We start from the raw sequence: 71,438 nt of genomic DNA on the forward strand, positions 1-71,438 counted from the left end.
GAACATCCCAGGCAGGTCACTGGGTCTTGCAGTGAGCGAGCAGGCCTGGGAACACCTGCAAGGTGGGGCCGGTGAGGTCTCTGATGGAGATCAGGGCTTGGCAAACCACAGCCCAGTCCACAGGAGGAGCCGGGTGTCAGTCATAGGAGTTGAAGTCCATTCCGGTGAAAGTGGCTTTTTTTTAAAAAAGTGAGAAACATGGACCCATTGGTTTATTCCCTCTAATTTGGTGTCACAGGAAGTGGTGAACAGTAGCTGATGAGGTCCCTTCTGTCGTGGTTAGTCTAGAGAGTCTTTAATTTGGAGTCTCTTGCGAAATATACACAATCACCTGGCGTTAGTGCATGCTCTCCTTATTCTTGTTCATTTGGGCTTTCGTCGATGACAGCATTGGGAATTTTTAGTCAGCGCAGTGTTCGTGATTTGGACAGACAGAAATCCCCCTCAGTAGTGCTGACACGTTTGGAAGTACTGACCTGTTGAAGTGAGCTTGCCTCCTTTCTTTGTTACCTGTTCCCCAGTGTTGCAGTCAGCATTTCTCAGAACACTTCACCATTGGGTATGTTCGTAATGAACAATTGCCAGTGTCCCAGCTCCTGTGTCCATTGCACAACCAAGAGAACAATTCCTTGTGAAGTATTTTCCCGGTTAGAGTTCCGTGATGTGAATGTCAAGGTAGGGATTTTCCACCTTGCTTTGGGATCGGTGTCCATCTGGTCCAGTGTGTCCTTCAGAGTCCTTGTTTCCTTGTTGATTCTCTGCCAAATGATCTCTCCATTGCAGTGAGTGGAGTGTTAAAGTCCCCTAGTATTATTGTATTATTTTCGATGTGTTTCTTTAATTTTGTTATTAATTAGCTCAGATTAATTGGTGCTCCTGTGTTAGGGGCGTAAATATTTACAATTGTTAGATTGTGTTGGATAGACCCTTTAAGTAGGATATAGTGTCCTTCCTCACCTCTTATTAGAGTCTTTGGTTGAACATTTCATTTGTCTGGTATGTGGATTGCCACCCCAGCTTTCTTTTGACGTCAATTAGCATGATAAGTGATTTTCCATCCCCTCCCTTCAAATTTGCAGGTGTCTCTGGGTCAAAGGAGTCTCTTGCAGAAAGCATGTTGATGGTAATTGTCTTTCTCTGCTTGACTTATTTCGCTTGGCATTATCACTCATTTATGGAACATAAGAAGTAGGAAGATCGGTAGCAGAAGAAAGGGAAGGAGAAGGGGGTTAAACAGAAGGGGGAATGAACCATGAGAGACTATGGACTCTGGGAAACAAACTGAGGGTTTCGGGGAGGGGGGGAATGGGATAGGCTGGCGATGGGTATTAAGGAGGGCATGTATTACATGGTACAATGGGTGTACCCAGAAGATTCCTTACGAAAAGTTCTGGCAAAACAAGGTTTACAAATGTATACGGTCCATTACTGTTCTTGCTGAGCTTAGTTAGAATAGATGCTATGTGAAGTCAGTCAAGCAGAGAAAGACAATTACATGGTTTCCCTTATTTGTGGAACACAAGGAGTAGCAGGGAGATCATTAGGAGAAGGAAGGGAAAGAGGAAGGGGGACGGATAACAGAGGGAGAGAGGAACCATGAGAGACTCTGGACCCAGGGAAACAAACTGAGGGTTTTAGAGAGGAAGGGGGTGGGGGGATGGGCTAGCCGGGTGAAGGGTATTCAGGAGGGCACGTGTTGTGTGGAGCACTGGGTGTTCTACACAATCAGTGAATCATGGGACACTACATCAGAAGCTAATGATGTACTGTATGGTGACTCATCTATCATCGTAATAAAAATAAATGAAAAAAAAAAGAGTAGATACTAAGCCAGCAAGTGTGCGATGATCGCTGCGGCCTTCTTTCATCTAAGAAACAATCACAGATCCGTGTAACTGAAAGGCATCACCCATCTGGATTAGCACACACTGCAAACACGCCTGATATTTCTGTGCCTCAAAATGGGTCCCCTTCAGCTATGAAACCATTTATCTTGCAAGTTAGGTTGGAGACATCACTTTTGACACTGACAGTGTTTTCTGATTGGGCAAATCCTATCGGAATGCCACCCAAAGTAATCTTGGAATCCCCTAGAAGCTGGTGGTTCGAGTGCTTGCACCTTGGGTCAGTATCATAAATGCTGGTTAGGATTTAAACCCCTTTAAATCTCCTCCGAAGTTTAAATTTGCATTTTGTGGTGATGAGTGTTTTGACTTCAGGTGTCTGTGAGAGGCAAATCTTCACAAGAAAAGACCCCAGGCCGATTTCAGCCAAATAGAGACTTTAGAGATGGCAAAGATCAGGGCTTACTTTCAACAAGTGTTAATGCAATTTGCCTGTTGAACCTCACCGATTTCTCTTTAAGAATGAAATACTGCTAAGATGCTATTAAAAATAGAGTTGTGAAAGAAGGAAGAAAGACTGAGAGAGTCACTCACATAGAGTTGAAAAGACCTGGAGGAGGTAGGGTTTATGCGCATCTCCTGTTTCAGTTCCATATAATGGAAGATCCAGGGGTTGATGAATGAGAACACACTTCCAATGTGAAAGAAGATTCCAGGAGGAGTAAGCATTGCTAAGATAGTCCTGCAAAATGTAGTTGAAATAGGGTTGATGCACATCTTCTGTTTAGGTTCTGGGAGCAGCATGAACGTTGGACTTTTGTCAGTAGTTGCAAATGATCACTGACCTCTGGGCCACCTCCAGGACCCCATCCTCCTGCTTTGGTCTGAAATAGACATCATGGAACACCTGGTAGCCAAACCGCCAACCATGCATTAGTTTAAGGTCTGCTCGCAGCAATCCTAATTCTTTCCCAGCTTGTGCGACCCTGTGATTTTGACCTCTTTGAGCCTGCACTCCCTGCTGGCAGTGTGGAGCACACTTTCCGTTTGGGGGTGACTCTGTGTCTCCCAGAGTGCAATCCCTAAGACCTGAACTCAAAGCTGTACTTGTTTTACAGACGGTTCTTCTTGGCTCACATTCCTTGGCCTGGCGGGTAGGATGCAACGCGTCTGACCTCTGCGTCTTCGCCGCCGGTTCCAGTGAGATAGGCACAAGAATGGTCCACCCTGTCATCTCCCCGGTGGTTTTGCATCACAGTGGTAAGTTGTCTTGGTTCTGAACCTCCCGCCAGGGTTGAGGTTCAGGCCTTTATTTGGATGTCCTCTTTTGGTGGTTTCTGTCTTTACATCTGAGGGGAAAAGATACCTTCTTCTTGGCTGTGACATTGGAGACAGGTCCTTAAAAAGGAAATACACAGTTGGTTCTTTGGGGAAAAGGCCTTAGTAGGACAGATGTAGAAAGTTCTGCAAGTCCTCGCCCCACACAAAAACTCTGAACCAGAGGTTGCTTCTGTTGGCAGAATCGTGCGTTAGTGCAGGTTTACCGCATAAACCGAGGTACCCCCCCATTTAGTGAGCATGTAGCAGCTGTCAGCACGGTGCTGGGTGTTCTATAGCCAAGGCCCTGGTCCTAGCACAGACAGATCCGGTCTTGCTGATGAAGAAAGTTTCCATACAAGTTGCAGTCTCACCTCCCTAAGTGCTTTCCTTGGAGCCCTGGAGACACTCCCAATCCTCCCCTTCTTTTGTGAGATCACCACTTACCTACCATCTGGGGAAGGATCTTGATCTGCTTGTTTTCTGTCTCTGTGATAAGAAGAAAAGCCATCTTCTCGAAAACGTGTCCAAAAGCTTAATGAGGTAATCATCTCAAACCTTGGAACGTCATCATGAATTCAGTGCCGTTAGATCTTATTGAGGTCCCTGAGGTCATGCGTAAGTGGAAGAGGGGATTTGAGAACTTCGTTTAATCCACAGTTATAGAGGTGCTGAGATCTGTAAAGAAATCACACAGTTGGAAGAGAATATGGCGCTCCTTTATTCTGGTTCTGGCTTAACACCTTTTGCTCCTGGTTTGTCCGTGGTCTTTTAAATCTGAGCTCCTCGGCGATTCCATTTCAGCCACCTCAGGTCTCTGTGTTGAGTACTTTCGGGACCAAGTTCAAACTATCTAACAGGGCGTACGAGGCTCTTTACCATCACTATATGAATTTGGTGCCCTCTCTCCAACCCCCTTTATGGTCCAGTCACACTAAGTGTTGCTGTGTCTGTTGTTTGCATTCACACCCTCCCTGTATTCCCACCCTTTGCACTCCAGGCCTTCAAGAATCGGCCATGTCCCTTTCTCTATGAAGCTCCTTAACCTCCCCCTCAGCCCACATCATCTACCCTGTACCTCCATAATGATGTCCTTGTCTTCCTTTGGTTCTCCGTAGGCTTCCAGCCATTTTCCAACAATACTTATTGCACACATACTGTGGGTATGTAAGCAAGAGGCGTTCTAGCAGATTAGTAAGACACTGAGCTCTAGGGCCAGACTCCCTGGGTGCGCATCTTAACCCTGCCCCTTCTCCTTAGGCAAGTCACTTGACCTCTTGGGTCCAGGTTTCCTTGCCTGTAATGCAAGGATTATAATCCTACCTGTCTCAGAGTTGCTGTTGGGATTCAGTGTTGTGGAGTTTCTCCAAAGAAAGCGCTCCATCATAGTCATTGTCTTTATGGTACTTGAATGGAAGCTCCACGAGGAGAGGGAATTTCCGCTTCCCGATCTCTGCCCGGGTCAGTGCCTGGCACTAGTAGATGCTTTAAACATACGGTGAATGAATATATGAATTTGCCAGGCGTTCTTCTAGTCTCAGGGCAAGCGGCCTTGAACAAAATAAACAAGATCCCTTTCTCATGGCTTCTACTGTAAGCTTTAGACAGAAGCACACGCTTTCATGTAATAGCAGGTGCTGTGAGGAATGTACAAGAGGGAAGTGGGATTGAGGCTAGGGATGGAGGAGCAGTATTAAGTGAGGATGGGCCAACCACACAGAGGATCCAGGTGAGGATTTCAGCCAAGGGCCCAGAATTCCCGAGGGAAAAAGAAGCTCTGCTGGTTAATAGAGCCTCCCCATTTTCTCCAAAGGGCTCTTGGAATGTCTGTCTTCCCCACTAGACTAGGAACGTCCGACAAGAGGGACTCCATCGTGTAATTGTTTATAAATATCCTCGCTGGTGATTAGTTGGACACTTGATAAATACTTGCTGATGAAACCAAGGAATCCATGTAGGAAAGGGCCTTCCCGTTTGGAAATGCAGGCTCTGAGAGACTCTTCTACCTGTCTGTTTTCTTTTCTCCTTGTATATTCTGCCTTCCTGAAGTCTAGGCCAAGGAATACATCTGAGCATTGACTCATCTTCCTTCCAGTGCTATCCCTGAGCTCTAACATTAGGAGGTCACTTTCCCCCCCAGATCCCAACATTTATTAATCCCCTTTTTGGTAAGAATTAGGTTCAGAGCTGCAGAAACTGTTCTGTAAATGGAAAAAACTTTAGTAAAAGATTTTGGTTTTCAGAAAGTCATTTCATTTGATGAATTTTAAACATTTGCTCTTTGAGAAGCTCCTTTTCGGTTATCAACATAAAAATGAACCTATCATTTAAATATCCATGCTGTATTACTGTCCAGCACTGAGTTATGAACTTGCGGTGTTGTGATTTATAACATAGATGTGATCTTACCCCGTTTCTGCAGCAAAGCTCCTTAAAGCCCTTGGAATTCCTAAGTGTGGAGGGTGATGGGGTATCTTTTGTTTGCTGTGTTAATGAGAGACTTTGGGACTGAGGAGGGGGCTGGTTGCCTGCCAGTGGAACCAACCACTTGATTATTGGGTGGGAACTTTCAGGCCCGCCCTCCACCTCCTGGGAGGGGAGAGGGGCTGGAGAACAATGATTGTCATGAAATCATAAAATCATGCCCATGTGATGAAGCCTCCACAAATACCCTGAAGGACGGGTTCTGAGAGCTTCTGGGTTGGTGAACATTGGAGGTGCTGGGAGAGTGGCGCTCTGGAACGGGGCATGGAAACTCGATCCATACCCCTTTCCCCGTACTTGGCCCTACGCAGATCTTCTCTCTTACTCTTCCTGAGTTGTATCCTTTTATAATAATCCGGTAGGTTTGTAAGTGAAATGTTTCTCTGAATTTTGTGAGCCACTGTAACAAATTAATTGAGCCTAAGGAGGCAGTGGTTGGAACCTTCCATCTGTGGCTAGTCAAGCACAGGTGGCAAACTGGACTTGTGATGGGCATCTGAAGGGTGCTGGGGGTCCAGTGTGGTGGGACTGAGCTGTGCAAGCTGACACTATCTCCAGATAGGTCGTGTCAGAAAAGGACATGCGGGTGGTGTCAAAGACTTGCTTGTCACGTGGAAGAAACACATTGCAACTGGTGTCAGAATTGTAGAACTTTATTGAAAGTCGATACGGGGATTTGAAATTAAATGAAATCATTGATGGTCTGGTTTATCTCCAGGGATGGGGGGAATGAAAGTCCATGCAATACTTGTTAAACTAACACACTTAGGACGTAAGCTCGTCAGAGAGCCCAGAGGAGGGGGATCCTTCACCCTGAAACTAAGGGGAAATAGAATTTGTAAAGAGGATTGTCTGAATCCTCTTTATGTTCATTAATACTTGCCTATCCAACCTTCCAACAAAAGCAAGGGGAATGGGTAGGATGCTCTTGTCTCCAAGATAAGAGGTTGGGTTTCCGCGGGATCAATAGAAGAGCTGAATATATATCCTTTGGATTTGGGGGGGCATACTCGCATCTGACATATGGCTGAGGAGCCTGAAGGCAAGAGCCTGTTTCCTCAGGCAGCAGGAAAGATACACAGATAGAAGGGGGGAGGGGCACAAGACTTTGTTGTGAAGTAACTGAACTTCCGCGGAATGTAAGGTAAAGTTTGCCTTAGAGGTTCCTACGGTCCAAAGACAACCTCCGGGAGAGAGGAAGGCACTACGTGGGAATCACTTAGGTTGAGCTTGACTGGTGATCATCTGATCCTGAGGGACAATCACCAACAAATAGATATAAAAACCGCATACATCCTGTTCTAGGGGAGTAACAGTGAAAAGACCAACGGTATTGTTAAGTTCTCTGAAGACCTTAGGGGAGACAGATTTACATTTTGGTCAGGCCCTGAGATCACAAATCAGAATGAAAAATAGCAGTCAATAAAGAACTTTCTTGTATCCCTACCTCCGGTCCCTCTCCAGGCTTTTACCAGGAATGTGAAAATGGCATTTTGTAGTGAAGGGGAAATAAGCATGGAAAAAGAAAATCAACAATCTCTTCACATATTTAACCACAGCTTGGTTAGGAAAGAAAAAAAGCATTTTCATACTGTTCATTGTCTGCTGAGTTGAGACTGTTTGCAACTTAAAATGAGAGTTAAAAGTGGTGGTGGCGACTTGCTGGAGGCGGAGCCCACATGCAAGAGGCAGCACCTGCAGGCTGGAGTCGGCCTCCGCAGTAGTGAAGGGAGCAGGGACATGCAGGGAGTGCCCCCCCGCTGGAGGTGGGTCCGAGTCCCACCCCCCCCCCGCTGGAGACAGCAGGGTCGTCCACGGATGCAGCGCCCCTGCTGCAGGCACCAGCGGCAGTGCCCACTGGGCTGGAGGCCTACAGCGACCACTGAGGCAACAATGGAGGCGGCTCCCTTGCAGGAGCTGCAGGAGGCTTTGCTCTTACTGGAGGCGGCTCGTGCATCAGCATCCTTCCTGGGACCGGCGCCCGCCGCAGTGGAGGAGGCGCCCTTCTCGCTGGAGGCAGCAGGGGCGACCACAAGATGCAGCGTGCCTGCCAGAGGTGCCCGCTGCAGCGCCCCTGCTGGAAGCTCCGGGGGCACTGCTGTTTCTGGAGGCAGTGCCCCTGGCACAGGAAGCAGCAGGGGTGACTATGGAAGCCCCGCAGGCTGGGGGCGGAGCCCCGCAGGCTGGGGGCGGAGCCCCGCAGGCTGGGGGCGGAGCCCCGCAGGCTGGGGGCGGAGCCCCGCACGCTGGGGGCGGAGCCCCGCACGCTGGGGGCGGAGCCCCGCACACTGGTCGCTTCTCACTTCGGTGCTGCGCGGACTCCAGTGCGGACGTGTTGGCAGCGGTGGAGTCTTCGGCAGCGTTGATCGTGTCATCGGCGGCAGCATTGGAGGTGTCCTGGGCTTCGAGGGAGTCAGCGAGAGCGGCGGCGTCCCTGGAGGCAGCAGAGGCTGCTTTATTGGAGGGGCGTCGACTGAAGAGGTCTCGGTGTTGGAGGCAGCCCCAGCCTCGGCGGCGCTGGCGGCGGCGCCTCCCTTTGACGTCGGTGGTGCGCCGCCTCCGGCATTGAAGGTGGCGTCGCTAGAGGCATCGCTGGAGGCGGCATCCACAGATTCGGCCTCGGCGCTGGAGGTGGCTGCGGCGGCTGTGGAGGCAGCGGCAACGAGGGCGACGGTGAGTTCCCAAGTGGCATGGGCTGCGACGCAAGGGGCGGTGAGGGTGGTGAGGGCAGCGGCGGGGAGTTCCGTGGTCGTGCTGTGGCGCGGGTGTTGATTTCCGTGGCGACGGTGGTTGCGCGTCAGTGAGGTCAGGGGCCCTGGTGGCAGCGGCACCTGCATTGTAGGTGTGCAGTGACGTCAAGGGCCGTGGAGTCGTGGGTTCCCTGGCGGGGAAGAGGATGGCATGGTTGGTTAGGGCTCTGAGTCCCAGGCGGCGGTGAGGGCGAGGATTGTGAGTTGTCATGCGTGGCGAGGGCAGCAGCCGTATGGTCCTAGGCAGAGATGGGAGAGGGCGTGGGCGGTATGTTCAGCGGTGGCCACAGCAGGAAAGGCTGTTGCTTGGGTGGTGGGGAGATGGGTTGGGTTGGAAGGGGCTCTTTCTGGTTCTGTTTCTCCACGGACATGGTCTTGTAGGTTATTCTTCTCTCTTGGGTCCTCTAAGTTATGTATATACAGTTTTGTATTATAATTTATTTTATAGATGTTTTATATATTGTATACTTGAATATGATGCTTTATATGTTAAATTAGTTACATATGGTTAATGCTGCAATGAAGATGCAGGTATAAATATGTTTTCAAATAGGTGTTTTCATTTTGTTCCGTTAAAAGCTAAGAAGAGAAGTTACTGGATTGTAGGATAGTTCTCTTTTTAATTTTTCTTTTGTTTGCGGAGGCTGCATACGGTTTTCCACAGCGTGTGCACCTACTTCTGTACCCACCAACAGTGCACCAGGGATCCCTTTCCTTCACATCTTAGCTAACGTTTGTTATTTCTGTCTTTTTGATACTGAACCTTCTAAGCAGTGTGAGGCGATACCTCAGTGTTGTTTCGATTTGCATTTCCCTGATGATTATTGATGTGGAGCATCTTTTCACGGAACTGTTGACGTCTCTGTGTCTTCTCTGCATAATGTCCGCTTGGAAAATCCTTCCACTTTGTTTTTTGTTGTTGTTGTGATTGAGTTGTAGGAATTCATTCTATATATTGGAAAGTCACCTTTTATGAGATTTATGAGTAGCAAGTCTTTTCTCCCAGGCGGTAGGTTGCCTCTTTATTTAGTTGGTGATTTTCATGGTTGGGCAGGAGCTTTTTAGTTTCTTGTAGCTTCGCTTATTTACTTTTGCTTTTACTGCCTTGGCTTTTGGAACATGATCCAAAAAAAAAAAAAAAAAATTCACGCCTGAGTAGTACGTAGGGCAGCTTTGTCCCTATGTTTCCTGCTAAGAGTTGTAAGGTTTCAGGTCTTGAATTCATTTTGAGTTAATGTTTGTGTCGAGTGTAAGGTAGTGGTACGGATTCATTCTTTTGCATGGGTCTGTTCGGTTTTTCCAGCACCGCTTAGTAAAGGGACTGTCCTTTCCCCCTTGCATATTCTTGGCTCCTTGGTCATAAAGTACCGGACCGTAGAAGTGTGGGTTTCCTTCTGGGCTCTGTCTTCTGTTCTGTTGATCTGTGTGTCTGCTTTGATGCCAATATGCCAGCAATCAGTAGAGCTTTGTAATAGAGTTTGAAACGAGGGAGCACAGATTTTTATGCATTTTGTACCCTGCCACTTTACTGAATTTGTTCAATAGTTGTTTTTGTGGTTGTGTTTAGGGTTTTCTACATATAATATCATGTCATCTGAAAAGAGTGACCTTCACTTCTTGGTTTCCAGTTTGGATGCCTTTTGTTGATTTAGTTTTCTTGTGTAATTGCTCTGGCTAGGATTTCCAGTATTGCAGTGGACGCTTGGCCAACGTGGGTCTGAACTGGGCAGTCTGCTTATTACGTGGGTTTTTTCAGTAAAGAGACGTTGCTGTAAATGTATTGTCCGTAAGGTTTTTCTTTGTTATTTCTTTTCAGATTTTTATTGAAGTGTTGGTTAAGGTGGCCTTATAGGTGGCCTGCTGCCACCTTTCCCGTGAGCGGAGAGTGGGAGGGGTGCACTGCAGCGCAGGGTGGCTGTTACGTTGGGGTCAGGGAAGGAGGAGGAGAACGTTCCAGCGACCCTCTGGTGACACCCACGGCCTGCCCCGCAGCCCCTCGGTGTGGTTCCAAGAGAGGGAGGTGGTCCTGGGCCAGCTGACCCCTGTTTCCTTCCACCTGTAGGTGGGAAGAAATAGCGGCACTATGAGCTCATCCGGATGGCGTACGACATCACTGGTGAGAGCCCGGCTAGTGTGCCCATGGAGGTGCTTGTCGTCGAGGCTGCTAAGCTCCAGGCGCCACTACTCCTCACCCTACTTACTACAACTTGTGGAAGCAGCAGGCCGTGGGCGGGCAAGCCCGGTACAGGTACAAGGTAGTGGCACATAGGGAGGCAAGGCCACACCTGCACAATGTGGTCAGCGCGCAGAGCGCCATGTTCATGCCCGCTGCCTGGCAATGAGACTCGGCTCACCAGCCAGGTGAACTGCCCCAGGCTGGAAAAGCAGCATGGGTGAGAGTCCCAGCCTCGGAGTCCTGAATGCAGCTCCTTACTCCTTGAGGACAGCACTGGGGTCAGGGAAGGGGCAGGAGAGGAACACAACACACTGGGGGATTCCTGCACCCTGAGTCCTACAGCGCCCAGCCTCAGAAGGCCCAGAGTGAACATCAGTGGGCACAGGAACGGTGGGGCCCTACGTCTCTACCAGTTAGGATTCCACTGAAGGAACCTGGGGCTCTGGGTCCTCTTCTCCTTCACTGGTACCCCATCCACAGGATAATGGGGACCTGAGCCCCTCTTGGGGGCTTGAGCCTCTGGCGCAACCCTTGCAAAAGCGCCTCTGAGCAGAGCTGCGTCCCCTGGCCAAGATTATGCAGAGGGGTCGTTCACGCATTGGCTGCCTTTCCCTGCACACCTGCGCCCTCACCGCCTCTGCGGCATCATCTCTCCTCAAGGCCACACACTACATGGCAGCTTGCCAGGCCACAAGTGCCCAGCCTAGGCCCCGGGGGTGGTGTGGCTGCTGCCTCCTGGCAGCGTGAGTCTCCAGCTGCAGACGGGCAAGCTGGAAGCATCTCTGCTTGCCTTCTGAGAGATCGCCTGTTTTTTTGTCAGTTTCCCAAACTGTTCCTGCGAACGGGGCAAGCTCCGGTGGTTCTGTGCATGAGTTCCATTTGCATAGGTTAGCCTGAGACCCTAAACCTCCATGCGGCGGAGAACCCTGCTTCTTGCACCTGAGGGCAGGGGGGTGACCCTCCTCGCTCTAGGGACTGAGCTCTGAGGGATGGCAGTGTGGTATCCCAAAAGGGTCCAGCTTGTGCGGCTGCAGAGGCTTCAGGAGCCCAGCCCGGGTTAGAGCCCTCAGGCCGGGGAGTAGCACCCACACTGCTGCCTGGGCTCAGCAGAAAGATGGTGGCACAGGGCTTATGGATAAGACAAACGGTGGGTCGTTCCAGAAAAGATTCTCCAACCAAGGCAGTCGCTTATTTGCTGTCAGCTATGGATGGAAGCCCAATGTGTGCTTTTTGTAAATTGAGGTATTTGGGGGGGAAAAAAAAAAGGAAAAAACTCATTGAAAATCATAAACTGATTCTAAATGGCCACAGCCTGATGGGGGCCCAGCTGTGGAGGTCAGCATTGCTACGTGCACCCTGCCAGAGTATTTGGTGTTGACTCATGCCCATGAGCACTCAGAGCCAGAGCCTTCCTGCCCACTCACCTTCCAGCTTGTTGGCCCTCCTGCTCACAGCCACAGCTCTGACCCCGACCAGCAGGCCGGGGCGTCCCCTGTCAGCCCCGCCAGTGCACCTTACGGGACGTCTGCCTGTAGGAGAGAGAAGCCAGAGGGCCTGAGCTGACCCTTGACCCCTTGGCCTCCACCTCCTGAGCATCTGAGGTGATTCTGCCCAGGCTCTGTTCACCCTGGTTCTTACCTCAGGCACCAAGCCCCACAGCACCATGAAAAGGCAAAGCGAGAAGAGGTTTGGAGGTTGGTGACAAGGCCTCAGCGTGTTAACCCAGAAAACCGTAATTTGATGCAGTGGTTGCCAGCTTCTGTGATGTTCGTAGTGGGTTTTAAGGGTTTGGTTCTGTGTCGAGGTGGAACTGTTCTCAGTCACTGTGTTTGGGTTGTGTGGAAGGGTTTGCAATCCTACTAATGGTAGAGACCATTTCCTAAAATGGTCGGTTGGCCAGATGCCTCTTGTTCAATGGTCTGATCATGTCTGTGGCTTCTCTTGTACAAGTAGTTCAGGATTTGCCAAAGTGTCTTTCCGTGTAATGGCTTAAGTCAGTCAACAGAGAGCATGGGCCAAAATTCCAGGCTGTTAATTTTGGGCTCTGCGGTCTTAAAATGTCCTGCTTCTCCTCAGATGAGACCATACTCTACAGTCATTGAGCAAAGCACTACGTTATGGAGTTGAATGGGAGCCAGGTAAAAAAAATGCATATTTTTGAGACATCCAGCGGACGTCATAATCACCCTGATGACTTGGGGGGCCCATTGGGGTCCCTAAGGAGAGCCCAAGAACAAAATCACATTCCGCTGGGCGAAGCCCAGAGCCTACAGCTGGGAGTCCTGTGCTCCCTCTGTCTTAGGGAACATTTTTTCCAAGAACGTTCAGGGCCAAAAGATTAGGGACTGGCTGCTCCAGAGATGAGGTGTGACAGAAGCCAGACAGAGACCCAAACAAGCCCCTCAGAAGGCCTCCATGGACATGTCTGCTAGAGAGGTTCATCATCCACCTCAGTAGGGCCACGCGGCTCCCGCGTGGGCCTGGACACAAGGCCCTTCTGGCCCAGTGCCACCTGTAGCACGGATGTCCCCAGTCCCCCCGAGACAGGAAATGAAATCTGCCGTGTCCACACGCTGGAACCTACACAGCTGTTTGAACGTGTGAGCTGAAGTAACATCAGTAGGCACAGAGCAAGCCTCAAGTTATGCCCTTAGGAGGAAAAAGAAGGGTGCCCTGTCCAGTGTGTGCACACATGTGTGTAAATGCACACATACACACACACACTCAGGATGTGTAAAGACCACCTCTGGAACGATGGACAAGAACTCGGTAACATTGGTTACCTCCAGCCTTGGCACGGTCTGAATTTGTCACCACGCACACAGTATATCTTCTCAAACAGAAGAGGAAAATGATGCCAGGGCATCCAGGCTGACTGCCCCCCTCCCCAGTGCCTATCCTCTCCGGGCATCCTGGGCGCTGGTCACAGACGTGAATTGAAGCGGGTGGGCTGTGACCTAGCCGTGTCGTCTTGGGAGGATTGCTGCTGCTCTCCAATTTGTTAATTTTTTATAATACCACACTAAGCTGTTTTGAGGTGTAAGTGAGAAGTGGGTGGGGAAGCCGTCTGCAGACTCCTGTTGTCCCCAGCACAATCAGCTCAGGACACCTCAAGCCAGAACTGGTCCCTCCAGTGGGGGCCTGTCCACCCAGACGTCCACAGAAAAACCAGAGGTGGAGGGCCCCGGCACCTGCTTAGACAAAGAAGTCCAGACTGCCGCACACCAACCACGCCAAGACTTCACTGCCAACCGCTTCCTGCTCGTAGGCTTTTAGGTAAATGTACCACCGTCCAAATCAAAATCCACTACGCTGGTTCAGAGCCCTCACCCTGAAAGAGAACTGTGGTCAACATTTTGTTCTGGAACAACCTAGGCCCTTGTAGCTAAGAAATTGTACCTTGGGTCAGTCCCATCATCTGTTTAGAGTTCCGTAGTGCTGGAAAGCGTCCTACATTTTTTGTCTTTGTTTTTGTTTTCAATTAGTAATGAGGTTTTGGAAATATTTGCGTATCTAACCTGTGACATGAAAACACAGGGACCGAAGCCCGTTCTCCCCCTGCCCTGTTCGTCTTCTCCCTCCCCACCCCCCATCATGTGTACTTGTCCTGGCCTCCTGAGTAGTCTCTGCTGATGACTGTCTCTCATGATGCCCAGAACAAGCACCACTAAATGTGGTTTGTGAATTTGCTGTTGCCTTTGAGTGACTCTGAATCTAAGTGGATAAGATCTTACAAAATATGGGGTTGATGGGGACAGAGAATGATAAAAATGGCTCTTCTGAGAAAACATTTTGAAATCCGGAGCACAGCACATTGTCCGATTTGGTTTACGCTACGATCACAATCTGAGAATTTAAGGGGCAGAGGTTTCCAGGAACATCCCAGGCAGGTCACTGGGTCTTGCAGTGAGCGAGCAGGCCTGGGAACACCTGCAAGGTGGGGCCGGTGAGGTCTCTGATGGAGATCAGGGCTTGGCAAACCACAGCCCAGTCCACAGGAGGAGCCGGGTGTCAGTCATAGGAGTTGAAGTCCATTCCGGTGAAAGTGGCTTTTTTTTTAAAAAGTGAGAAACATGGACCCATTGGTTTATTCCCTCTAATTTGGTGTCACAGGAAGTGGTGAACAGTAGCTGATGAGGTCCCTTCTGTCGTGGTTAGTCTAGAGAGTCTTTAATTTGGAGTCTCTTGCGAAATATACACAATCACCTGGCGTTAGTGCATGCTCTCCTTATTCTTGTTCATTTGGGCTTTCGTCGATGACAGCATTGGGAATTTTTAGTCAGCGCAGTGTTCGTGATTTGGACAGACAGAAATCCCCCTCAGTAGTGCTGACACGTTTGGAAGTACTGACCTGTTGAAGTGAGCTTGCCTCCTTTCTTTGTTACCTGTTCCCCAGTGTTGCAGTCAGCATTTCTCAGAACACTTCACCATTGGGTATGTTCGTAATGAACAATTGCCAGTGTCCCAGCTCCTGTGTCCATTGCACAACCAAGAGAACAATTCCTTGTGAAGTATTTTCCCGGTTAGAGTTCCGTGATGTGAATGTCAAGGTAGGGATTTTCCACCTTGCTTTGGGATCGGTGTCCATCTGGTCCAGTGTGTCCTTCAGAGTCCTTGTTTCCTTGTTGATTCTCTGCCAAATGATCTCTCCATTGCAGTGAGTGGAGTGTTAAAGTCCCCTAGTATTATTGTATTATTTTCGATGTGTTTCTTTAATTTTGTTATTAATTAGCTCAGATTAATTGGTGCTCCTGTGTTAGGGGCGTAAATATTTACAATTGTTAGATTGTGTTGGATAGACCCTTTAAGTAGGATATAGTGTCCTTCCTCACCTCTTATTAGAGTCTTTGGTTGAACATTTCATTTGTCTGGTATGTGGATTGCCACCCCAGCTTTCTTTTGACGTCAATTAGCATGATAAGTGATTTTCCATCCCCTCCCTTCAAATTTGCAGGTGTCTCTGGGTCAAAGGAGTCTCTTGCAGAAAGCATGTTGATGGTAATTGTCTTTCTCTGCTTGACTTATTTCGCTTGGCATTATCACTCATTTATGGAACATAAGAAGTAGGAAGATCGGTAGCAGAAGAAAGGGAAGGAGAAGGGGGTTAAACAGAAGGGGGAATGAACCATGAGAGACTATGGACTCTGGGAAACAAACTGAGGGTTTCGGGGAGGGGGGGAATGGGATAGGCTGGCGATGGGTATTAAGGAGGGCATGTATTACATGGTACAATGGGTGTACCCAGAAGATTCCTTACGAAAAGTTCTGGCAAAGCAAGGTTTACAAATGTATACGGTCCATTACTGTTCTTGCTGAGCTTAGTTAGAATAGATGCTATGTGAAGTCAGTCAAGCAGAGAAAGACAATTACATGGTTTCCCTTATTTGTGGAACACAAGGAGTAGCAGGGAGATGATTAGGAGAAGGAAGGGAAAGAGGAAGGGGGACGGATAACAGAGGGAGAGAGGAACCATGAGAGACTCTGGACCCAGGGAAACAAACTGAGGGTTTTAGAGAGGAAGGGGGTGGGGGGATGGGCTAGCCGGGTGAAGGGTATTCAGGAGGGCACGTGTTGTGTGGAGCACTGGGTGTTCTACACAATCAGTGAATCATGGGACACTACATCAGAAGCTAATGATGTACTGTATGGTGACTCATCTATCATCGTAATAAAAATAAATGAAAAAAAAAAGAGTAGATACTAAGCCAGCAAGTGTGCGATGATCGCTGCGGCCTTCTTTCATCTAAGAAACAATCACAGATCCGTGTAACTGAAAGGCATCACCCATCTGGATTAGCACACACTGCAAACACGCCTGATATTTCTGTGCCTCAAAATGGGTCCCCTTCAGCTATGAAACCATTTATCTTGCAAGTTAGGTTGGAGACATCACTTTTGACACTGACAGTGTTTTCTGATTGGGCAAATCCTATCGGAATGCCACCCAAAGTAATCTTGGAATCCCCTAGAAGCTGGTGGTTCGAGTGCTTGCACCTTGGGTCAGTATCATAAATGCTGGTTAGGATTTAAACCCCTTTAAATCTCCTCCGAAGTTTAAATTTGCATTTTGTGGTGATGAGTGTTTTGACTTCAGGTGTCTGTGAGAGGCAAATCTTCACAAGAAAAGACCCCAGGCCGATTTCAGCCAAATAGAGACTTTAGAGATGGCAAAGATCAGGGCTTACTTTCAACAAGTGTTAATGCAATTTGCCTGTTGAACCTCACCGATTTCTCTTTAAGAATGAAATACTGCTAAGATGCTATTAAAAATAGAGTTGTGAAAGAAGGAAGAAAGACTGAGAGAGTCACTCACATAGAGTTGAAAAGACATGGAGGAGGTAGGGTTTATGCACATCTCCTGTTTCAGTTCCATATAATGGAAGATCCAGGGGTTGATGAATGAGAACACACTTCCAATGTGAAAGAAGATTCCAGGAGGAGTAAGCATTGCTAAGATAGTCCTGCAAAATGTAGTTGAAATAGGGTTGATGCACATCTTCTGTTTAGGTTCTGGGAGCAGCATGAACGTTGGACTTTTGTCAGTAGTTGCAAATGATCACTGACCTCTGGGCCACCTCCAGGACCCCATCCTCCTGCTTTGGTCTGAAATAGACATCATGGAACACCTGGTAGCCAAACCGCCAACCATGCATTAGTTTAAGGTCTGCTCGCAGCAATCCTAATTCTTTCCCAGCTTGTGCGACCCTGTGATTTTGACCTCTTTGAGCCTGCACTCCCTGCTGGCAGTGTGGAGCACACTTTCCGTTTGGGGGTGACTCTGTGTCTCCCAGAGTGCAATCCCTAAGACCTGAACTCAAAGCTGTACTTGTTTTACAGACGGTTCTTCTTGGCTCACATTCCTTGGCCTGGCGGGTAGGATGCAACGCGTCTGACCTCTGCGTCTTCGCCGCCGGTTCCAGTGAGATAGGCACAAGAATGGTCCACCCTGTCATCTCCCCGGTGGTTTTGCATCACAGTGGTAAGTTGTCTTGGTTCTGAACCTCCCGCCAGGGTTGAGGTTCAGGCCTTTATTTGGATGTCCTCTTTTGGTGGTTTCTGTCTTTACATCTGAGGGGAAAAGATACCTTCTTCTTGGCTGTGACATTGGAGACAGGTCCTTAAAAAGGAAATACACAGTTGGTTCTTTGGGGAAAAGGCCTTAGTAGGACAGATGTAGAAAGTTCTGCAAGTCCTCGCCCCACACAAAAACTCTGAACCAGAGGTTGCTTCTGTTGGCAGAATCGTGCGTTAGTGCAGGTTTACCGCATAAACCGAGGTACCCCCCCATTTAGTGAGCATGTAGCAGCTGTCAGCACGGTGCTGGGTGTTCTATAGCCAAGGCCCTGGTCCTAGCACAGACAGATCCGGTCTTGCTGATGAAGAAAGTTTCCATACAAGTTGCAGTCTCACCTCCCTAAGTGCTTTCCTTGGAGCCCTGGAGACACTCCCAATCCTCCCCTTCTTTTGTGAGATCACCACTTACCTACCATCTGGGGAAGGATCTTGATCTGCTTGTTTTCTGTCTCTGTGATAAGAAGAAAAGCCATCTTCTCGAAAACGTGTCCAAAAGCTTAATGAGGTAATCATCTCAAACCTTGGAACGTCATCATGAATTCAGTGCCGTTAGATCTTATTGAGGTCCCTGAGGTCATGCGTAAGTGGAAGAGGGGATTTGAGAACTTCGTTTAATCCACAGTTATAGAGGTGCTGAGATCTGTAAAGAAATCACACAGTTGGAAGAGAATATGGCGCTCCTTTATTCTGGTTCTGGCTTAACACCTTTTGCTCCTGGTTTGTCCGTGGTCTTTTAAATCTGAGCTCCTCGGCGATTCCATTTCAGCCACCTCAGGTCTCTGTGTTGAGTACTTTCGGGACCAAGTTCAAACTATCTAACAGGGCGTACGAGGCTCTTTACCATCACTATATGAATTTGGTGCCCTCTCTCCAACCCCCTTTATGGTCCAGTCACACTAAGTGTTGCTGTGTCTGTTGTTTGCATTCACACCCTCCCTGTATTCCCACCCTTTGCACTCCAGGCCTTCAAGAATCGGCCATGTCCCTTTCTCTATGAAGCTCCTTAACCTCCCCCTCAGCCCACATCATCTACCCTGTACCTCCATAATGATGTCCTTGTCTTCCTTTGGTTCTCCGTAGGCTTCCAGCCATTTTCCAACAATACTTATTGCACACATACTGTGGGTATGTAAGCAAGAGGCGTTCTAGCAGATTAGTAAGACACTGAGCTCTAGGGCCAGACTCCCTGGGTGCGCATCTTAACCCTGCCCCTTCTCCTTAGGCAAGTCACTTGACCTCTTGGGTCCAGGTTTCCTTGCCTGTAATGCAAGGATTATAATCCTACCTGTCTCAGAGTTGCTGTTGGGATTCAGTGTTGTGGAGTTTCTCCAAAGAAAGCGCTCCATCATAGTCATTGTCTTTATGGTACTTGAATGGAAGCTCCACGAGGAGAGGGAATTTCCGCTTCCCGATCTCTGCCCGGGTCAGTGCCTGGCACTAGTAGATGCTTTAAACATACGGTGAATGAATATATGAATTTGCCAGGCGTTCTTCTAGTCTCAGGGCAAGCGGCCTTGAACAAAATAAACAAGATCCCTTTCTCATGGCTTCTACTGTAAGCTTTAGACAGAAGCACACGCTTTCATGTAATAGCAGGTGCTGTGAGGAATGTACAAGAGGGAAGTGGGATTGAGGCTAGGGATGGAGGAGCAGTATTAAGTGAGGATGGGCCAACCACACAGAGGATCCAGGTGAGGATTTCAGCCAAGGGCCCAGAATTCCCGAGGGAAAAAGAAGCTCTGCTGGTTAATAGAGCCTCCCCATTTTCTCCAAAGGGCTCTTGGAATGTCTGTCTTCCCCACTAGACTAGGAACGTCCGACAAGAGGGACTCCATCGTGTAATTGTTTATAAATATCCTCGCTGGTGATTAGTTGGACACTTGATAAATACTTGCTGATGAAACCAAGGAATCCATGTAGGAAAGGGCCTTCCCGTTTGGAAATGCAGGCTCTGAGAGACTCTTCTACCTGTCTGTTTTCTTTTCTCCTTGTATATTCTGCCTTCCTGAAGTCTAGGCCAAGGAATACATCTGAGCATTGACTCATCTTCCTTCCAGTGCTATCCCTGAGCTCTAACATTAGGAGGTCACTTTCCCCCCCAGATCCCAACATTTATTAATCCCCTTTTTGGTAAGAATTAGGTTCAGAGCTGCAGAAACTGTTCTGTAAATGGAAAAAACTTTAGTAAAAGATTTTGGTTTTCAGAAAGTCATTTCATTTGATGAATTTTAAACATTTGCTCTTTGAGAAGCTCCTTTTCGGTTATCAACATAAAAATGAACCTATCATTTAAATATCCATGCTGTATTACTGTCCAGCACTGAGTTATGAACTTGCGGTGTTGTGATTTATAACATAGATGTGATCTTACCCCGTTTCTGCAGCAAAGCTCCTTAAAGCCCTTGGAATTCCTAAGTGTGGAGGGTGATGGGGTATCTTTTGTTTGCTGTGTTAATGAGAGACTTTGGGACTGAGGAGGGGGCTGGTTGCCTGCCAGTGGAACCAACCACTTGATTATTGGGTGGGAACTTTCAGGCCCGCCCTCCACCTCCTGGGAGGGGAGAGGGGCTGGAGAACAATGATTGTCATGAAATCATAAAATCATGCCCATGTGATGAAGCCTCCACAAATACCCTGAAGGACGGGTTCTGAGAGCTTCTGGGTTGGTGAACATTGGAGGTGCTGGGAGAGTGGCGCTCTGGAACGGGGCATGGAAACTCGATCCATACCCCTTTCCCCGTACTTGGCCCTACGCAGATCTTCTCTCTTACTCTTCCTGAGTTGTATCCTTTTATAATAATCCGGTAGGTTTGTAAGTGAAATGTTTCTCTGAATTTTGTGAGCCACTGTAACAAATTAATTGAGCCTAAGGAGGCAGTGGTTGGAACCTTCCATCTGTGGCTAGTCAAGCACAGGTGGCAAACTGGACTTGTGATGGGCATCTGAAGGGTGCTGGGGGTCCAGTGTGGTGGGACTGAGCTGTGCAAGCTGACACTATCTCCAGATAGGTCGTGTCAGAAAAGGACATGCGGGTGGTGTCAAAGACTTGCTTGTCACGTGGAAGAAACACATTGCAACTGGTGTCAGAATTGTAGAACTTTATTGAAAGTCGATACGGGGATTTGAAATTAAATGAAATCATTGATGGTCTGGTTTATCTCCAGGGATGGGGGGAATGAAAGTCCATGCAATACTTGTTAAACTAACACACTTAGGACGTAAGCTCGTCAGAGAGCCCAGAGGAGGGGGATCCTTCACCCTGAAACTAAGGGGAAATAGAATTTGTAAAGAGGATTGTCTGAATCCTCTTTATGTTCATTAATACTTGCCTATCCAACCTTCCAACAAAAGCAAGGGGAATGGGTAGGATGCTCTTGTCTCCAAGATAAGAGGTTGGGTTTCCGCGGGATCAATAGAAGAGCTGAATATATATCCTTTGGATTTGGGGGGGCATACTCGCATCTGACATATGGCTGAGGAGCCTGAAGGCAAGAGCCTGTTTCCTCAGGCAGCAGGAAAGATACACAGATAGAAGGGGGGAGGGGCACAAGACTTTGTTGTGAAGTAACTGAACTTCCGCGGAATGTAAGGTAAAGTTTGCCTTAGAGGTTCCTACGGTCCAAAGACAACCTCCGGGAGAGAGGAAGGCACTACGTGGGAATCACTTAGGTTGAGCTTGACTGGTGATCATCTGATCCTGAGGGACAATCACCAACAAATAGATATAAAAACCGCATACATCCTGTTCTAGGGGAGTAACAGTGAAAAGACCAACGGTATTGTTAAGTTCTCTGAAGACCTTAGGGGAGACAGATTTACATTTTGGTCAGGCCCTGAGATCACAAATCAGAATGAAAAATAGCAGTCAATAAAGAACTTTCTTGTATCCCTACCTCCGGTCCCTCTCCAGGCTTTTACCAGGAATGTGAAAATGGCATTTTGTAGTGAAGGGGAAATAAGCATGGAAAAAGAAAATCAACAATCTCTTCACATATTTAACCACAGCTTGGTTAGGAAAGAAAAAAAGCATTTTCATACTGTTCATTGTCTGCTGAGTTGAGACTGTTTGCAACTTAAAATGAGAGTTAAAAGTGGTGGTGGCGACTTGCTGGAGGCGGAGCCCACATGCAAGAGGCAGCACCTGCAGGCTGGAGTCGGCCTCCGCAGTAGTGAAGGGAGCAGGGACATGCAGGGAGTGCCCCCCCGCTGGAGGTGGGTCCGAGTCCCACCCCCCCCCACTGGAGACAGCAGGGTCGTCCACGGATGCAGCGCCCCTGCTGCAGGCACCAGCGGCAGTGCCCACTGGGCTGGAGGCCTACAGTGACCACTGAGGCAACAATGGAGGCGGCTCCCTTGCAGGAGCTGCAGGAGGCTTTGCTCTTACTGGAGGCGGCTCGTGCATCAGCATCCTTCCTGGGACCGGCGCCCGCCGCAGTGGAGGAGGCGCCCTTCTCGCTGGAGGCAGCAGGGGCGACCACAAGATGCAGCGTGCCTGCCAGAGGTGCCCGCTGCAGCGCCCCTGCTGGAAGCTCCGGGGGCACTGCTGTTTCTGGAGGCAGTGCCCCTGGCACAGGAAGCAGCAGGGGTGACTATGGAAGCCCCGCAGGCTGGGGGCGGAGCCCCGCAGGCTGGGGGCGGAGCCCCGCAGGCTGGGGGCGGAGCCCCGCACGCTGGGGGCGGAGCCCCGCACACTGGTCGCTTCTCACTTCGGTGCTGCGCGGACTCCAGTGCGGACGTGTTGGCAGCGGTGGAGTCTTCGGCAGCGTTGATCGTGTCATCGGCGGCAGCATTGGAGGTGTCCTGGGCTTCGAGGGAGTCAGCGAGAGCGGCGGCGTCCCTGGAGGCAGCTTTATTGGAGGGGCGTCGACTGAAGAGGTCTCGGTGTTGGAGGCAGCCCCAGCCTCGGCGGCGCTGGCGGCGGCGCCTCCCTTTGACGTCGGTGGTGCGCCGCCTCCGGCATTGAAGGTGGCGTCGCTAGAGGCATCGCTGGAGGCGGCATCCACAGATTCGGCCTCGGCGCTGGAGGTGGCTGCGGCGGCTGTGGAGGCAGCGGCAACGAGGGCGACGGTGAGTTCCCAAGTGGCATGGGCTGCGACGCAAGGGGCGGTGAGGGTGGTGAGGGCAGCGGCGGGGAGTTCCGTGGTCGTGCTGTGGCGCGGGTGTTGATTTCCGTGGCGACGGTGGTTGCGCGTCAGTGAGGTCAGGGGCCCTGGTGGCAGCGGCACCTGCATTGTAGGTGTGCAGTGACGTCAAGGGCCGTGGAGTCGTGGGTTCCCTGGCGGGGAAGAGGATGGCATGGTTGGTTAGGGCTCTGAGTCCCAGGCGGCGGTGAGGGCGAGGATTGTGAGTTGTCATGGGTGGCGAGGGCAGCAGCCGTATGGTCCTAGGCAGAGATGGGAGAGGGCGTGGGCGGTATGTTCAGCGGTGGCCACAGCAGGAAAGGCTGTTGCTTGGGTGGTGGGGAGATGGGTTGGGTTGGAAGGGGCTCTTTCTGGTTCTGTTTCTCCACGGACATGGTCTTGTAGGTTATTCTTCTCTCTTGGGTCCTCTAAGTTATGTATATACAGTTTTGTATTATAATTTATTTTATAGATGTTTTATATATTGTATACTTGAATATGATGCTTTATATGTTAAATTAGTTACATATGGTTAATGCTGCAATGAAGATGCAGGTATAAATATGTTTTCAAATAGGTGTTTTCATTTTGTTCCGTTAAAAGCTAAGAAGAGAAGTTACTGGATTGTAGGATAGTTCTCTTTTTAATTTTTCTTTTGTTTGCGGAGGCTGCATACGGTTTTCCACAGCGTGTGCACCTACTTCTGTACCCACCAACAGTGCACCAGGGATCCCTTTCCTTCACATCTTAGCTAACGTTTGTTATTTCTGTCTTTTTGATACTGAACCTTCTAAGCAGTGTGAGGCGATACCTCAGTGTTGTTTCGATTTGCATTTCCCTGATGATTATTGATGTGGAGCATCTTTTCACGGAACTGTTGACGTCTCTGTGTCTTCTCTGCATAATGTCCGCTTGGAAAATCCTTCCACTTTGTTTTTTGTTGTTGTTGTGATTGAGTTGTAGGAATTCATTCTATATATTGGAAAGTCACCTTTTATGAGATTTATGAGTAGCAAGTCTTTTCTCCCAGGCGGTAGGTTGCCTCTTTATTTAGTTGGTGATTTTCATGGTTGGGCAGGAGCTTTTTAGTTTCTTGTAGCTTCGCTTATTTACTTTTGCTTTTACTGCCTTGGCTTTTGGAACATGATCCAAAAAAAAAAAAAAAAAAAAATTCACGCCTGAGTAGTACGTAGGGCAGCTTTGTCCCTATGTTTCCTGCTAAGAGTTGTAAGGTTTCAGGTCTTGAATTCATTTTGAGTTAATGTTTGTGTCGAGTGTAAGGTAGTGGTACGGATTCATTCTTTTGCATGGGTCTGTTCGGTTTTTCCAGCACCGCTTAGTAAAGGGACTGTCCTTTCCCCCTTGCATATTCTTGGCTCCTTGGTCATAAAGTACCGGACCGTAGAAGTGTGGGTTTCCTTCTGGGCTCTGTCTTCTGTTCTGTTGATCTGTGTGTCTGCTTTGATGCCAATATGCCAGCAATCAGTAGAGCTTTGTAATAGAGTTTGAAACGAGGGAGCACAGATTTTTATGCATTTTGTACCCTGCCACTTTACTGAATTTGTTCAATAGTTGTTTTTGTGGTTGTGTTTAGGGTTTTCTACATATAATATCATGTCATCTGAAAAGAGTGACCTTCACTTCTTGGTTTCCAGTTTGGATGCCTTTTGTTGATTTAGTTTTCTTGTGTAATTGCTCTGGCTAGGATTTCCAGTATTGCAGTGGACGCTTGGCCAACGTGGGTCTGAACTGGGCAGTCTGCTTATTACGTGGGTTTTTTCAGTAAAGAGACGTTGCTGTAAATGTATTGTCCGTAAGGTTTTTCTTTGTTATTTCTTTTCAGATTTTTATTGAAGTGTTGGTTAAGGTGGCCTTATAGGTGGCCTGCTGCCACCTTTCCCGTGAGCGGAGAGTGGGAGGGGTGCACTGCAGCGCAGGGTGGCTGTTACGTTGGGGTCAGGGAAGGAGGAGGAGAACGTTCCAGCGACCCTCTGGTGACACCCACGGCCTGCCCCGCAGCCCCTCGGTGTGGTTCCAAGAGAGGGAGGTGGTCCTGGGCCAGCTGACCCCTGTTTCCTTCCACCTGTAGGTGGGAAGAAATAGCGGCACTATGAGCTCATCCGGATGGCGTACGACATCACTGGTGAGAGCCCGGCTAGTGTGCCCATGGAGGTGCTTGTCGTCGAGGCTGCTAAGCTCCAGGCGCCACTACTCCTCACCCTACTTACTACAACTTGTGGAAGCAGCAGGCCGTGGGCGGGCAAGCCCGGTACAGGTACAAGGTAGTGGCACATAGGGAGGCAAGGCCACACCTGCACAATGTGGTCAGCGCGCAGAGCGCCATGTTCATGCCCGCTGCCTGGCAATGAGACTCGGCTCACCAGCCAGGTGAACTGCCCCAGGCTGGAAAAGCAGCATGGGTGAGAGTCCCAGCCTCGGAGTCCTGAATGCAGCTCCTTACTCCTTGAGGACAGCACTGGGGTCAGGGAAGGGGCAGGAGAGGAACACAACACACTGGGGGATTCCTGCACCCTGAGTCCTACAGCGCCCAGCCTCAGAAGGCCCAGAGTGAACATCAGTGGGCACAGGAACGGTGGGGCCCTACGTCTCTACCAGTTAGGATTCCACTGAAGGAACCTGGGGCTCTGGGTCCTCTTCTCCTTCACTGGTACCCCATCCAGAGGATAATGGGGACCTGAGCCCCTCTTGGGGGCTTGAGCCTCTGGCGCAACCCTTGCAAAAGCGCCTCTGAGCAGAGCTGCGTCCCCTGGCCAAGATTATGCAGAGGGGTCGTTCACGCATTGGCTGCCTTTCCCTGCACACCTGCGCCCTCACCGCCTCTGCGGCATCATCTCTCCTCAAGGCCACACACTACATGGCAGCTTGCCAGGCCACAAGTGCCCAGCCTAGGCCCCGGGGGTGGTGTGGCTGCTGCCTCCTGGCAGCGTGAGTCTCCAGCTGCAGACGGGCAAGCTGGAAGCATCTCTGCTTGCCTTCTGAGAGATCGCCTGTTTTTTTGTCAGTTTCCCAAACTGTTCCTGCGAACGGGGCAAGCTCCGGTGGTTCTGTGCATGAGTTCCATTTGCATAGGTTAGCCTGAGACCCTAAACCTCCATGCGGCGGAGAACCCTGCTTCTTGCACCTGAGGGCAGGGGGGTGACCCTCCTCGCTCTAGGGACTGAGCTCTGAGGGATGGCAGTGTGGTATCCCAAAAGGGTCCAGCTTGTGCGGCTGCAGAGGCTTCAGGAGCCCAGCCCAGGTTAGAGCCCTCAGGCCGGGGAGTAGCACCCACACTGCTGCCTGGGCTCAGCAGAAAGATGGTGGCACAGGGCTTATGGATAAGACAAACGGTGGGTCGTTCCAGAAAAGATTCTCCAACCAAGGCAGTCGCTTATTTGCTGTCAGCTATGGATGGAAGCCCAATGTGTGCTTTTTGTAAATTGAGGTATTTGGGGGGGAAAAAAAAAAGGAAAAAACTCATTGAAAATCATAAACTGATTCTAAATGGCCACAGCCTGATGGGGGCCCAGCTGTGGAGGTCAGCATTGCTACGTGCACCCTGCCAGAGTATTTGGTGTTGACTCATGCCCATGAGCACTCAGAGCCAGAGCCTTCCTGCCCACTCACCTTCCAGCTTGTTGGCCCTCCTGCTCACAGCCACAGCTCTGACCCCGACCAGCAGGCCGGGGCGTCCCCTGTCAGCCCCGCCAGTGCACCTTACGGGACGTCTGCCTGTAGGAGAGAGAAGCCAGAGGGCCTGAGCTGACCCTTGACCCCTTGGCCTCCACCTCCTGAGCATCTGAGGTGATTCTGCCCAGGCTCTGTTCACCCTGGTTCTTACCTCAGGCACCAAGCCCCACAGCACCATGAAAAGGCAAAGCGAGAAGAGGTTTGGAGGTTGGTGACAAGGCCTCAGCGTGTTAACCCAGAAAACCGTAATTTGATGCAGTGGTTGCCAGCTTCTGTGATGTTCGTAGTGGGTTTTAAGGGTTTGGTTCTGTGTCGAGGTGGAACTGTTCTCAGTCACTGTGTTTGGGTTGTGTGGAAGGGTTTGCAATCCTACTAATGGTAGAGACCATTTCCTAAAATGGTCGGTTGGCCAGATGCCTCTTGTTCAATGGTCTGATCATGTCTGTGGCTTCTCTTGTACAAGTAGTTCAGGATTTGCCAAAGTGTCTTTCCGTGTAATGGCTTAAGTCAGTCAACAGAGAGCATGGGCCAAAATTCCAGGCTGTTAATTTTGGGCTCTGCGGTCTTAAAATGTCCTGCTTCTCCTCAGATGAGACCATACTCTACAGTCATTGAGCAAAGCACTACGTTATGGAGTTGAATGGGAGCCAGGTAAAAAAATGCATATTTTTGAGACATCCAGCGGACGTCATAATCACCCTGATGACTTGGGGGGCCCATTGGGGTCCCTAAGGAGAGCCCAAGAACAAAATCACATTCCGCTGGGCGAAGCCCAGAGCCTACAGCTGGGAGTCCTGTGCTCCCTCTGCCTTAGGGAACATTTTTTCCAAGAACGTTCAGGGCCAAAAGATTAGGGACTGGCTGCTCCAGAGATGAGGTGTGACAGAAGCCAGACAGAGACCCAAACAAGCCCCTCAGAAGGCCTCCACGGACATGTCTGCTAGAGAGGTTCATCATCCACCTCAGTAGGGCCACGCGGCTCCCGCGTGGGCCTGGACACAAGGCCCTTCTGGCCCAGTGCCACCTGTAGCACGGATGTCCCCAGTCCCCCCGAGACAGGAAATGAAATCTGCCGTGTCCACACGCTGGAACCTACACAGCTGTTTGAACGTGTGAGCTGAAGTAACATCAGTAGGCACAGAGCAAGCCTCAAGTTATGCCCTTAGGAGGAAAAAGAAGGGTGCCCTGTCCAGTGTGTGCACACATGTGTGTAAATGCACACATACACACACACACTCAGGATGTGTAAAGACCACCTCTGGAACGATGGACAAGAACTCGGTAACATTGGTTACCTCCAGCCTTGGCACGGTCTGAATTTGTCACCACGCACACAGTATATCTTCTCAAACAGAAGAGGAAAATGATGCCAGGGCATCCAGGCTGACTGCCCCCCTCCCCAGTGCCTATCCTCTCCGGGCATCCTGGGCGCTGGTCACAGACGTGAATTGAAGCGGGTGGGCTGTGACCTAGCCGTGTCGTCTTGGGAGGATTGCTGCTGCTCTCCAATTTGTTAATTTTTTATAATACCACACTAAGCTGTTTTGAGGTGTAAGTGAGAAGTGGGTGGGGAAGCCGTCTGCAGACTCCTGTTGTCCCCAGCACAATCAGCTCAGGACACCTCAAGCCAGAACTGGTCCCTCCAGTGGGGGCCTGTCCACCCAGACGTCCACAGAAAAACCAGAGGTGGAGGGCCCCGGCACCTGCTTAGACAAAGAAGTCCAGACTGCCGCACACCAACCACGCCAAGACTTCACTGCCAACCGCTTCCTGCTCGTAGGCTTTTAGGTAAATGTACCACCGTCCAAATCAAAATCCACTACGCTGGTTCAGAGCCCTCACCCTGAAAGAGAACTGTGGTCAACATTTTGTTCTGGAACAACCTAGGCCCTTGTAGCTAAGAAATTGTACCTTGGGTCAGTCCCATCATCTGTTTAGAGTTCCGTAGTGCTGGAAAGCGTCCTACATTTTTTGTCTTTGTTTTTGTTTTCAATTAGTAATGAGGTTTTGGAAATATTTGCGTATCTAACCTGTGACATGAAAACACAGGGACCGAAGCCCGTTCTCCCCCTGCCCTGTTCGTCTTCTCCCTCCCCACCCCCCATCATGTGTACTTGTCCTGGCCTCCTGAGTAGTCTCTGCTGATGACTGTCTCTCATGATGCCCAGAACAAGCACCACTAAATGTGGTTTGTGAATTTGCTGTTGCCTTTGAGTGACTCTGAATCTAAGTGGATAAGATCTTACAAAATATGGGGTTGATGGGGACAGAGAATGATAAAAATGGCTCTTCTGAGAAAACATTTTGAAATCCGGAGCACAGCACATTGTCCGATTTGGTTTACGCTACGATCACAATCTGAGAATTTAAGGGGCAGAGGTTTCCAGGAACATCCCAGGCAGGTCACTGGGTCTTGCAGTGAGCGAGCAGGCCTGGGAACACCTGCAAGGTGGGGCCGGTGAGGTCTCTGATGGAGATCAGGGCTTGGCAAACCACAGCCCAGTCCACAGGAGGAGCCGGGTGTCAGTCATAGGAGTTGAAGTCCATTCCGGTGAAAGTGGCTTTTTTTTTAAAAAGTGAGAAACATGGACCCATTGGTTTATTCCCTCTAATTTGGTGTCACAGGAAGTGGTGAACAGTAGCTGATGAGGTCCCTTCTGTCGTGGTTAGTCTAGAGAGTCTTTAATTTGGAGTCTCTTGCGAAATATACACAATCACCTGGCGTTAGTGCATGCTCTCCTTATTCTTGTTCATTTGGGCTTTCGTCGATGACAGCATTGGGAATTTTTAGTCAGCGCAGTGTTCGTGATTTGGACAGACAGAAATCCCCCTCAGTAGTGCTGACACGTTTGGAAGTACTGACCTGTTGAAGTGAGCTTGCCTCCTTTCTTTGTTACCTGTTCCCCAGTGTTGCAGTCAGCATTTCTCAGAACACTTCACCATTGGGTATGTTCGTAATGAACAATTGCCAGTGTCCCAGCTCCTGTGTCCATTGCACAACCAAGAGAACAATTCCTTGTGAAGTATTTTCCCGGTTAGAGTTCCGTGATGTGAATGTCAAGGTAGGGATTTTCCACCTTGCTTTGGGATCGGTGTCCATCTGGTCCAGTGTGTCCTTCAGAGTCCTTGTTTCCTTGTTGATTCTCTGCCAAATGATCTCTCCATTGCAGTGAGTGGAGTGTTAAAGTCCCCTAGTATTATTGTATTATTTTCGATGTGTTTCTTTAATTTTGTTATTAATTAGCTCAGATTAATTGGTGCTCCTGTGTTAGGGGCGTAAATATTTACAATTGTTAGATTGTGTTGGATAGACCCTTTAAGTAGGATATAGTGTCCTTCCTCACCTCTTATTAGAGTCTTTGGTTGAACATTTCATTTGTCTGGTATGTGGATTGCCACCCCAGCTTTCTTTTGACGTCAATTAGCATGATAAGTGATTTTCCATCCCCTCCCTTCAAATTTGCAGGTGTCTCTGGGTCAAAGGAGTCTCTTGCAGAAAGCATGTTGATGGTAATTGTCTTTCTCTGCTTGACTTATTTCGCTTGGCATTATCACTCATTTATGGAACATAAGAAGTAGGAAGATCGGTAGCAGAAGAAAGGGAAGGAGAAGGGGGTTAAACAGAAGGGGGAATGAACCATGAGAGACTATGGACTCTGGGAAACAAACTGAGGGTTTCGGGGAGGGGGGGAATGGGATAGGCTGGCGATGGGTATTAAGGAGGGCATGTATTACATGGTACAATGGGTGTACCCAGAAGATTCCTTACGAAAAGTTCTGGCAAAACAAGGTTTACAAATGTATACGGTCCATTACTGTTCTTGCTGAGCTTAGTTAGAATAGATGCTATGTGAAGTCAGTCAAGCAGAGAAAGACAATTACATGGTTTCCCTTATTTGTGGAACACAAGGAGTAGCAGGGAGATGATTAGGAGAAGGAAGGGAAAGAGGAAGGGGGACGGATAACAGAGGGAGAGAGGAACCATGAGAGACTCTGGACCCAGGGAAACAAACTGAGGGTTTTAGAGAGGAAGGGGGTGGGGGGATGGGCTAGCCGGGTGAAGGGTATTCAGGAGGGCACGTGTTGTGTGGAGCACTGGGTGTTCTACACAATCAGTGAATCATGGGACACTACATCAGAAGCTAATGATGTACTGTATGGTGACTCATCTATCATCGTAATAAAAATAAATGAAAAAAAAAAGAGTAGATACTAAGCCAGCAAGTGTGCGATGATCGCTGCGGCCTTCTTTCATCTAAGAAACAATCACAGATCCGTGTAACTGAAAGGCATCACCCATCTGGATTAGCACACACTGCAAACACGCCTGATATTTCTGTGCCTCAAAATGGGTCCCCTTCAGCTATGAAACCATTTATCTTGCAAGTTAGGTTGGAGACATCACTTTTGACACTGACAGTGTTTTCTGATTGGGCAAATCCTATCGGAATGCCACCCAAAGTAATCTTGGAATCCCCTAGAAGCTGGTGGTTCGAGTGCTTGCACCTTGGGTCAGTATCATAAATGCTGGTTAGGATTTAAACCCCTTTAAATCTCCTCCGAAGTTTAAATTTGCATTTTGTGGTGATGAGTGTTTTGACTTCAGGTGTCTGTGAGAGGCAAATCTTCACAAGAAAAGACCCCAGGCCGATTTCAGCCAAATAGAGACTTTAGAGATGGCAAAGATCAGGGCTTACTTTCAACAAGTGTTAATGCAATTTGCCTGTTGAACCTCACCGATTTCTCTTTAAGAATGAAATACTGCTAAGATGCTATTAAAAATAGAGTTGTGAAAGAAGGAAGAAAGACTGAGAGAGTCACTCACATAGAGTTGAAAAGACCTGGAGGAGGTAGGGTTTATGCGCATCTCCTGTTTCAGTTCCATATAATGGAAGATCCAGGGGTTGATGAATGAGAACACACTTCCAATGTGAAAGAAGATTCCAGGAGGAGTAAGCATTGCTAAGATAGTCCTGCAAAATGTAGTTGAAATAGGGTTGATGCACATCTTCTGTTTAGGTTCTGGGAGCAGCATGAACGTTGGACTTTTGTCAGTAGTTGCAAATGATCACTGACCTCTGGGCCACCTCCAGGACCCCATCCTCCTGCTTTGGTCTGAAATAGACATCATGGAACACCTGGTAGCCAAACCGCCAACCATGCATTAGTTTAAGGTCTGCTCGCAGCAATCCTAATTCTTTCCCAGCTTGTGCGACCCTGTGATTTTGACCTCTTTGAGCCTGCACTCCCTGCTGGCAGTGTGGAGCACACTTTCCGTTTGGGGGTGACTCTGTGTCTCCCAGAGTGCAATCCCTAAGACCTGAACTCAAAGCTGTACTTGTTTTACAGACGGTTCTTCTTGGCTCACATTCCTTGGCCTGGCGGGTAGGATGCAACGCGTCTGACCTCTGCGTCTTCGCCGCCGGTTCCAGTGAGATAGGCACAAGAATGGTCCACCCTGTCATCTCCCCGGTGGTTTTGCATCACAGTGGTAAGTTGTCTTGGTTCTGAACCTCCCGCCAGGGTTGAGGTTCAGGCCTTTATTTGGATGTCCTCTTTTGGTGGTTTCTGTCTTTACATCTGAGGGGAAAAGATACCTTCTTCTTGGCTGTGACATTGGAGACAGGTCCTTAAAAAGGAAATACACAGTTGGTTCTTTGGGGAAAAGGCCTTAGTAGGACAGATGTAGAAAGTTCTGCAAGTCCTCGCCCCACACAAAAACTCTGAACCAGAGGTTGCTTCTGTTGGCAGAATCGTGCGTTAGTGCAGGTTTACCGCATAAACCGAGGTACCCCCCCATTTAGTGAGCATGTAGCAGCTGTCAGCACGGTGCTGGGTGTTCTATAGCCAAGGCCCTGGTCCTAGCACAGACAGATCCGGTCTTGCTGATGAAGAAAGTTTCCATACAAGTTGCAGTCTCACCTCCCTAAGTGCTTTCCTTGGAGCCCTGGAGACACTCCCAATCCTCCCCTTCTTTTGTGAGATCACCACTTACCTACCATCTGGGGAAGGATCTTGATCTGCTTGTTTTCTGTCTCTGTGATAAGAAGAAAAGCCATCTTCTCGAAAACGTGTCCAAAAGCTTAATGAGGTAATCATCTCAAACCTTGGAACGTCATCATGAATTCAGTGCCGTTAGATCTTATTGAGGTCCCTGAGGTCATGCGTAAGTGGAAGAGGGGATTTGAGAACTTCGTTTAATCCACAGTTATAGAGGTGCTGAGATCTGTAAAGAAATCACACAGTTGGAAGAGAATATGGCGCTCCTTTATTCTGGTTCTGGCTTAACACCTTTTGCTCCTGGTTTGTCCGTGGTCTTTTAAATCTGAGCTCCTCGGCGATTCCATTTCAGCCACCTCAGGTCTCTGTGTTGAGTACTTTCGGGACCAAGTTCAAACTATCTAACAGGGCGTACGAGGCTCTTTACCATCACTATATGAATTTGGTGCCCTCTCTCCAACCCCCTTTATGGTCCAGTCACACTAAGTGTTGCTGTGTCTGTTGTTTGCATTCACACCCTCCCTGTATTCCCACCCTTTGCACTCCAGGCCTTCAAGAATCGGCCATGTCCCTTTCTCTATGAAGCTCCTTAACCTCCCCCTCAGCCCACATCATCTACCCTGTACCTCCATAATGATGTCCTTGTCTTCCTTTGGTTCTCCGTAGGCTTCCAGCCATTTTCCAACAATACTTATTGCACACATACTGTGGGTATGTAAGCAAGAGGCGTTCTAGCAGATTAGTAAGACACTGAGCTCTAGGGCCAGACTCCCTGGGTGCGCATCTTAACCCTGCCCCTTCTCCTTAGGCAAGTCACTTGACCTCTTGGGTCCAGGTTTCCTTGCCTGTAATGCAAGGATTATAATCCTACCTGTCTCAGAGTTGCTGTTGGGATTCAGTGTTGTGGAGTTTCTCCAAAGAAAGCGCTCCATCATAGTCATTGTCTTTATGGTACTTGAATGGAAGCTCCACGAGGAGAGGGAATTTCCGCTTCCCGATCTCTGCCCGGGTCAGTGCCTGGCACTAGTAGATGCTTTAAACATACGGTGAATGAATATATGAATTTGCCAGGCGTTCTTCTAGTCTCAGGGCAAGCGGCCTTGAACAAAATAAACAAGATCCCTTTCTCATGGCTTCTACTGTAAGCTTTAGACAGAAGCACACGCTTTCATGTAATAGCAGGTGCTGTGAGGAATGTACAAGAGGGAAGTGGGATTGAGGCTAGGGATGGAGGAGCAGTATTAAGTGAGGATGGGCCAACCACACAGAGGATCCAGGTGAGGATTTCAGCCAAGGGCCCAGAATTCCCGAGGGAAAAAGAAGCTCTGCTGGTTAATAGAGCCTCCCCATTTTCTCCAAAGGGCTCTTGGAATGTCTGTCTTCCCCACTAGACTAGGAACGTCCGACAAGAGGGACTCCATCGTGTAATTGTTTATAAATATCCTCGCTGGTGATTAGTTGGACACTTGATAAATACTTGCTGATGAAACCAAGGAATCCATGTAGGAAAGGGCCTTCCCGTTTGGAAATGCAGGCTCTGAGAGACTCTTCTACCTGTCTGTTTTCTTTTCTCCTTGTATATTCTGCCTTCCTGAAGTCTAGGCCAAGGAATACATCTGAGCATTGACTCATCTTCCTTCCAGTGCTATCCCTGAGCTCTAACATTAGGAGGTCACTTTCCCCCCCAGATCCCAACATTTATTAATCCCCTTTTTGGTAAGAATTAGGTTCAGAGCTGCAGAAACTGTTCTGTAAATGGAAAAAACTTTAGTAAAAGATTTTGGTTTTCAGAAAGTCATTTCATTTGATGAATTTTAAACATTTGCTCTTTGAGAAGCTCCTTTTCGGTTATCAACATAAAAATGAACCTATCATTTAAATATCCATGCTGTATTACTGTCCAGCACTGAGTTATGAACTTGCGGTGTTGTGATTTATAACATAGATGTGATCTTACCCCGTTTCTGCAGCAAAGCTCCTTAAAGCCCTTGGAATTCCTAAGTGTGGAGGGTGATGGGGTATCTTTTGTTTGCTGTGTTAATGAGAGACTTTGGGACTGAGGAGGGGGCTGGTTGCCTGCCAGTGGAACCAACCACTTGATTATTGGGTGGGAACTTTCAGGCCCGCCCTCCACCTCCTGGGAGGGGAGAGGGGCTGGAGAACAATGATTGTCATGAAATCATAAAATCATGCCCATGTGATGAAGCCTCCACAAATACCCTGAAGGACGGGTTCTGAGAGCTTCTGGGTTGGTGAACATTGGAGGTGCTGGGAGAGTGGCGCTCTGGAACGGGGCATGGAAACTCGATCCATACCCCTTTCCCCGTACTTGGCCCTACGCAGATCTTCTCTCTTACTCTTCCTGAGTTGTATCCTTTTATAATAATCCGGTAGGTTTGTAAGTGAAATGTTTCTCTGAATTTTGTGAGCCACTGTAACAAATTAATTGAGCCTAAGGAGGCAGTGGTTGGAACCTTCCATCTGTGGCTAGTCAAGCACAGGTGGCAAACTGGACTTGTGATGGGCATCTGAAGGGTGCTGGGGGTCCAGTGTGGTGGGACTGAGCTGTGCAAGCTGACACTATCTCCAGATAGGTCGTGTCAGAAAAGGACATGCGGGTGGTGTCAAAGACTTGCTTGTCACGTGGAAGAAACACATTGCAACTGGTGTCAGAATTGTAGAACTTTATTGAAAGTCGATACGGGGATTTGAAATTAAATGAAATCATTGATGGTCTGGTTTATCTCCAGGGATGGGGGGAATGAAAGTCCATGCAATACTTGTTAAACTAACACACTTAGGACGTAAGCTCGTCAGAGAGCCCAGAGGAGGGGGATCCTTCACCCTGAAACTAAGGGGAAATAGAATTTGTAAAGAGGATTGTCTGAATCCTCTTTATGTTCATTAATACTTGCCTATCCAACCTTCCAACAAAAGCAAGGGGAATGGGTAGGATGCTCTTGTCTCCAAGATAAGAGGTTGGGTTTCCGCGGGATCAATAGAAGAGCTGAATATATATCCTTTGGATTTGGGGGGGCATACTCGCAGCTGACATATGGCTGAGGAGCCTGAAGGCAAGAGCCTGTTTCCTCAGGCAGCAGGAAAGATACACAGATAGAAGGGGGGAGGGGCACAAGACTTTGTTGTGAAGTAACTGAACTTCCGCGGAATGTAAGGTAAAGTTTGCCTTAGAGGTTCCTACGGTCCAAAGACAACCTCCGGGAGAGAGGAAGGCACTACGTGGGAATCACTTAGGTTGAGCTTGACTGGTGATCATCTGATCCTGAGGGACAATCACCAACAAATAGATATAAAAACCGCATACATCCTGTTCTAGGGGAGTAACAGTGAAAAGACCAACGGTATTGTTAAGTTCTCTGAAGACCTTAGGGGAGACAGATTTACATTTTGGTCAGGCCCTGAGATCACAAATCAGAATGAAAAATAGCAGTCAATAAAGAACTTTCTTGTATCCCTACCTCCGGTCCCTCTCCAGGCTTTTACCAGGAATGTGAAAATGGCATTTTGTAGTGAAGGGGAAATAAGCATGGAAAAAGAAAATCAACAATCTCTTCACATATTTAACCACAGCTTGGTTAGGAAAGAAAAAAAGCATTTTCATACTGTTCATTGTCTGCTGAGTTGAGACTGTTTGCAACTTAAAATGAGAGTTAAAAGTGGTGGTGGCGACTTGCTGGAGGCGGAGCCCACATGCAAGAGGCAGCACCTGCAGGCTGGAGTCGGCCTCCGCAGTAGTGAAGGGAGCAGGGACATGCAGGGAGTGCCCCCCCGCTGGAGGTGGGTCCGAGTCCCACCCCCCCCCGCTGGAGACAGCAGGGTCGTCCACGGATGCAGCGCCCCTGCTGCAGGCACCAGCGGCAGTGCCCACTGGGCTGGAGGCCTACAGCGACCACTGAGGCAACAATGGAGGCGGCTCCCTTGCAGGAGCTGCAGGAGGCTTTGCTCTTACTGGAGGCGGCTCGTGCATCAGCATCCTTCCTGGGACCGGCGCCCGCCGCAGTGGAGGAGGCGCCCTTCTCGCTGGAGGCAGCAGGGGCGACCACAAGATGCAGCGTGCCTGCCAGAGGTGCCCGCTGCAGCGCCCCTGCTGGAAGCTCCGGGGGCACTGCTGTTTCTGGAGGCAGTGCCCCTGGCACAGGAAGCAGCAGGGGTGACTATGGAAGCCCCGCAGGCTGGGGGCGGAGCCCCGCAGGCTGGGGGCGGAGCCCCGCACGCTGGGGGCGGAGCCCCGCACGCTGGGGGCGGAGCCCCGCACACTGGTCGCTTCTCACTTCGGTGCTGCGCGGACTCCAGTGCGGACGTGTTGGCAGCGGTGGAGTCTTCGGCAGCGTTGATCGTGTCATCGGCGGCAGCATTGGAGGTGTCCTGGGCTTCGAGGGAGTCAGCGAGAGCGGCGGCGTCCCTGGAGGCAGCAGAGGCTGCTTTATTGGAGGGGCGTCGACTGAAGAGGTCTCGGTGTTGGAGGCAGCCCCAGCCTCGGCGGCGCTGGCGGCGGCGCCTCCCTTTGACGTCGGTGGTGCGCCGCCTCCGGCATTGAAGGTGGCGTCGCTAGAGGCATCGCTGGAGGCGGCATCCACAGATTCGGCCTCGGCGCTGGAGGTGGCTGCGGCGGCTGTGGAGGCAGCGGCAACGAGGGCGACGGTGAGTTCCCAAGTGGCATGGGCTGCGACGCAAGGGGCGGTGAGGGTGGTGAGGGCAGCGGCGGGGAGTTCCGTGGTCGTGCTGTGGCGCGGGTGTTGATTTCCGTGGCGACGGTGGTTGCGCGTCAGTGAGGTCAGGGGCCCTGGTGGCAGCGGCACCTGCATTGTAGGTGTGCAGTGACGTCAAGGGCCGTGGAGTCGTGGGTTCCCTGGCGGGGAAGAGGATGGCATGGTTGGTTAGGGCTCTGAGTCCCAGGCGGCGGTGAGGGCGAGGATTGTGAGTTGTCATGGGTGGCGAGGGCAGCAGCCGTATGGTCCTAGGCAGAGATGGGAGAGGGCGTGGGCGGTATGTTCAGCGGTGGCCACAGCAGGAAAGGCTGTTGCTTGGGTGGTGGGGAGATGGGTTGGGTTGGAAGGGGCTCTTTCTGGTTCTGTTTCTCCACGGACATGGTCTTGTAGGTTATTCTTCTCTCTTGGGTCCTCTAAGTTATGTATATACAGTTTTGTATTATAATTTATTTTATAGATGTTTTATATATTGTATACTTGAATATGATGCTTTATATGTTAAATTAGTTACATATGGTTAATGCTGCAATGAAGATGCAGGTATAAATATGTTTTCAAATAGGTGTTTTCATTTTGTTCCGTTAAAAGCTAAGAAGAGAAGTTACTGGATTGTAGGATAGTTCTCTTTTTAATTTTTCTTTTGTTTGCGGAGGCTGCATACGGTTTTCCACAGCGTGTGCACCTACTTCTGTACCCACCAACAGTGCACCAGGGATCCCTTTCCTTCACATCTTAGCTAACGTTTGTTATTTCTGTCTTTTTGATACTGAACCTTCTAAGCAGTGTGAGGCGATACCTCAGTGTTGTTTCGATTTGCATTTCCCTGATGATTATTGATGTGGAGCATCTTTTCACGGAACTGTTGACGTCTCTGTGTCTTCTCTGCATAATGTCCGCTTGGAAAATCCTTCCACTTTGTTTTTTGTTGTTGTTGTGATTGAGTTGTAGGAATTCATTCTATATATTGGAAAGTCACCTTTTATGAGATTTATGAGTAGCAAGTCTTTTCTCCCAGGCGGTAGGTTGCCTCTTTATTTAGTTGGTGATTTTCATGGTTGGGCAGGAGCTTTTTAGTTTCTTGTAGCTTCACTTATTTACTTTTGCTTTTACTGCCTTGGCTTTTGGAACATGATCCAAAAAAAAAAAAAAAAAAAAATTCACGCCTGAGTAGTACGTAGGGCAGCTTTGTCCCTATGTTTCCTGCTAAGAGTTGTAAGGTTTCAGGTCTTGAATTCATTTTGAGTTAATGTTTGTGTCGAGTGTAAGATAGTGGTACGGATTCATTCTTTTGCATGGGTCTGTTCGGTTTTTCCAGCACCGCTTAGTAAAGGGACTGTCCTTTCCCCCTTGCATATTCTTGGCTCCTTGGTCATAAAGTACCGGACCGTAGAAGTGTGGGTTTCCTTCTGGGCTCTGTCTTCTGTTCTGTTGATCTGTGTGTCTGCTTTGATGCCAATATGCCAGCAATCAGTAGAGCTTTGTAATAGAGTTTGAAACGAGGGAGCACAGATTTTTATGCATTTTGTACCCTGCCACTTTACTGAATTTGTTCAGTAGTTGTTTTTGTGGTTGTGTTTAGGGTTTTCTACATATAATATCATGTCATCTGAAAAGAGTGACCTTCACTTCTTGGTTTCCAGTTTGGATGCCTTTTGTTGATTTAGTTTTCTTGTGTAATTGCTCTGGCTAGGATTTCCAGTATTGCAGTGGACGCTTGGCCAACGTGGGTCTGAACTGGGCAGTCTGCTTATTACGTGGGTTTTTTCAGTAAAGAGACGTTGCTGTAAATGTATTGTCCGTAAGGTTTTTCTTTGTTATTTCTTTTCAGATTTTTATTGAAGTGTTGGTTAAGGTGGCCTTATAGGTGGCCTGCTGCCACCTTTCCCGTGAGCGGAGAGTGGGAGGGGTGCACTGCAGCGCAGGGTGGCTGTTACGTTGGGGTCAGGGAAGGAGGAGGAGAACGTTCCAGCGACCCTCTGGTGACACCCACGGCCTGCCCCGCAGCCCCTCGGTGTGGTTCCAAGAGAGGGAGGTGGTCCTGGGCCAGCTGACCCCTGTTTCCTTCCACCTGTAGGTGGGAAGAAATAGCGGCACTATGAGCTCATCCGGATGGCGTACGACATCACTGGTGAGAGCCCGGCTAGTGTGCCCATGGAGGTGCTTGTCGTCGAGGCTGCTAAGCTCCAGGCGCCACTACTCCTCACCCTACGTACTACAACTTGTGGAAGCAGCAGGCCGTGGGCGGGCAAGCCCGGTACAGGTACAAGGTAGTGGCACATAGGGAGGCAAGGCCACACCTGCACAATGTGGTCAGCGCGCAGAGCGCCATGTTCATGCCCGCTGCCTGGCAATGAGACTCGGCTCACCAGCCAGGTGAACTGCCCCAGGCTGGAAAAGCAGCATGGGTGAGAGTCCCAGCCTCGGAGTCCTGAATGCAGCTCCTTACTCCTTGAGGACAGCACTGGGGTCAGGGAAGGGGCAGGAGAGGAACACAACACACTGGGGGATTCCTGCACCCTGAGTCCTACAGCGCCCAGCCTCAGAAGGCCCAGAGTGAACATCAGTGGGCACAGGAACGGTGGGGCCCTACGTCTCTACCAGTTAGGATTCCACTGAAGGAACCTGGGGCTCTGGGTCCTCTTCTCCTTCACTGGTACCCCATCCACAGGATAATGGGGACCTGAGCCCCTCTTGGGGGCTTGAGCCTCTGGCGCAACCCTTGCAAAAGCGCCTCTGAGCAGAGCTGCGTCCCCTGGCCAAGATTATGCAGAGGGGTCGTTCACGCATTGGCTGCCTTTCCCTGCACACCTGCGCCCTCACCGCCTCTGCGGCATCATCTCTCCTCAAGGCCACACACTACATGGCAGCTTGCCAGGCCACAAGTGCCCAGCCTAGGCCCCGGGGGTGGTGTGGCTGCTGCCTCCTGGCAGCGTGAGTCTCCAGCTGCAGACGGGCAAGCTGGAAGCATCTCTGCTTGCCTTCTGAGAGATCGCCTGTTTTTTTGTCAGTTTCCCAAACTGTTCCTGCGAACGGGGCAAGCTCCGGTGGTTCTGTGCATGAGTTCCATTTGCATAGGTTAGCCTGAGACCCTAAACCTCCATGCGGCGGAGAACCCTGCTTCTTGCACCTGAGGGCAGGGGGGTGACCCTCCTCGCTCTAGGGACTGAGCTCTGAGGGATGGCAGTGTGGTATCCCAAAAGGGTCCAGCTTGTGCGGCTGCAGAGGCTTCAGGAGCCCAGCCCGGGTTAGAGCCCTCAGGCCGGGGAGTAGCACCCACACTGCTGCCTGGGCTCAGCAGAAAGATGGTGGCACAGGGCTTATGGATAAGACAAACGGTGGGTCGTTGCAGAAAAGATTCTCCAACCAAGGCAGTCGCTTATTTGCTGTCAGCTATGGATGGAAGCCCAATGTGTGCTTTTTGTAAATTGAGGTATTTGGGGGGAAAAAAAAAAAAAGGAAAAAACTCATTGAAAATCATAAACTGATTCTAAATGGCCACAGCCTGTTGGGGGCCCAGCTCTGGAGGTCAGCATTGCTACGTGCACCCTGCCAGAGTATTTGGTGTTGACTCATGCCCATGAGCACTCCGAGCCAGAGCCTTCCTGCCCACTCACCTTCCAGCTTGTTGGCCCTCCTGCTCACAGCCGCAGCTCTGACCCCGACCAGCAGGCCGGGGCGTCCCCTGTCAGCCCCGCCAGTGCACCTTACGGGACGTCTGCCTGTAGGAGAGAGAAGCCAGAGGGCCTGAGCTGACCCTTGACCCCTTGGCCTCCACCTCCTGAGCATCTGAGGTGATTCTGCCCAGGCTCTGTTCACCCTGGTTCTTACCTCAGGCACCAAGCCCCACAGCACCATGAAAAGGCAAAGCGAGAAGAGGTTTGGAGGTTGGTGACAAGGCCTCAGCGTGTTAACCCAGAAAACCGTAATTTGATGCAGTGGTTGCCAGCTTCTGTGATGTTCGTAGTGGGTTTTAAGGGTTTGGTTCTGTGTCGAGGTGGAACTGTTCTCAGTCACTGTGTTTGGGTTGTGTGGAAGGGTTTGCAATCCTACTAATGGTAGAGACCATTTCCTAAAATGGTCGGTTGGCCAGATGCCTCTTGTTCAATGGTCTGATCATGTCTGTGGCTTCTCTTGTACAAGTAGTTCAGGATTTGCCAAAGTGTCTTTCCGTGTAATGGCTTAAGTCAGTCAACAGAGAGCATGGGCCAAAATTCCAGGCTGTTAATTTTGGGCTCTGCGGTCTTAAAATGTCCTGCTTCTCCTCAGATGAGACCATACTCTACAGTCATTGAGCAAAGCACTACGTTATGGAGTTGAATGGGAGCCAGGTAAAAAAATGCATATTTTTGAGACATCCAGCGGACGTCATAATCACCCTGATGACTTGGGGGGCCCATTGGGGTCCCTAAGGAGAGCCCAAGAACAAAATCACATTCCGCTGGGCGAAGCCCAGAGCCTACAGCTGGGAGTCCTGTGCTCCCTCTGCCTTAGGGAACATTTTTTCCAAGAACGTTCAGGGCCAAAAGATTAGGGACTGGCTGCTCCAGAGATGAGGTGTGACAGAAGCCAGACAGAGACCCAAACAAGCCCCTCAGAAGGCCTCCATGGACATGTCTGCTAGAGAGGTTCATCATCCACCTCAGTAGGGCCACGCGGCTCCCGCGTGGGCCTGGACACAAGGCCCTTCTGGCCCAGTGCCACCTGTAGCACGGATGTCCCCAGTCCCCCCGAGACAGGAAATGAAATCTGCCGTGTCCACACGCTGGAACCTACACAGCTGTTTGAACGTGTGAGCTGAAGTAACATCAGTAGGCACAGAGCAAGCCTCAAGTTATGCCCTTAGGAGGAAAAAGAAGGGTGCCCTGTCCAGTGTGTGCACACATGTGTGTAAATGCACACATACACACACACACTCAGGATGTGTAAAGACCACCTCTGGAACGATGGACAAGAACTCGGTAACATTGGTTACCTCCAGCCTTGGCACGGTCTGAATTTGTCACCACGCACACAGTATATCTTCTCAAACAGAAGAGGAAAATGATGCCAGGGCATCCAGGCTGACTGCCCCCCTCCCCAGTGCCTATCCTCTCCGGGCATCCTGGGCGCTGGTCACAGACGTGAATTGAAGCGGGTGGGCTGTGACCTAGCCGTGTCGTCTTGGGAGGATTGCTGCTGCTCTCCAATTTGTTAATTTTTTATAATACCACACTAAGCTGTTTTGAGGTGTAAGTGAGAAGTGGGTGGGGAAGCCGTCTGCAGACTCCTGTTGTCCCCAGCACAATCAGCTCAGGACACCTCAAGCCAGAACTGGTCCCTCCAGTGGGGGCCTGTCCACCCAGACGTCCACAGAAAAACCAGAGGTGGAGGGCCCCGGCACCTGCTTAGACAAAGAAGTCCAGACTGCCGCACACCAACCACGCCAAGACTTCACTGCCAACCGCTTCCTGCTCGTAGGCTTTTAGGTAAATGTACCACCGTCCAAATCAAAATCCACTACGCTGGTTCAGAGCCCTCACCCTGAAAGAGAACTGTGGTCAACATTTTGTTCTGGAACAACCTAGGCCCTTGTAGCTAAGAAATTGTACCTTGGGTCAGTCCCATCATCTGTTTAGAGTTCCGTAGTGCTGGAAAGCGTCCTACATTTTTTGTCTTTGTTTTTGTTTTCAATTAGTAATGAGGTTTTGGAAATATTTGCGTATCTAACCCGTGACATGAAAACACAGGGACCGAAGCCCGTTCTCCCCCTGCCCTGTTCGTCTTCTCCCTCCCAACCCCCCATCATGTGTACTTGTCCTGGCCTCCTGAGTAGTCTCTGCTGATGACTGTCTCTCATGATGCCCAGAACAAGCACCACTAAATGTGGTTTGTGAATTTGCTGTTGCCTTTGAGTGACTCTGAATCTAAGTGGATAAGATCTTACAAAATATGGGGTTGATGGGGACAGAGAATGATAAAAATGGCTCTTCTGAGAAAACATTTTGAAATCCGGAGCACAGCACATTGTCCGATTTGGTTTACGCTACGATCACAATCTGAGAATTTAAGGGGCAGAGGTTTCCAGGAACATCCCAGGCAGGTCACTGGGTCTTGCAGTGAGCGAGCAGGCCTGGGAACACCTGCAAGGTGGGGCCGGTGAGGTCTCTGATGGAGATCAGGGCTTGGCAAACCACAGCCCAGTCCACAGCAGGAGCCTGTATTGCATGGTGCACTGGGTGTTAGAGGCAAGTAATGAATCCTGGAACATTACATCAAAAGCTAGGGGTGTACTGTATGGTGACTAACATAATATAATAAAAAAATATCATTATTTAAAAAAAAAGAAGGCATGTTGATGGGTCTTGCCTTTCATCTAATCTGATAGGCTCCTGTCTTTGGATTGGGCCATTGCGCCTATTTACATTCAGAGTAACTACTGAGAGCTGTGAATTTACTGCCATTGTATTGCTTGTAAAGTCCCTGTTTCTGTATATTGGCTCCGTTCCTTTCTGATCTTTGTCCTTCTGGACTCTCTCTTTGCTTCATTGTTCCCCTTTAATATGTTATTTTAATAATACAATGCCAATCTAAAGAATTCTGGTATAACAGTTCGGGATTGGTTACTGCTTAGTTTTCAGTGGAGGCAAAGGTTTGTAAAAGTTAAAATTCTGCTAAGTGTACATTGAGATTGCTGGAAATGATAGGTGAAGCAACTGTGTATGCAAGAAAGGTTAAGCTGTATTTTTATAAGGGCACTATAAGGAATGAGAATACATTTTTGTTCAGGAAAGAAAAAAAGCAATTTTGTTATTTTGTACTAAATAAAGACTGTTTATTCAGAGAGAAAAGTCTCAGGACAAAATCTGAATGAAAAAGAAAGGTGTAGGAAGTTTGTGAAGCGCAACTTCGGAAAAAACTTTTATTTATGGTCAGGACTAAGATTGAAATGAATGGATTTTATAGGTACAATGGTATAAGTCTGAAATTCTGCTTTTTTTCTCTCTGTTAAAAGGACAAAATTTTCCTGGATTGTTGGTCTGCTCTTGATGTGAAAGAGTTGTATCCCGGAGTCCATAGTCTCTCATGGTTCCATCTCCCCCTCTGGTGCCCCCCCCCCTTCATTTTTCCCTTCCTTCTCCTAAGGATCTCCCTGCTATTCCTTATGTTCCACAAATAAGTGAAAGACCATGGACCCAGGGAAGCAAAGGAGGGTTGTAGAGGGGAGGGCGGTGGGGAAATGGGTTAGACCGGTGAAGGGTGTTAAGAAGGGCAGGTATTGCATGGAGCACTGGTTGTTATATGCAAACAATGAATCATGGGACAGTACATCAAAAGTGAATGATGTACGGTATGGTGACTACCATATCGTAAAAAAAAAAAAAAAAAAAAAGATGAAAGATTAAAAAGAGGGAGTTGTAAACAAAGATGTTATTACTATTATTATTATGTGTTTTCTTTACCTTTGCAGAAAAGCAAAGTTTCTATGTTTTGTCTTTATCAGGTTTTTGATGACTTAAGAGGACTGAAATGTCTCAGTTTGAAAGAAGCTAAGTTTTGCTAAAGACTGCACAATCTTCCCTAAAATGTCTTTTGGCCTCCTTGGTTCAGTTTAAGTAGTGAGTTTTGTCATGATCCATATATCTATTTAGGCCTATGCTTTAAACCATTCTGAATTTTTAAACAAATTGCCTGGGATTTAAATTGTAAGTGGAGACTTTGCTTTTCTGTTCTTTTCATTTTACTACTTAGGCTTCTTTGGTATGTTAAGTCACTTGGGAAGCATTGTGAAATAAATGATTGGGAAACCATGGGTTCTGTTGTATGGGTAAATGTTATAATTGTTGTAGGAATTATGTGAATTCCTCAAGCTTTAATATGTCTCAGTATAAGGTCCTCACTCGATACGCTAATTATGGAAATGTTCTGTGTCACAGAAGTAACGGGATTTCCTTGTCAAGAGCGTTGTAATGAGCTCTCATCAGATCTTGAACCATGTACATTTGTGATTCTTGTGTCATTTATGCCCTTGTCGAATGTGTTTCATCCTCAAGGAGATTCATGAAAGGAATTTTTGACAAATATAAGTTGTGCTCTTTAAAATCCTAAAACTCAACTGGGTAAGAATTTCCAGAACTAATGGAGCCGGTTTTGTTGCATTCAAACAGAACAAGAATTAATACTATGGGGCAGAAAGAGTTGAGGACGATGATGATAGTTTTGTGACTCTTGTTTGAAACATTGCTGGTTCTTTAATATGTGTTCTTCCAGATTTAAGGAAACTTTATGTTAAAATATCCATGATATAGGGAGATCGGGTAAAATATGCTTTTGTGAACAAGTGGAAACATTTCACTTTTCTCCCTACCCGAATCCTCCAGAATTCAGCAGCTCTCAGTGAGTATTCCTTCTTTCAAGGTAAGTTTGATTATTTGCCAAAGTTCAACACAAGTCTGTTTTCCTTGCAACAGGTCACTCCTGGAAACTTTAGTTATTTTACCAAGGCGTTGAATGAAGTGTCCTGTTGGAGAGAGAGAGACATGCATATAGACCCTGATATGACCAGACAAGTTGAAGGATATCAGGTTGACTTGATGGAGCCCCTTGGACATATTGGCCTGATAACCTTGCTTACAGAGTTCTCAGGAGCCTTGCCAGATGAGTAAAGAGGGTTACTTCCCGGCAGGTATCGGAACCTCAGGATAGTTTGGGGATCTCAAAAAGAAGAATTGACCCGAATCTACAGGTACTGCAGGCAAGTCTGTGGTGAGTATTTGGCTTGGCCTCTGGCCTCAAGACACGATTGCCAGTTCAATCTAGAAGATTCCTTACGAAAAGTTCTGGCAAAGCAAGGTTTACAAATGTATACGGTCCATTACTGTTCTTGCTGAGCTTAGTTAGAATAGATGCTATGTGAAGTCAGTCAAGCAGAGAAAGACAATTACATGGTTTCCCTTATTTGTGGAACATAAGGAGTAGCAGGGAGATCATTAGGAGAAGGAAGGGAAAGAGGAAGGGGGACGGATAACAGAGGGAGAGAGGAACCATGAGAGACTCTGGACCCAGGGAAACAAACTGAGGGTTTTAGAGAGGAAGGGGGTGGGGGGATGGGCTAGCCGGGTGAAGGGTATTCAGGAGGGCACGTGTTGTGTGGAGCACTGGGTGTTCTACACAATCAGTGAATCATGGGACACTACATCAGAAGCTAATGATGTACTGTATGGTGACTCATCTATCATCGTAATAAAAATAAATGAAAAAAAAAAAAGAGTAGATGCTAAGCCAGCAAGTGTGCGATGATCGCTGCGGCCTTCTTTCATCTAAGAAACAATCACAGATCCGTGTAACTGAAAGGCATCACCCATCTGGATTAGCACACACTGCAAACACGCCTGATATTTCTGTGCCTCAAAGTGGGTCCCCTTCAGCTATGAAACCATTTATCTTGCAAGTTAGGTTGGAGACATCACTTTTGACACTGACAGTGTTTTCTGATTGGGCAAATCCTATCGGAATGCCACCCAAAGTAATCTTGGAATCCCCTAGAAGCTGGTGGTTCGAGTGCTTGCACCTTGGGTCAGTATCATAAATGCTGGTTAGGATTTAAACCCCTTTAAATCTCCTCCGAAGTTTAAATTTGCATTTTGTGGTGATGAGTGTTTTGACTTCAGGTGTCTGTGAGAGGCAAATCTTCACAAGAAAAGACCCCAGGCCGATTTCAGCCAAATAGAGACTTTAGAGATGGCAAAGATCAGGGCTTACTTTCAACAAGTGTTAATGCAATTTGCCTGTTGAACCTCACCGATTTCTCTTTAAGAATGAAATACTGCTAAGATGCTATTAAAAATAGAGTTGTGAAAGAAGGAAGAAAGACTGAGAGAGTCACTCACATAGAGTTGAAAAGACCTGGAGGAGGTAGGGTTTATGCGCATCTCCTGTTTCAGTTCCATGTAATGGAAGATCCAGGGGTTGATGAATGAGAACACACTTCCAATGTGAAAGAAGATTCCAGGAGGAGTAAGCATTGCTAAGATAGTCCTGCAAAATGTAGTTGAAATAGGGTTGATGCACATCTTCTGTTTAGGTTCTGGGAGCAGCATGAACGTTGGACTTTTGTCAGTAGTTGCAAATGATCACTGACCTCTGGGCCACCTCCAGGACCCCATCCTCCTGCTTTGGTCTGAAATAGACATCATGGAACACCTGGTAGCCAAACCGCCAACCATGCATTAGTTTAAGGTCTGCTCGCAGCAATCCTAATTCTTTCCCAGCTTGTGCGACCCTGTGATTTTGACCTCTTTGAGCCTGCACTCCCTGCTGGCAGTGTGGAGCACACTTTCCGTTTGGGGGTGACTCTGTGTCTCCCAGAGTGCAATCCCTAAGACCTGAACTCAAAGCTGTACTTGTTTTACAGACGGTTCTTCTTGGCTCACATTCCTTGGCCTGGCGGGTAGGATGCAACGCGTCTGACCTCTGCGTCTTCGCCGCCGGTTCCAGTGAGATAGGCACAAGAATGGTCCACCCTGTCATCTCCCCGGTGGTTTTGCATCACAGTGGTAAGTTGTCTTGGTTCTGAACCTCCCGCCAGGGTTGAGGTTCAGGCCTTTATTTGGATGTCCTCTTTTGGTGGTTTCTGTCTTTACATCTGAGGGGAAAAGATACCTTCTTCTTGGCTGTGACATTGGAGACAGGTCCTTAAAAAGGAAATACACAGTTGGTTCTTTGGGGAAAAGGCCTTAGTAGGACAGATGTAGAAAGTTCTGCAAGTCCTCGCCCCACACAAAAACTCTGAACCAGAGGTTGCTTCTGTTGGCAGAATCGTGCGTTAGTGCAGGTTTACCGCATAAATCGAGGTACCCCCCATTTAGTGAGCATGTAGCAGCTGTCAGCACGGTGCTGGGTGTTCTATAGCCAAGGCCCTGGGTCCTAGCACAGACAGATCCGGTCTTGCTGATGAAGAAAGTTTCCATACAAGTTGCAGTCTCACCTCCCTAAGTGCTTTCCTTGGAGCCCTGGAGACACTCCCAATCCTCCCCTTCTTTTGTGAGATCACCACTTACCTACCATCTGGGGAAGGATCTTGATCTGCTTGTTTTCTGTCTCTGTGATAAGAAGAAAAGCCATCTTCTCGAAAACGTGTCCAAAAGCTTAATGAGGTAATCATCTCAAACCTTGGAACGTCATCATGAATCCAGTGCCGTTAGATCTTATTGAGGTCCCTGAGGTCATGCGTAAGTGGAAGAGGGGATTTGAGAACTTCGTTTAATCCACAGTTACAGAGGTGCTGAGATCTGTAAAGAAATCACACAGTTGGAAGAGAATATGGCGCTCCTTTATTCTGGTTCTGGCTTAACACCTTTTGCTCCTGGTTTGTCCGTGGTCTTTTAAATCTGAGCTCCTCGGCGATTCCATTTCAGCCACCTCAGGTCTCTGTGTTGAGTACTTTCGGGACCAAGTTCAAACTATCTAACAGGGCGTACGAGGCTCTTTACCATCACTATATGAATTTGGTGCCCTCTCTCCAACCCCCTTATGGTCCAGTCACACTAAGTGTTGCTGTGTCTGTTGTTTGCATTCACACCCTCCCTGTATTCCCACCCTTTGCACTCCAGGCCTTCAAGAATCGGCCATGTCCCTTTCTCTATGAAGCTCCTTAACCTCCCCCTCAGCCCACATCATCTACCCTGTACCTCCATAATGATGTCCTTGTCTTCCTTTGGTTCTCCGTAGGCTTCCAGCCATTTTCCAACAATACTTATTGCACACATACTGTGGGTATGTAAGCAAGAGGCGTTCTAGCAGATTAGTAAGACACTGAGCTCTAGGGCCAGACTCCCTGGGTGCGCATCTTAACCCTGCCCCTTCTCCTTAGGCAAGTCACTTGACCTCTTGGGTCCAGGTTTCCTTGCCTGTAATGCAAGGATTATAATCCTACCTGTCTCAGAGTTGCTGTTGGGATTCAGTGTTGTGGAGTTTCTCCAAAGAAAGCGCTCCATCATAGTCATTGTCTTTATGGTACTTGAATGGAAGCTCCACGAGGAGAGGGAATTTCCGCTTCCCGATCTCTGCCCGGGTCAGTGCCTGGCACTAGTAGATGCTTTAAACATACGGTGAATGAATATATGAATTTGCCAGGCGTTCTTCTAGTCTCAGGGCAAGCGGCCTTGAACAAAATAAACAAGATCCCTTTCTCATGGCTTCTACTGTAAGCTTTAGACAGAAGCACACGCTTTCATGTAATAGCAGGTGCTGTGAGGAATGTACAAGAGGGAAGTGGGATTGAGGCTAGGGATGGAGGAGCAGTATTAAGTGAGGATGGGCCAACCACACAGAGGATCCAGGTGAGGATTTCAGCCAAGGGCCCAGAATTCCCGAGGGAAAAAGAAGCTCTGCTGGTTAATAGAGCCTCCCCATTTTCTCCAAAGGGCTCTTGGAATGTCTGTCTTCCCCACTAGACTAGGAACGTCCGACAAGAGGGACTCCATCGTGTAATTGTTTATAAATATCCTCGCTGGTGATTAGTTGGACACTTGATAAATACTTGCTGATGAAACCAAGGAATCCATGTAGGAAAGGGCCTTCCCGTTTGGAAATGCAGGCTCTGAGAGACTCTTCTACCTGTCTGTTTTCTTTTCTCCTTGTATATTCTGCCTTCCTGAAGTCTAGGCCAAGGAATACATCTGAGCATTGACTCATCTTCCTTCCAGTGCTATCCCTGAGCTCTAACATTAGGAGGTCACTTTTCCCCCCAGATCCCGACATTTATTAATCCCCTTTTTGGTAAGAATTAGGTTCAGAGCTGCAGAAACTGTTCTGTAAATGGAAAAAAACTTTAGTAAAAGATTTTGGTTTTCAGAAAGTCATTTCATTTGATGAATTTTAAACATTTGCTCTTTGAGAAGCTCCTTTTCGGTTATCAACATAAAAATGAACCTATCATTTAAATATCCATGCTGTATTACTGTCCAGCACTGAGTTATGAACTTGCGGTGTTGTGATTTAGAATATAGATGTGATCTTACCCCGTTTCTGCAGCAAAGCTCCTTAAAGCCCTTGGAATTCCTAAGTGTGGAGGGTGATGGGGTATCTTTTGTTTGCTGTGTTAATGAGAGACTTTGGGACTGAGGAGGGGGCTGGTTGCCTGCCAGTGGAACCAACCACTTGATTATTGGGTGGGAACTTTCAGGCCCGCCCTCCACCTCCTGGGAGGGGAGAGGGGCTGGAGAACAATGATTGTCATGAAATCATAAAATCATGCCCATGTGATGAAGCCTCCACAAATACCCTGAAGGACGGGTTCTGAGAGCTTCTGGGTTGGTGAACATTGGAGGTGCTGGGAGAGTGGCGCTCTGGAACGGGGCATGGAAACTCGATCCATACCCCTTTCCCCGTACTTGGCCCTACGCAGATCTTCTCTCTTACTCTTCCTGAGTTGTATCCTTTTATAATAAACCGGTAGGTTTGTAAGTGAAATGTTTCTCTGAATTTTGTGAGCCACTGTAACAAATTAATTGAGCCTAAGGAGGCAGTGGTTGGAACCTTCCATCTGTGGCTAGTCAAGCACAGGTGGCAAACTGGACTTGTGATGGGCATCTGAAGGGTGCTGGGGGTCCAGTGTGGTGGGACTGAGCTGTGCAAGCTGACACTATCTCCAGATAGGTCGTGTCAGAAAAGGACATGCGGGTGGTGTCAAAGACTTGCTTGTCACGTGGAAGAAACACATTGCAACTGGTGTCAGAATTGTAGAACTTTATTGAAAGTCGATACGGGGATTTGAAATTAAATGAAATCATTGATGGTCTGGTTTATCTCCAGGGATGGGGGGAATGAAAGTCCATGCAATACTTGTTAAACTAACACACTTAGGACGTAAGCTCGTCAGAGAGCCCAGAGGAGGGGGATCCTTCACCCTGAAACTAAGGGGAAATAGAATTTGTAAAGAGGATTGTCTGAATCCTCTTTATGTTCATTAATACTTGCCTATCCAACCTTCCAACAAAAGCAAGGGGAATGGGTAGGATGCTCTTGTCTCCAAGATAAGAGGTTGGGTTTCCGCGGGATCAATAGAAGAGCTGAATATATATCCTTTGGATTTGGGGGGGCATACTCGCAGCTGACATATGGCTGAGGAGCCTGAAGGCAAGAGCCTGTTTCCTCAGGCAGCAGGAAAGATACACAGATAGAAGGGGGGAGGGGCACAAGACTTTGTTGTGAAGTAACTGAACTTCCGCGGAATGTAAGGTAAAGTTTGCCTTAGAGGTTCCTACGGTCCAAAGACAACCTCCGGGAGAGAGGAAGGCACTACGTGGGAATCACTTAGGTCGAGCTTGACTGGTGATCATCTGATCCTGAGGGACAATCACCAACAAATAGATCTAAAAACCGCATACATCCTGTTCTAGGGGAGTAACAGTGAAAAGACCAACGGTATTGTTAAGTTCTCTGAAGACCTTAGGGGAGACAGATTTACATTTTGGTCAGGCCCTGAGATCACAAATCAGAATGAAAAATAGCAGTCAATAAAGAACTTTCTTGTATCCCTACCTCCGGTCCCTCTCCAGGCTTTTACCAGGAATGTGAAAATGGCATTTTGTAGTGAAGGGGAAATAAGCATGGAAAAAGAAAATCAACAATCTCTTCACATATTTAACCACAGCTTGGTTAGGAAAGAAAAAAAGCATTTTCATACTGTTCATTGTCTGCTGAGTTGAGACTGTTTGCAACTTAAAATGAGAGTTAAAAGTGGTGGCGGCGACTTGCTGGAGGCGGAGCCCACATGCAAGAGGCAGCACCTGCAGGCTGGAGTCGGCCTCCGCAGTAGTGAAGGGAGCAGGGACATGCAGGGAGTGCCCCCCCGCTGGAGGTGGGTCCGAGTCCCACCCCCCCCCACTGGAGACAGCAGGGTCGTCCACGGATGCAGCGCCCCTGCTGCAGGCACCAGCGGCAGTGCCCACTGGGCTGGAGGCCTACAGCGACCACTGAGACAAGAATGGAGGCGGCTCCCTTGCAGGAGCTGCAGGAGGCTTTGCTCTTACTGGAGGCGGCTCGTGCATCAGCATCCTTCCTGGGACCGGCGCCCGCCGCAGTGGAGGAGGCGCCCTTCTCGCTGGAGGCAGCAGGGGCGACCACAAGATGCAGCGTGCCTGCCAGAGGTGCCCGCTGCAGCACCCCTGCTGGAAGCTCCCGGGGCACCGCTGTTTCTGGAGGCAGTGCCCATGGCACAGGAAGCAGCAGGGGCGACTATGGAAGCCCCGCAGGCTGGGGTGGAGCCCCGCACGCTGGGGGCGGAGCCCCGCACGCTGGGGGCGGAGCCCCGCACACTGGTCGCTTCTCACTTCGGTGCTGCGCGGACTCCAGTGCGGACGTGTTGGCAGCGGTGGAGTCTTCGGCAGCGTTGATCGTGTCATCGGCGGCAGCATTGGAGGTGTCCTGGGCTTCGAGGGAGTCAGCGAGAGCGGCGGCGTCCCTGGAGGCAGCAGAGGCTGCTTTATTGGAGGGGCGTCGACTGAAGAGGTCTCGGTGTTGGAGGCAGCCCCAGCCTCGGCGGCGCTGGCGGCGGCGCCTCCCTTTGACGTCGGTGGTGCGCCGCCTCCGGCATTGAAGGTGGCGTCGCTAGAGGCATCGCTGGAGGCGGCATCCACAGATTCGGCCTCGGCGCTGGAGGTGGCTGCGGCGGCTGTGGAGGCAGCGGCAACGAGGGCGACGGTGAGTTCCCAAGTGGCATGGGCTGCGACGCAAGGGGCGGTGAGGGTGGTGAGGGCAGCGGCGGGGAGTTCCGTGGTCGTGCTGTGGCGCGGGTGTTGATTTCCGTGGCGACGGTGGTTGCGCGTCAGTGAGGTCAGGGGCCCTGGTGGCAGCGGCACCTGCATTGTAGGTGTGCAGTGACGTCAAGGGCCGTGGAGTCGTGGGTTCCCTGGCGGGGAAGAGGATGGCATGGTTGGTTAGGGCTCTGAGTCCCAGGCGGCGGTGAGGGCGAGGATTGTGAGTTGTCATGGGTGGCGAGGGCAGCAGCCGTATGGTCCTAGGCAGAGATGGGAGAGGGCGTGGGCGGTATGTTCAGCGGTGGCCACAGCAGGAAAGGCTGTTGCTTGGGTGGTGGGGAGATGGGTTGGGTTGGAAGGGGCTCTTTCTGGTTCTGTTTCTCCACGGACATGGTCTTGTAGGTTATTCTTCTCTCTTGGGTCCTCTAAGTTATGTATATACAGTTTTGTATTATAATTTATTTTATAGATGTTTTATATATTGTATACTTGAATATGATGCTTTATATGTTAAATTAGTTACATATGGTTAATGCTGCAATGAAGATGCAGGTATAAATATGTTTTCAAATAGGTGTTTTCATTTTGTTCCGTTAAAAGCTAAGAAGAGAAGTTACTGGATTGTAGGATAGTTCTCTTTTTAATTTTTCTTTTGTTTGCGGAGGCTGCATACGGTTTTCCACAGCGTGTGCACCTACTTCTGTACCCACCAACAGTGCACCAGGGATCCCTTTCCTTCACATCTTAGCTAACGTTTGTTATTTCTGTCTTTTTGATACTGAACCTTCTAAGCAGTGTGAGGCGATACCTCAGTGTTGTTTCGATTTGCATTTCCCTGATGATTATTGATGTGGAGCATCTTTTCACGGAACTGTTGACGTCTCTGTGTCTTCTCTGCATAATGTCCGTTTGGAAAATCCTTCCACTTTGTTTTTTGTTGTTGTTGTGATTGAGTTGTAGGAATTCATTCTATATATTGGAAAGTCACCTTTTATGAGATTTATGAGTAGCAAGTCTTTTCTCCCAGGCGGTAGGTTGCCTCTTTATTTAGTTGGTGATTTTCATGGTTGGGCAGGAGCTTTTTAGTTTCTTGTAGCTTCGCTTATTTACTTTTGCTTTTACTGCCTTGGCTTTTGGAACATGATCCAAAAAAAAAAAAAAAAAAAATTCACGCCTGAGTAGTACGTAGGGCAGCTTTGTCCCTATGTTTCCTGCTAAGAGTTGTAAGGTTTCAGGTCTTGAATTCATTTTGAGTTAATGTTTGTGTCGAGTGTAAGATAGTGGTACGGATTCATTCTTTTGCATGGGTCTGTTCGGTTTTTCCAGCACCGCTTAGTAAAGGGACTGTCCTTTCCCCCTTGCATATTCTTGGCTCCTTGGTCATAAAGTACCGGACCGTAGAAGTGTGGGTTTCCTTCTGGGCTCTGTCTTCTGTTCTGTTGATCTGTGTGTCTGCTTTGATGCCAATATGCCAGCAATCAGTAGAGCTTTGTAATAGAGTTTGAAACGAGGGAGCACAGATTTTTATGCATTTTGTACCCTGCCACTTTACTGAATTTGTTCAGTAGTTGTTTTTGTGGTTGTGTTTAGGGTTTTCTACATATAATATCATGTCATCTGAAAAGAGTGACCTTCACTTCTTGGTTTCCAGTTTGGATGCCTTTTGTTGATTTAGTTTTCTTGTGTAATTGCTCTGGCTAGGATTTCCAGTATTGCAGTGGACGCTTGGCCAACGTGGGTCTGAACTGGGCAGTCTGCTTATTACGTGGGTTTTTTCAGTAAAGAGACGTTGCTGTAAATGTATTGTCCGTAAGGTTTTTCTTTGTTATTTCTTTTCAGATTTTTATTGAAGTGTTGGTTAAGGTGGCCTTATAGGTGGCCTGCTGCCACCTTTCCCGTGAGCGGAGAGTGGGAGGGGTGCACTGCAGCGCAGGGTGGCTGTTACGTTGGGGTCAGGGAAGGAGGAGGAGAACGTTCCAGCGACCCTCTGGTGACACCCACGGCCTGCCCCGCAGCCCCTCGGTGTGGTTCCAAGAGAGGGAGGTGGTCCTGGGCCAGCTGACCCCTGTTTCCTTCCACCTGTAGGTGGGAAGAAATAGCGGCACTATGAGCTCATCCGGATGGCGTACGACATCACTGGTGAGAGCCCGGCTAGTGTGCCCATGGAGGTGCTTGTCGTCGAGGCTGCTAAGCTCCAGGCGCCACTACTCCTCACCCTACGTACTACAACTTGTGGAAGCAGCAGGCCGTGGGCGGGCAAGCCCGGTACAGGTACAAGGTAGTGGCACATAGGGAGGCAAGGCCACACCTGCACAATGTGGTCAGCGCGCAGAGCGCCATGTTCATGCCCGCTGCCTGGCAATGAGACTCGGCTCACCAGCCAGGTGAACTGCCCCAGGCTGGAAAAGCAGCATGGGTGAGAGTCCCAGCCTCGGAGTCCTGAATGCAGCTCCTTACTCCTTGAGGACAGCACTGGGGTCAGGGAAGGGGCAGGAGAGGAACACAACACACTGGGGGATTCCTGCACCCTGAGTCCTACAGCGCCCAGCCTCAGAAGGCCCAGAGTGAACATCAGTGGGCACAGGAACGGTGGGGCCCTACGTCTCTACCAGTTAGGATTCCACTGAAGGAACCTGGGGCTCTGGGTCCTCTTCTCCTTCACTGGTACCCCATCCACAGGATAATGGGGACCTGAGCCCCTCTTGGGGGCTTGAGCCTCTGGCGCAACCCTTGCAAAAGCGCCTCTGAGCAGAGCTGCGTCCCCTGGCCAAGATTATGCAGAGGGGTCGTTCACGCATTGGCTGCCTTTCCCTGCACACCTGCGCCCTCACCGCCTCTGCGGCATCATCTCTCCTCAAGGCCACACACTACATGGCAGCTTGCCAGGCCACAAGTGCCCAGCCTAGGCCCCGGGGGTGGTGTGGCTGCTGCCTCCTGGCAGCGTGAGTCTCCAGCTGCAGACGGGCAAGCTGGAAGCATCTCTGCTTGCCTTCTGAGAGATCGCCTGTTTTTTTGTCAGTTTCCCAAACTGTTCCTGCGAACGGGGCAAGCTCCGGTGGTTCTGTGCATGAGTTCCATTTGCATAGGTTAGCCTGAGACCCTAAACCTCCATGCGGCGGAGAACCCTGCTTCTTGCACCTGAGGGCAGGGGGGTGACCCTCCTCGCTCTAGGGACTGAGCTCTGAGGGATGGCAGTGTGGTATCCCAAAAGGGTCCAGCTTGTGCGGCTGCAGAGGCTTCAGGAGCCCAGCCCGGGTTAGAGCCCTCAGGCCGGGGAGTAGCACCCACACTGCTGCCTGGGCTCAGCAGAAAGATGGTGGCACAGGGCTTATGGATAAGACAAACGGTGGGTCGTTGCAGAAAAGATTCTCCAACCAAGGCAGTCGCTTATTTGCTGTCAGCTATGGATGGAAGCCCAATGTGTGCTTTTTGTAAATTGAGGTATTTGGGGGGAAAAAAAAAAAAAGGAAAAAACTCATTGAAAATCATAAACTGATTCTAAATGGCCACAGCCTGTTGGGGGCCCAGCTCTGGAGGTCAGCATTGCTACGTGCACCCTGCCAGAGTATTTGGTGTTGACTCATGCCCATGAGCACTCCGAGCCAGAGCCTTCCTGCCCACTCACCTTCCAGCTTGTTGGCCCTCCTGCTCACAGCCGCAGCTCTGACCCCGACCAGCAGGCCGGGGCGTCCCCTGTCAGCCCCGCCAGTGCACCTTACGGGACGTCTGCCTGTAGGAGAGAGAAGCCAGAGGGCCTGAGCTGACCCTTGACCCCTTGGCCTCCACCTCCTGAGCATCTGAGGTGATTCTGCCCAGGCTCTGTTCACCCTGGTTCTTACCTCAGGCACCAAGCCCCACAGCACCATGAAAAGGCAAAGCGAGAAGAGGTTTGGAGGTTGGTGACAAGGCCTCAGCGTGTTAACCCAGAAAACCGTAATTTGATGCAGTGGTTGCCAGCTTCTGTGATGTTCGTAGTGGGTTTTAAGGGTTTGGTTCTGTGTCGAGGTGGAACTGTTCTCAGTCACTGTGTTTGGGTTGTGTGGAAGGGTTTGCAATCCTACTAATGGTAGAGACCATTTCCTAAAATGGTCGGTTGGCCAGATGCCTCTTGTTCAATGGTCTGATCATGTCTGTGGCTTCTCTTGTACAAGTAGTTCAGGATTTGCCAAAGTGTCTTTCCGTGTAATGGCTTAAGTCAGTCAACAGAGAGCATGGGCCAAAATTCCAGGCTGTTAATTTTGGGCTCTGCGGTCTTAAAATGTCCTGCTTCTCCTCAGATGAGACCATACTCTACAGTCATTGAGCAAAGCACTACGTTATGGAGTTGAATGGGAGCCAGGTAAAAAAATGCATATTTTTGAGACATCCAGCGGACGTCATAATCACCCTGATGACTTGGGGGGCCCATTGGGGTCCCTAAGGAGAGCCCAAGAACAAAATCACATTCCGCTGGGCGAAGCCCAGAGCCTACAGCTGGGAGTCCTGTGCTCCCTCTGCCTTAGGGAACATTTTTTCCAAGAACGTTCAGGGCCAAAAGATTAGGGACTGGCTGCTCCAGAGATGAGGTGTGACAGAAGCCAGACAGAGACCCAAACAAGCCCCTCAGAAGGCCTCCACGGACATGTCTGCTAGAGAGGTTCATCATCCACCTCAGTAGGGCCACGCGGCTCCCGCGTGGGCCTGGACACAAGGCCCTTCTGGCCCAGTGCCACCTGTAGCACGGATGTCCCCAGTCCCCCCGAGACAGGAAATGAAATCTGCCGTGTCCACACGCTGGAACCTACACAGCTGTTTGAACGTGTGAGCTGAAGTAACATCAGTAGGCACAGAGCAAGCCTCAAGTTATGCCCTTAGGAGGAAAAAGAAGGGTGCCCTGTCCAGTGTGTGCACACATGTGTGTAAATGCACACATACACACACACACTCAGGATGTGTAAAGACCACCTCTGGAACGATGGACAAGAACTCGGTAACATTGGTTACCTCCAGCCTTGGCACGGTCTGAATTTGTCACCACGCACACAGTATATCTTCTCAAACAGAAGAGGAAAATGATGCCAGGGCATCCAGGCTGACTGCCCCCCTCCCCAGTGCCTATCCTCTCCGGGCATCCTGGGCGCTGGTCACAGACGTGAATTGAAGCGGGTGGGCTGTGACCTAGCCGTGTCGTCTTGGGAGGATTGCTGCTGCTCTCCAATTTGTTAATTTTTTATAATACCACACTAAGCTGTTTTGAGGTGTAAGTGAGAAGTGGGTGGGGAAGCCGTCTGCAGACTCCTGTTGTCCCCAGCACAATCAGCTCAGGACACCTCAAGCCAGAACTGGTCCCTCCAGTGGGGGCCTGTCCACCCAGACGTCCACAGAAAAACCAGAGGTGGAGGGCCCCGGCACCTGCTTAGACAAAGAAGTCCAGACTGCCGCACACCAACCACGCCAAGACTTCACTGCCAACCGCTTCCTGCTCGTAGGCTTTTAGGTAAATGTACCACCGTCCAAATCAAAATCCACTACGCTGGTTCAGAGCCCTCACCCTGAAAGAGAACTGTGGTCAACATTTTGTTCTGGAACAACCTAGGCCCTTGTAGCTAAGAAATTGTACCTTGGGTCAGTCCCATCATCTGTTTAGAGTTCCCGTAGTGCTGGAAAGCGTCCTACATTTTTTGTCTTTGTTTTTGTTTTCAATTAGTAATGAGGTTTTGGAAATATTTGCGTATCTAACCTGTGACATGAAAACACAGGGACCGAAGCCCGTTCTCCCCCTGCCCTGTTCGTCTTCTCCCTCCCCACCCCCCATCATGTGTACTTGTCCTGGCCTCCTGAGTAGTCTCTGCTGATGACTGTCTCTCATGATGCCCAGAACAAGCACCACTAAATGTGGTTTGTGAATTTGCTGTTGCCTTTGAGTGACTCTGAATCTAAGTGGATAAGATCTTACAAAATATGGGGTTGATGGGGACAGAGAATGATAAAAATGGCTCTTCTGAGAAAACATTTTGAAATCCGGAGCACAGCACATTGTCCGATTTGGTTTACGCTACGATCACAATCTGAGAATTTAAGGGGCAGAGGTTTCCAGGAACATCCCAGGCAGGTCACTGGGTCTTGCAGTGAGCGAGCAGGCCTGGGAACACCTGCAAGGTGGGGCCGGTGAGGTCTCTGATGGAGATCAGGGCTTGGCAAACCACAGCCCAGTCCACAGCAGGAGCCTGTATTGCATGGTGCACTGGGTGTTAGAGGCAAGTAATGAATCCTGGAACATTACATCAAAAGCTAGGGGTGTACTGTATGGTGACTAACATAATATAATAAAAAAATATCATTATTTAAAAAAAAAGAAGGCATGTTGATGGGTCTTGCCTTTCATCTAATCTGATAGGCTCCTGTCTTTGGATTGGGCCATTGCGCCTATTTACATTCAGAGTAACTACTGAGAGCTGTGAATTTACTGCCATTGTATTGCTTGTAAAGTCCCTGTTTCTGTATATTGGCTCCGTTCCTTTCTGATCTTTGTCCTTCTGGACTCTCTCTTTGCTTCATTGTTCCCCTTTAATATGTTATTTTAATAATACAATGCCAATCTAAAGAATTCTGGTATAACAGTTCGGGATTGGTTACTGCTTAGTTTTCAGTGGAGGCAAAGGTTTGTAAAAGTTAAAATTCTGCTAAGTGTACATTGAGATTGCTGGAAATGATAGGTGAAGCAACTGTGTATGCAAGAAAGGTTAAGCTGTATTTTTATAAGGGCACTATAAGGAATGAGAATACATTTTTGTTCAGGAAAGAAAAAAAGCAATTTTGTTATTTTGTACTAAATAAAGACTGTTTATTCAGAGAGAAAAGTCTCAGGACAAAATCTGAATGAAAAAGAAAGGTGTAGGAAGTTTGTGAAGCGCAACTTCGGAAAAAACTTTTATTTATGGTCAGGACTAAGATTGAAATGAATGGATTTTATAGGTACAATGGTATAAGTCTGAAATTCTGCTTTTTTTCTCTCTGTTAAAAGGACAAAATTTTCCTGGATTGTTGGTCTGCTCTTGATGTGAAAGAGTTGTATCCCGGAGTCCATAGTCTCTCATGGTTCCATCTCCCCCTCTGGTGCCCCCCCCCCTTCATTTTTCCCTTCCTTCTCCTAAGGATCTCCCTGCTATTCCTTATGTTCCACAAATAAGTGAAAGACCATGGACCCAGGGAAGCAAAGGAGGGTTGTAGAGGGGAGGGCGGTGGGGAAATGGGTTAGACCGGTGAAGGGTGTTAAGAAGGGCAGGTATTGCATGGAGCACTGGTTGTTATATGCAAACAATGAATCATGGGACAGTACATCAAAAGTGAATGATGTACGGTATGGTGACTACCATATCGTAAAAAAAAAAAAAAAAAAAAAGATGAAAGATTAAAAAGAGGGAGTTGTAAACAAAGATGTTATTACTATTATTATTATGTGTTTTCTTTACCTTTGCAGAAAAGCAAAGTTTCTATGTTTTGTCTTTATCAGGTTTTTGATGACTTAAGAGGACTGAAATGTCTCAGTTTGAAAGAAGCTAAGTTTTGCTAAAGACTGCACAATCTTCCCTAAAATGTCTTTTGGCCTCCTTGGTTCAGTTTAAGTAGTGAGTTTTGTCATGATCCATATATCTATTTAGGCCTATGCTTTAAACCATTCTGAATTTTTAAACAAATTGCCTGGGATTTAAATTGTAAGTGGAGACTTTGCTTTTCTGTTCTTTTCATTTTACTACTTAGGCTTCTTTGGTATGTTAAGTCACTTGGGAAGCATTGTGAAATAAATGATTGGGAAACCATGGGTTCTGTTGTATGGGTAAATGTTATAATTGTTGTAGGAATTATGTGAATTCCTCAAGCTTTAATATGTCTCAGTATAAGGTCCTCACTCGATACGCTAATTATGGAAATGTTCTGTGTCACAGAAGTAACGGGATTTCCTTGTCAAGAGCGTTGTAATGAGCTCTCATCAGATCTTGAACCATGTACATTTGTGATTCTTGTGTCATTTATGCCCTTGTCGAATGTGTTTCATCCTCAAGGAGATTCATGAAAGGAATTTTTGACAAATATAAGTTGTGCTCTTTAAAATCCTAAAACTCAACTGGGTAAGAATTTCCAGAACTAATGGAGCCGGTTTTGTTGCATTCAAACAGAACAAGAATTAATACTATGGGGCAGAAAGAGTTGAGGACGATGATGATAGTTTTGTGACTCTTGTTTGAAACATTGCTGGTTCTTTAATATGTGTTCTTCCAGATTTAAGGAAACTTTATGTTAAAATATCCATGATATAGGGAGATCGGGTAAAATATGCTTTTGTGAACAAGTGGAAACATTTCACTTTTCTCCCTACCCGAATCCTCCAGAATTCAGCAGCTCTCAGTGAGTATTCCTTCTTTCAAGGTAAGTTTGATTATTTGCCAAAGTTCAACACAAGTCTGTTTTCCTTGCAACAGGTCACTCCTGGAAACTTTAGTTATTTTACCAAGGCGTTGAATGAAGTGTCCTGTTGGAGAGAGAGAGACATGCATATAGACCCTGATATGACCAGACAAGTTGAAGGATATCAGGTTGACTTGATGGAGCCCCTTGGACATATTGGCCTGATAACCTTGCTTACAGAGTTCTCAGGAGCCTTGCCAGATGAGTAAAGAGGGTTACTTCCCGGCAGGTATCGGAACCTCAGGATAGTTTGGGGATCTCAAAAAGAAGAATTGACCCGAATCTACAGGTACTGCAGGCAAGTCTGTGGTGAGTATTTGGCTTGGCCTCTGGCCTCAAGACACGATTGCCAGTTCAATCTAGAAGATTCCTTACGAAAAGTTCTGGCAAAGCAAGGTTTACAAATGTATACGGTCCATTACTGTTCTTGCTGAGCTTAGTTAGAATAGATGCTATGTGAAGTCAGTCAAGCAGAGAAAGACAATTACATGGTTTCCCTTATTTGTGGAACATAAGGAGTAGCAGGGAGATCATTAGGAGAAGGAAGGGAAAGAGGAAGGGGGACGGATAACAGAGGGAGAGAGGAACCATGAGAGACTCTGGACCCAGGGAAACAAACTGAGGGTTTTAGAGAGGAAGGGGGTGGGGGGATGGGCTAGCCGGGTGAAGGGTATTCAGGAGGGCACGTGTTGTGTGGAGCACTGGGTGTTCTACACAATCAGTGAATCATGGGACACTACATCAGAAGCTAATGATGTACTGTATGGTGACTCATCTATCATCGTAATAAAAATAAATGAAAAAAAAAAAGAGTAGATGCTAAGCCAGCAAGTGTGCGATGATCGCTGCGGCCTTCTTTCATCTAAGAAACAATCACAGATCCGTGTAACTGAAAGGCATCACCCATCTGGATTAGCACACACTGCAAACACGCCTGATATTTCTGTGCCTCAAAGTGGGTCCCCTTCAGCTATGAAACCATTTATCTTGCAAGTTAGGTTGGAGACATCACTTTTGACACTGACAGTGTTTTCTGATTGGGCAAATCCTATCGGAATGCCACCCAAAGTAATCTTGGAATCCCCTAGAAGCTGGTGGTTCGAGTGCTTGCACCTTGGGTCAGTATCATAAATGCTGGTTAGGATTTAAACCCCTTTAAATCTCCTCCGAAGTTTAAATTTGCATTTTGTGGTGATGAGTGTTTTGACTTCAGGTGTCTGTGAGAGGCAAATCTTCACAAGAAAAGACCCCAGGCCGATTTCAGCCAAATAGAGACTTTAGAGATGGCAAAGATCAGGGCTTACTTTCAACAAGTGTTAATGCAATTTGCCTGTTGAACCTCACCGATTTCTCTTTAAGAATGAAATACTGCTAAGATGCTATTAAAAATAGAGTTGTGAAAGAAGGAAGAAAGACTGAGAGAGTCACTCACATAGAGTTGAAAAGACCTGGAGGAGGTAGGGTTTATGCGCATCTCCTGTTTCAGTTCCATGTAATGGAAGATCCAGGGGTTGATGAATGAGAACACACTTCCAATGTGAAAGAAGATTCCAGGAGGAGTAAGCATTGCTAAGATAGTCCTGCAAAATGTAGTTGAAATAGGGTTGATGCACATCTTCTGTTTAGGTTCTGGGAGCAGCATGAACGTTGGACTTTTGTCAGTAGTTGCAAATGATCACTGACCTCTGGGCCACCTCCAGGACCCCATCCTCCTGCTTTGGTCTGAAATAGACATCATGGAACACCTGGTAGCCAAACCGCCAACCATGCATTAGTTTAAGGTCTGCTCGCAGCAATCCTAATTCTTTCCCAGCTTGTGCGACCCTGTGATTTTGACCTCTTTGAGCCTGCACTCCCTGCTGGCAGTGTGGAGCACACTTTCCGTTTGGGGGTGACTCTGTGTCTCCCAGAGTGCAATCCCTAAGACCTGAACTCAAAGCTGTACTTGTTTTACAGACGGTTCTTCTTGGCTCACATTCCTTGGCCTGGCGGGTAGGATGCAACGCGTCTGACCTCTGCGTCTTCGCCGCCGGTTCCAGTGAGATAGGCACAAGAATGGTCCACCCTGTCATCTCCCCGGTGGTTTTGCATCACAGTGGTAAGTTGTCTTGGTTCTGAACCTCCCGCCAGGGTTGAGGTTCAGGCCTTTATTTGGATGTCCTCTTTTGGTGGTTTCTGTCTTTACATCTGAGGGGAAAAGATACCTTCTTCTTGGCTGTGACATTGGAGACAGGTCCTTAAAAAGGAAATACACAGTTGGTTCTTTGGGGAAAAGGCCTTAGTAGGACAGATGTAGAAAGTTCTGCAAGTCCTCGCCCCACACAAAAACTCTGAACCAGAGGTTGCTTCTGTTGGCAGAATCGTGCGTTAGTGCAGGTTTACCGCATAAATCGAGGTACCCCCCATTTAGTGAGCATGTAGCAGCTGTCAGCACGGTGCTGGGTGTTCTATAGCCAAGGCCCTGGGTCCTAGCACAGACAGATCCGGTCTTGCTGATGAAGAAAGTTTCCATACAAGTTGCAGTCTCACCTCCCTAAGTGCTTTCCTTGGAGCCCTGGAGACACTCCCAATCCTCCCCTTCTTTTGTGAGATCACCACTTACCTACCATCTGGGGAAGGATCTTGATCTGCTTGTTTTCTGTCTCTGTGATAAGAAGAAAAGCCATCTTCTCGAAAACGTGTCCAAAAGCTTAATGAGGTAATCATCTCAAACCTTGGAACGTCATCATGAATCCAGTGCCGTTAGATCTTATTGAGGTCCCTGAGGTCATGCGTAAGTGGAAGAGGGGATTTGAGAACTTCGTTTAATCCACAGTTACAGAGGTGCTGAGATCTGTAAAGAAATCACACAGTTGGAAGAGAATATGGCGCTCCTTTATTCTGGTTCTGGCTTAACACCTTTTGCTCCTGGTTTGTCCGTGGTCTTTTAAATCTGAGCTCCTCGGCGATTCCATTTCAGCCACCTCAGGTCTCTGTGTTGAGTACTTTCGGGACCAAGTTCAAACTATCTAACAGGGCGTACGAGGCTCTTTACCATCACTATATGAATTTGGTGCCCTCTCTCCAACCCCCTTTATGGTCCAGTCACACTAAGTGTTGCTGTGTCTGTTGTTTGCATTCACACCCTCCCTGTATTCCCACCCTTTGCACTCCAGGCCTTCAAGAATCGGCCATGTCCCTTTCTCTATGAAGCTCCTTAACCTCCCCCTCAGCCCACATCATCTACCCTGTACCTCCATAATGATGTCCTTGTCTTCCTTTGGTTCTCCGTAGGCTTCCAGCCATTTTCCAACAATACTTATTGCACACATACTGTGGGTATGTAAGCAAGAGGCGTTCTAGCAGATTAGTAAGACACTGAGCTCTAGGGCCAGACTCCCTGGGTGCGCATCTTAACCCTGCCCCTTCTCCTTAGGCAAGTCACTTGACCTCTTGGGTCCAGGTTTCCTTGCCTGTAATGCAAGGATTATAATCCTACCTGTCTCAGAGTTGCTGTTGGGATTCAGTGTTGTGGAGTTTCTCCAAAGAAAGCGCTCCATCATAGTCATTGTCTTTATGGTACTTGAATGGAAGCTCCACGAGGAGAGGGAATTTCCGCTTCCCGATCTCTGCCCGGGTCAGTGCCTGGCACTAGTAGATGCTTTAAACATACGGTGAATGAATATATGAATTTGCCAGGCGTTCTTCTAGTCTCAGGGCAAGCGGCCTTGAACAAAATAAACAAGATCCCTTTCTCATGGCTTCTACTGTAAGCTTTAGACAGAAGCACACGCTTTCATGTAATAGCAGGTGCTGTGAGGAATGTACAAGAGGGAAGTGGGATTGAGGCTAGGGATGGAGGAGCAGTATTAAGTGAGGATGGGCCAACCACACAGAGGATCCAGGTGAGGATTTCAGCCAAGGGCCCAGAATTCCCGAGGGAAAAAGAAGCTCTGCTGGTTAATAGAGCCTCCCCATTTTCTCCAAAGGGCTCTTGGAATGTCTGTCTTCCCCACTAGACTAGGAACGTCCGACAAGAGGGACTCCATCGTGTAATTGTTTATAAATATCCTCGCTGGTGATTAGTTGGACACTTGATAAATACTTGCTGATGAAACCAAGGAATCCATGTAGGAAAGGGCCTTCCCGTTTGGAAATGCAGGCTCTGAGAGACTCTTCTACCTGTCTGTTTTCTTTTCTCCTTGTATATTCTGCCTTCCTGAAGTCTAGGCCAAGGAATACATCTGAGCATTGACTCATCTTCCTTCCAGTGCTATCCCTGAGCTCTAACATTAGGAGGTCACTTTTCCCCCCAGATCCCGACATTTATTAATCCCCTTTTTGGTAAGAATTAGGTTCAGAGCTGCAGAAACTGTTCTGTAAATGGAAAAAAACTTTAGTAAAAGATTTTGGTTTTCAGAAAGTCATTTCATTTGATGAATTTTAAACATTTGCTCTTTGAGAAGCTCCTTTTCGGTTATCAACATAAAAATGAACCTATCATTTAAATATCCATGCTGTATTACTGTCCAGCACTGAGTTATGAACTTGCGGTGTTGTGATTTAGAATATAGATGTGATCTTACCCCGTTTCTGCAGCAAAGCTCCTTAAAGCCCTTGGAATTCCTAAGTGTGGAGGGTGATGGGGTATCTTTTGTTTGCTGTGTTAATGAGAGACTTTGGGACTGAGGAGGGGGCTGGTTGCCTGCCAGTGGAACCAACCACTTGATTATTGGGTGGGAACTTTCAGGCCCGCCCTCCACCTCCTGGGAGGGGAGAGGGGCTGGAGAACAATGATTGTCATGAAATCATAAAATCATGCCCATGTGATGAAGCCTCCACAAATACCCTGAAGGACGGGTTCTGAGAGCTTCTGGGTTGGTGAACATTGGAGGTGCTGGGAGAGTGGCGCTCTGGAACGGGGCATGGAAACTCGATCCATACCCCTTTCCCCGTACTTGGCCCTACGCAGATCTTCTCTCTTACTCTTCCTGAGTTGTATCCTTTTATAATAAACCGGTAGGTTTGTAAGTGAAATGTTTCTCTGAATTTTGTGAGCCACTGTAACAAATTAATTGAGCCTAAGGAGGCAGTGGTTGGAACCTTCCATCTGTGGCTAGTCAAGCACAGGTGGCAAACTGGACTTGTGATGGGCATCTGAAGGGTGCTGGGGGTCCAGTGTGGTGGGACTGAGCTGTGCAAGCTGACACTATCTCCAGATAGGTCGTGTCAGAAAAGGACATGCGGGTGGTGTCAAAGACTTGCTTGTCACGTGGAAGAAACACATTGCAACTGGTGTCAGAATTGTAGAACTTTATTGAAAGTCGATACGGGGATTTGAAATTAAATGAAATCATTGATGGTCTGGTTTATCTCCAGGGATGGGGGGAATGAAAGTCCATGCAATACTTGTTAAACTAACACACTTAGGACGTAAGCTCGTCAGAGAGCCCAGAGGAGGGGGATCCTTCACCCTGAAACTAAGGGGAAATAGAATTTGTAAAGAGGATTGTCTGAATCCTCTTTATGTTCATTAATACTTGCCTATCCAACCTTCCAACAAAAGCAAGGGGAATGGGTAGGATGCTCTTGTCTCCAAGATAAGAGGTTGGGTTTCCGCGGGATCAATAGAAGAGCTGAATATATATCCTTTGGATTTGGGGGGGCATACTCGCAGCTGACATATGGCTGAGGAGCCTGAAGGCAAGAGCCTGTTTCCTCAGGCAGCAGGAAAGATACACAGATAGAAGGGGGGAGGGGCACAAGACTTTGTTGTGAAGTAACTGAACTTCCGCGGAATGTAAGGTAAAGTTTGCCTTAGAGGTTCCTACGGTCCAAAGACAACCTCCGGGAGAGAGGAAGGCACTACGTGGGAATCACTTAGGTCGAGCTTGACTGGTGATCATCTGATCCTGAGGGACAATCACCAACAAATAGATCTAAAAACCGCATACATCCTGTTCTAGGGGAGTAACAGTGAAAAGACCAACGGTATTGTTAAGTTCTCTGAAGACCTTAGGGGAGACAGATTTACATTTTGGTCAGGCCCTGAGATCACAAATCAGAATGAAAAATAGCAGTCAATAAAGAACTTTCTTGTATCCCTACCTCCGGTCCCTCTCCAGGCTTTTACCAGGAATGTGAAAATGGCATTTTGTAGTGAAGGGGAAATAAGCATGGAAAAAGAAAATCAACAATCTCTTCACATATTTAACCACAGCTTGGTTAGGAAAGAAAAAAAGCATTTTCATACTGTTCATTGTCTGCTGAGTTGAGACTGTTTGCAACTTAAAATGAGAGTTAAAAGTGGTGGCGGCGACTTGCTGGAGGCGGAGCCCACATGCAAGAGGCAGCACCTGCAGGCTGGAGTCGGCCTCCGCAGTAGTGAAGGGAGCAGGGACATGCAGGGAGTGCCCCCCCGCTGGAGGTGGGTCCGAGTCCCACCCCCCCCCACTGGAGACAGCAGGGTCGTCCACGGATGCAGCGCCCCTGCTGCAGGCACCAGCGGCAGTGCCCACTGGGCTGGAGGCCTACAGCGACCACTGAGACAAGAATGGAGGCGGCTCCCTTGCAGGAGCTGCAGGAGGCTTTGCTCTTACTGGAGGCGGCTCGTGCATCAGCATCCTTCCTGGGACCGGCGCCCGCCGCAGTGGAGGAGGCGCCCTTCTCGCTGGAGGCAGCAGGGGCGACCACAAGATGCAGCGTGCCTGCCAGAGGTGCCCGCTGCAGCACCCCTGCTGGAAGCTCCCGGGGCACCGCTGTTTCTGGAGGCAGTGCCCATGGCACAGGAAGCAGCAGGGGCGACTATGGAAGCCCCGCAGGCTGGGGTGGAGCCCCGCAGGCTGGGGTGGAGCCCCGCACGCTGGGGGCGGAGCCCCGCACGCTGGGGGCGGAGCCCCGCACACTGGTCGCTTCTCACTTCGGTGCTGCGCGGACTCCAGTGCGGACGTGTTGGCAGCGGTGGAGTCTTCGGCAGCGTTGATCGTGTCATCGGCGGCAGCATTGGAGGTGTCCTGGGCTTCGAGGGAGTCAGCGAGAGCGGCGGCGTCCCTGGAGGCAGCAGAGGCTGCTTTATTGGAGGGGCGTCGACTGAAGAGGTCTCGGTGTTGGAGGCAGCCCCAGCCTCGGCGGCGCTGGCGGCGGCGCCTCCCTTTGACGTCGGTGGTGCGCCGCCTCCGGCATTGAAGGTGGCGTCGCTAGAGGCATCGCTGGAGGCGGCATCCACAGATTCGGCCTCGGCGCTGGAGGTGGCTGCGGCGGCTGTGGAGGCAGCGGCAACGAGGGCGACGGTGAGTTCCCAAGTGGCATGGGCTGCGACGCAAGGGGCGGTGAGGGTGGTGAGGGCAGCGGCGGGGAGTTCCGTGGTCGTGCTGTGGCGCGGGTGTTGATTTCCGTGGCGACGGTGGTTGCGCGTCAGTGAGGTCAGGGGCCCTGGTGGCAGCGGCACCTGCATTGTAGGTGTGCAGTGACGTCAAGGGCCGTGGAGTCGTGGGTTCCCTGGCGGGGAAGAGGATGGCATGGTTGGTTAGGGCTCTGAGTCCCAGGCGGCGGTGAGGGCGAGGATTGTGAGTTGTCATGGGTGGCGAGGGCAGCAGCCGTATGGTCCTAGGCAGAGATGGGAGAGGGCGTGGGCGGTATGTTCAGCGGTGGCCACAGCAGGAAAGGCTGTTGCTTGGGTGGTGGGGAGATGGGTTGGGTTGGAAGGGGCTCTTTCTGGTTCTGTTTCTCCACGGACATGGTCTTGTAGGTTATTCTTCTCTCTTGGGTCCTCTAAGTTATGTATATACAGTTTTGTATTATAATTTATTTTATAGATGTTTTATATATTGTATACTTGAATATGATGCTTTATATGTTAAATTAGTTACATATGGTTAATGCTGCAATGAAGATGCAGGTATAAATATGTTTTCAAATAGGTGTTTTCATTTTGTTCCGTTAAAAGCTAAGAAGAGAAGTTACTGGATTGTAGGATAGTTCTCTTTTTAATTTTTCTTTTGTTTGCGGAGGCTGCATACGGTTTTCCACAGCGTGTGCACCTACTTCTGTACCCACCAACAGTGCACCAGGGATCCCTTTCCTTCACATCTTAGCTAACGTTTGTTATTTCTGTCTTTTTGATACTGAACCTTCTAAGCAGTGTGAGGCGATACCTCAGTGTTGTTTCGATTTGCATTTCCCTGATGATTATTGATGTGGAGCATCTTTTCACGGAACTGTTGACGTCTCTGTGTCTTCTCTGCATAATGTCCGTTTGGAAAATCCTTCCACTTTGTTTTTTGTTGTTGTTGTGATTGAGTTGTAGGAATTCATTCTATATATTGGAAAGTCACCTTTTATGAGATTTATGAGTAGCAAGTCTTTTCTCCCAGGCGGTAGGTTGCCTCTTTATTTAGTTGGTGATTTTCATGGTTGGGCAGGAGCTTTTTAGTTTCTTGTAGCTTCGCTTATTTACTTTTGCTTTTACTGCCTTGGCTTTTGGAACATGATCCAAAAAAAAAAAAAAAAAAAAATTCACGCCTGAGTAGTACGTAGGGCAGCTTTGTCCCTATGTTTCCTGCTAAGAGTTGTAAGGTTTCAGGTCTTGAATTCATTTTGAGTTAATGTTTGTGTCGAGTGTAAGATAGTGGTACGGATTCATTCTTTTGCATGGGTCTGTTCGGTTTTTCCAGCTCCACTTAGTAAAGGGACTGTCCTTTCCCCCTTGCATATTCTTGGCTCCTTGGTCATAAAGTACCGGACCGTAGAAGTGTGGGTTTCCTTCTGGGCTCTGTCTTCTGTTCTGTTGATCTGTGTGTCTGCTTTGATGCCAATATGCCAGCAATCAGTAGAGCTTTGTAATAGAGTTTGAAACGAGGGAGCACAGATTTTTATGCATTTTGTACCCTGCCACTTTACTGAATTTGTTCAATAGTTGTTTTTGTGGTTGTGTTTAGGGTTTTCTACATATAATATCATGTCATCTGAAAAGAGTGACCTTCACTTCTTGGTTTCCAGTTTGGATGCCTTTTGTTGATTTAGTTTTCTTGTGTAATTGCTCTGGCTAGGATTTCCAGTATTGCAGTGGACGCTTGGCCAACGTGGGTCTGAACTGGGCAGTCTGCTTATTACGTGGGTTTTTTCAGTAAAGAGACGTTGCTGTAAATGTATTGTCCGTAAGGTTTTTCTTTGTTATTTCTTTTCAGATTTTTATTGAAGTGTTGGTTAAGGTGGCCTTATAGGTGGCCTGCTGCCACCTTTCCCGTGAGCGGAGAGTGGGAGGGGTGCACTGCAGCGCAGGGTGGCTGTTACGTTGGGGTCAGGGAAGGAGGAGGAGAACGTTCCAGCGACCCTCTGGTGACACCCACGGCCTGCCCCGCAGCCCCTCGGTGTGGTTCCAAGAGAGGGAGGTGGTCCTGGGCCAGCTGACCCCTGTTTCCTTCCACCTGTAGGTGGGAAGAAATAGCGGCACTATGAGCTCATCCGGATGGCGTACGACATCACTGGTGAGAGCCCGGCTAGTGTGCCCATGGAGGTGCTTGTCGTCGAGGCTGCTAAGCTCCAGGCGCCACTACTCCTCACCCTACGTACTACAACTTGTGGAAGCAGCAGGCCGTGGGCGGGCAAGCCCGGTACAGGTACAAGGTAGTGGCACATAGGGAGGCAAGGCCACACCTGCACAATGTGGTCAGCGCGCAGAGCGCCATGTTCATGCCCGCTGCCTGGCAATGAGACTCGGCTCACCAGCCAGGTGAACTGCCCCAGGCTGGAAAAGCAGCATGGGTGAGAGTCCCAGCCTCGGAGTCCTGAATGCAGCTCCTTACTCCTTGAGGACAGCACTGGGGTCAGGGAAGGGGCAGGAGAGGAACACAACACACTGGGGGATTCCTGCACCCTGAGTCCTACAGCGCCCAGCCTCAGAAGGCCCAGAGTGAACATCAGTGGGCACAGGAACGGTGGGGCCCTACGTCTCTACCAGTTAGGATTCCACTGAAGGAACCTGGGGCTCTGGGTCCTCTTCTCCTTCACTGGTACCCCATCCAGAGGATAATGGGGACCTGAGCCCCTCTTGGGGGCTTGAGCCTCTGGCGCAACCCTTGCAAAAGCGCCTCT

The sequence above is a fragment of the Ursus arctos genome, unplaced genomic scaffold (assembly GCF_023065955.2).
Source record: "Ursus arctos isolate Adak ecotype North America unplaced genomic scaffold, UrsArc2.0 scaffold_32, whole genome shotgun sequence".
In the NCBI taxonomy this organism is placed as follows: Eukaryota; Metazoa; Chordata; class Mammalia; order Carnivora; family Ursidae; genus Ursus; species Ursus arctos.